The sequence below is a fragment of the Sapajus apella genome, unplaced genomic scaffold (assembly GCF_009761245.1).
Source record: "Sapajus apella isolate SASKATOON/1434 unplaced genomic scaffold, GSC_monkey_1.0 scaffold43, whole genome shotgun sequence".
NCBI lineage: Eukaryota > Metazoa > Chordata > Mammalia > Primates > Cebidae > Sapajus > Sapajus apella.
The window spans coordinates 15,192,847-15,258,320 of NW_022436983.1; the positions used below are offsets into that span (position 1 = coordinate 15,192,847).

The 65,474-nt window shown below is 53.0% G+C and overlaps 1 protein-coding gene across 2 annotated transcripts; it reads right to left on the minus strand.

Moving 5' to 3' along the window:
* Positions 1–17,202: 17,202 nt before the first annotated feature.
* WNT4 (Wnt family member 4) lies at positions 17,203–44,100 on the minus strand. Of its 2 annotated transcripts, none has more exons than XM_032300726.1 (5): positions 43,811–44,100; positions 29,350–29,585; positions 21,190–21,321; positions 20,956–21,098; positions 17,203–20,272 (listed from the first exon to the last, which is right to left on the minus strand). In XM_032300726.1, exons 1-5 carry the CDS (start codon positions 43,885–43,887, stop codon positions 19,805–19,807), a joined length of 1,056 nt encoding a protein of 351 aa, XP_032156617.1. In that variant the 5' UTR covers positions 43,888–44,100; the 3' UTR covers positions 17,203–19,804. The 2 variants fall into 2 exon arrangements, with proteins under 2 accessions (XP_032156617.1, XP_032156618.1); XM_032300727.1 differs by lacking the exons at positions 29,350–29,585; positions 43,811–44,100 and adding exons at positions 21,814–24,067; positions 24,102–29,332 and having other exon boundaries at positions 21,190–21,495.
* Positions 44,101–65,474: the final 21,374 nt, after the last annotated feature.

Below are 65,474 nucleotides of genomic sequence, written 5' to 3' on the forward strand. Positions count from 1 at the left end.
TTAAATTTCTTTTTTTTTTTTTTTTTTTTTTTTTTGAGACGGAGTTTCGCTCTCGTTACCCAGGCTGGAGTGCAATGGTGTAATCTCGGCTCACTGCAGCCTCCGCCTCCTGGGTTCAGGCAATTCTCCTGCCTCAGCCTCCTGAGCAGCTGGGATTACAGGCACGTGCCACCATGCCCAGCTGATTTTTTGAATTTTTAGTAGAGACGGGGTTTCACCATGTTGACCAGGATGGTCTCGATCTCTTAACCTCATGATCCACCCGCCTCGGCCTCCCAAAGTGCTGGGATTATAGGCGTGAGCCACCTATAAAAATTATTTTTTGGAGGCATCACTTCTTTAAAGCCCATCTGATTAATGCACCATTGGTTTGAAAAACATGATATGATTTCTTAAGGTTTTATTTATGTCAGATACGAATTTTAGAGTAATTCTGGGCTCTAGGTCATTACAGCTTTATTTATTTTTTGGAGACAGGGTCTCACTCTGTCACCCAGGCTGGAGGGTAGTGGCGTGGTCTTGGGTTGTTGCACCGTTGACCTCCCCAGCTCAAGTGATCCTCCTGCCTCAACCTCATGAGTAGCAGGTACTACAGGTGTGTGCCACCACTCCTGGGTAATTCTTGTTTTTTTTGTAGAGATGGGGTTTTGCCATTTTGCCCAGGCTGGTCTTGAACTCCTGAGCTTAAGTGATACACCTGCCTCAGCCTCCCAAAGTGCTGGGATTATAGGTGTGAGCCACCGTGCCCAGTGGGTATGGATTTCTGAGTGGAAGGAGTGTGAAAAAAGGAAGGCCCAGGCATGTTTGGAGAGTGGCTGGGATCCCTGCTTCATCACATCATAGGGACGGGTGCAGTAGAAAGAAAGGTAGCTCTTAAGGCCCCCATAAATAAATGAGTGCATTGAGGAAGAGATACTAATCACACCCTAGCAGGGCTCTGCCCTAACTGCTGAGGATCATGAAAGAAATGGGAACATATTCTGGTGAAATAACAGCTTTGTTAATTGAGCTCTTATTTTGTGCCTTGCAATGTGTTAAGCACATGGTGTTATCACACTTGCTACTCAAAACAGCTCTGTGAGGTTAATAGTACAGATACCTTCTTTTCATGGAGTAGGACTCAGACATATAATCACTTGGTATCTGCAGCCAGAGTTAGAAATCATATCTGTCTGATTTTGGAACCTGTGTGCTTAATAATTATGTATCTTATGTGGAAATAAAATGTATGTGACTAATTACAAAGCTGAAAATTGTAATTCAGACATCATGGGGCAAGCAAAGGAGCATAAAAGGCTTCATCTGTTAGGGTAGGTTTGTTGGGTAGGAGGTTTTTGGGAAAGATGACTTTAGGATCAGTTGTAGCATGAGAGAATGACACCTTCTTCCTTTAGAGGATCTAAAGGTGTAGCTTTAGAGGATTGTAAGGTGCCTTTGCCCATTGTGTCATTTGGTTCTTTAAAAAAAATGTTTGAGTGTTTTCTGTCTACATGGCATTCTTTCAAGCCCTTGTGTGAATTAACTCAGTATTCTCAGCAATCTCCCATTTTTTTCAGATGTGGAAACTGAGGCATGTTAGGATAAAAAACTTGTCTAAGGATTCAGAGCTAGTAAGTGAGGGAGCTGGGATTTGAGTTTAAGTAGTCTGTATCTGGAGTCTGCTCAGCTTCCTTTTTTTTTTTTTTTTAAATTATTAAAGCAGCCCTGTGAGTTGGGAAGAGCAGGGTTTGTTTGGTGAGAAAGTTGCACCTTAGTGCATACCTAAGGTCTGAGGAGGCTAGGAGCCAGCTCTGCAACCTGGCTCCCTTTCATTAGCTTGACTCAAGCACTGGGAGATGACTGTGGCTTCTGGCTACATCTCCACAAACGGTCAGGGATCCTCGTGCACTTTTTGAGTTTAGGTAATAAACTCCTAAACTTCAAATCATGTTTGTATTAGTGATTTCACTTGACCTCAGTACAGCTCTGTAAAAGAGGCAGGGATGGATGGTGTCGTTTGTCAAATGGCAAAACTGAGGCTTAACAACTTGGGATTGTTGGTGTTGTGCAAAGTACATGCATAGGCTTTGGATTTGAGTTTGGCTCTGCCACTAACTTGATCTATGTCTTCAGGCAAGTAACTTAAATGCTCTGTGAAGCGTAAATAGTTATACTTTGCCCAAGAGTTGTGAGAGTTACATGAATTGCTATATGTGAGGCGCTTAGCACAGTGGCTGGCAAGTAGAAGGTACTCATCTGTGAATGAGATAGCAGCTGTCATCATCACTTACCATTGTTGGCTCACATCAAATCAGGACCAGAAAACCCTGTTGACTTCTGGGTCTTAGGCTGCTATATCAGTGAGGGGCTTCCTCCTCATATTCATTGCCAGGAGTAGGGTAAGGCTTTTAATTTCACCTCTAACCAACTCTGATTGGGCTGGAAATGTGTATGGAATTCCAGATGCACCATGGGGCCCCAGTGCCAGCTTCTGGGCCCTCCTTTGTAAGGTTTGCACTAGTCTGATGGGAGCTGGAGTTTTTGGTCTTGATTCAGAAGCTCTTAAAGAAATGCTCCTTTTTCTCCATAACTTGATGACTTCACAATCGTATTGGAATTATTGATGTTAAGGAGTTAGGTGCATCCCTTGGCAGCTTGTGAAGAGTGGATCAGCACCTGTGAATTCTTCACTGGCTTTGTGTAAGAATAATGACTTTACTCCAGGATGCTGAGTTTGTGATTATCTCCTCTGCTAATCCGTGAACCATGGTACATACAGTGTGATTAATCAGGTCCCGTGTTTGATCCTAGCTTGCATTATGGTGTTTGATATTATATCTTAATTTCTCCCATGGTAGTAATAACACTGTTGGAAGGAGCTCTCAGTTGGGAGTTGAAGGCTCAGGTTCTAGTTGAGGCACCAGAATTTCCTTGGGCAAGTTGCCATACTTTTTTGGGCCTCGGTTTCCTTATCTCAGTAAAATGAATCTCTATACTAGCCCAAACACAGCTAGTATAGAGTAGTATTAAAAACATAGACTCTAGAGCCAGACTGCCTGGGTTTGAATCTTGGGTTCACTGTTTACTGGCTGTGGGATCTTGGGCAAGATATTTAACTTGGATGTTTTTCTTGTGAGGATAGTAACAATACCACCTCATAGAGTTTTGTGAGCATTAGACAAGTTCATGTGCGTAAAATATTTAGAACAGTTTTTGGTTATTGTTAACTGTTGTATGATTATCTTGAGGGAAGCTTGCTGCTTAAAGATCTTGAGATTTACAAAGATAGCCCAAATGGCAGATAGGTTTGAATTGAGCATTTCATGTAGACTGTGTTTAATAGTTCAGATGGATAGGACTGCAGTTCAAAAACCAGTCAAGCAATCCCAGCAATATTTTTTGATGAACCCTCAAGTCCTTCTGGATAAGACCCAGCTATTGCTGAAATGTGGTGAGGCCTGTTTCCTCCCTGAAAATAATGACCAGGATTTTACATTTGCCCAGTGTGTCACATTCTTTCAGTTTGTCCCCACAGTCTGTGAGATGGGTAGGCCAAGGGTGGTAGTTCATTAAATTTAAAATAAGGGTATGTCTGGGAAGGAAAACAGTTTGCTTAGGGCTGCACAGCTATTTGGTGACCAAAGTCTAGGCCTCTGTTTTTAGGCCAGTGTTCTTGTATGCCAGACTGGTCCTATTCTCCTCTGATAGGGGTTCTAAGGAATTGTTACCATGTGGTAACCAGTGATCTGTGGATCATGACCATGGGATTGGAGAGTTGTAACCAGTGCTTTTTTAGCTCATAGAGCTCTTGGAGGAGCTAATGGTGCCTCCCCATGGGGCCAGTGATGGGTCTGATGCACTTCTGGGAATAATAGTAATAATAAAAGGAAGAAGCAAAGTGTGATTTGCCTGATTGAGGGTGACTAGAAGTGACTTTGGGAACAGACCTAATTGTTTATCAGTAGAGGTGTATTATTTTGCCACATTCAGTCACTGCCTACAGTGATTTCCAGTCATATTTCTTAACATGCTGCATTTTTCTTTGGTATGCCTTAGTGGTATACCTGGTACAGATCTAAAGGTACTGTATAGTTCCTTTGCCTACATAACACTAACAATGCAGTTCATTCATTTGTTCTTAAATTCATTGATTTAACAAACATCTACTTTAGTACCTGTATTAGTTTGTTCTCACGCTGCTGATAAAAGACATACTCAAGACTGGGTAATTTATAAAGGTGGCAGGAGAGAGAAGTGCAGAGCAAAGTAGGGGGGAAGCCCCTTATGTAACCATTAGATCTCATGAGAACTCACTCATTATCACTAGAATAGCATGGAGGGAACCTCCCTCATGATTCATTTACCTGCCACCAAGTCCCTCCCATGACATGTGGGGACATGGGGATTATGGGAACTACAATTCAAGATGAGATTTGGGTGGGGACACAGCCCAACCATATCAGTACCTCTCACGAGCCGGATGACCAAGACAAAATTCTTACACTGGTGGGACTTACGTTCTAGGAGGGGGAGGCAGACAGATGTGTGTATGTCAGAGATGGTGTTAAATGTGATAGAGAAAAAGTAGGGGACTCCATAGTCACATCAGGTCTGATTACTTAGACTTCTGGGATTTAAAAAGATCCTTGAAAGTCTTAAATAGGCCATAAGGAAGATAACTGCTTCTCAAAATCTAGGTTTTATATGTATCATAGAACCATAGGTATTTTAAAGAGCTAGGAGATTCAGATTAACATTTCTTTCTTCTCTCATTTTAATTGCTTTGAGGATATTATAGTCTTGGTTCAAGTCAGTTGAACTTGGTTCAGGCCAAGTTATCGGTGCTGGAAATGATAATGATAGGCAAGTCTCTCAGTTTTAAAAAGACAGTGGGGGCCAGGCGCGGTGACTCACACTTGTAATCCTAGCAAGGCCTTGTAATCCTAGGGAGGCCTAGGTGGGTGGATCACCTGAGGTTGGGATTTCGAGACCAGCCTGGCCAACATGGTGAAACTCTGTCTCTACTAAAAATACAAAAATTAGTCAGGTGTGGTGGCGGGTGTCTCTAATCCCAGCTACTTGGGAGGCTGAGGCAGGAGAATTGCTTGAACCCAGGGGGACGGAGTTTGCAATGAGTTGAGATTGCGCCACTTCACTCCAGCCTGGGCAAAAGAGCGAAACTCTGTCTTTAAAAAAAAAAAAATGCTGGGCGTGGTGGCTCATGCCTGTAATCCCAGCACTTTGGGAGGCTGAGGTGGGCAGATCACGAGGTCAGGATTTTGAGACCAGCCTGGCCAACATAGTGAAACCCTGTCTCTAATACAAAAATTAGCTGGGTGTGGTGGCACATGCCTATACTCCCAGCTCCTTGGGAGGCTGAGGCAGGAGAATCCTTTGAACCAGGGAGGCGGAGGTTGCAATCAGCCAGGACTGTGCCATTGCACTAGAGCGTGGGTGACAGAGTGAGATTCTGTCTCAAAAAAAAAAAAAAAAAAAAAAAAAAAAAAAAAAAAAAAAAAAAAAGGAAAGACGGTGGGAAGGACTTCTAGAGGTTATTGAGACTAGCCCTGTGAATTTTGGTGTGGTGGGGTGAGTATAACAGCTTTATTGAGATGCAATTCCTGTACCATACGATTCACTTATGTGTACACGTCAGTGGATTTTAGTTTAGTCACAAAGTTGTGCAACTGTCATCTGATAAATTTTAGAACATTTTCTTTCCTTCAAAAACTCTGTACCTTTTCGCTATCATCCCCCAAAACTTTCTGCCCTGTTTGCTCAGCCCTAAATAACCCCTGAACCACTTCCTGTCACTGTAGATTTGCCCATTGTGGATACTTTATATAATATGTAGTCTTTTTTTAACCAACTTGTTTCACTTAGCATGTTTTCAAGGTTCATCCATATGGTAGCATGTGTTACTACTTCATTCCTTTTTATGGGTAAATAGTATTCCATTGTATGGATATACCACATTTTGCTTATTCATTCATCAAATGATGGGCACGTGAGTTATTTCCACCTTTTGGTTACAATGAACATTGTGTACACATTTTTAGGTGGTCTCTCAGTTTTCAGATGGAGCAATGGAGTGGGGTTATTTGCCCAGTTCCCAGTGTGATGTCCAGTGTGTATTGTGGGGCTGGAGGAGGCAGTGGTGCCATCTACTTGACCAAGGTGGTAGCTAGCTGTGGGGAGTTGGAGCATGTAGGGATTTATGGAAGAATTGAAATTAGTTTTAGTTTTGGGACCTTCTGTTCCTTCAGGTGGAGTGATACAATGGCATGAGGATGGACTTTGGTATCACATTTTCTACTGAGCCTTTGTAACCCTGGACAAGTGACTTCTGTAAGCCTTGGCCTTCTCATTTGAAAAATGAAATTAATACGTGCCTTGCAGTGTTGTGAAGACTAGCAGTAATACAGGGAAGGCACCCATCAGTATACGTAGCTGTCTAAGTGGTATCGTCATTTAGGAAGTTACTGGAAGGACCAAAGAAAATCACCGGGAGGTGAGCCTGTAATGATCCAGAGCAGCCACTAGATGGCAGAGAAACAGCAAGAAAAGACTGGCTGGTTGTGCACCTGGAACTTAGCAAGGTTTCTTCAGCTTCTTTCTAATTGTCCATGAGAAGAGAGTACAGGTTCCCACATTGCTGGGAAAATAGCCCACCGCCCAGAGAATATCATCACCATACCCGCAGCCTGTGCAGATACAGAAACACTACTGCTCTCCAAAGCTGATGATCTTGCTTCTCATTTCTTAAAGTAATTGCTGCCAATTCCCTAGACCCCAGTCTGCTTGATTGTCATGAAATTGCCTTTCAGTTAACCTTCAGCCAAGTATCAATCTTCATTCTCCTTGTTTTATTTATTTTTATTTTTCATTTTAAATTGGGTCACGCGTCAAGCCTTGGTATAGATTCTGTCTTTGGGGAACTTGCAGACCAAGACATCCTCTGTTTTAGACAGACACATTCCATCCCTTCAAGCAGAATTAGGCTGTTAGGGAATAGAGAAATGTCTGTGTCTGGGATGGTGCTTGGAGGAAATTGGTCGATTTCAGGGCTGTTTAGGTTGTTTGAAATAGGTACAAGCAGAGAACTCTTGAGGGCGGCCATTGAGACTGTTACACCAGATGACCTCCCAGTTCTTACAGAGTTCTGAGTCTAGGTGGCCAGAATGGGTAAGTCAGCGGAATGTTCACCTTTTCCCTGGGCCATTTAGGAGGACTTCCTATTCTTGGTTTCTCTCAGCCCCCTTTGGCTGCCAAGGAGGCAGTTGTGTTTCTAATGGAGTTGACGCTGCCTGGTTTGTAGAAGCCAGTGAATTGAGGATAGAAAAAGCTGTGAGTTATGGACAAATTGGTAGAATCTTGGGGCTAGAAGTAGCCTTGAAAAAGATCATGTGGCCCAGCAATGAATGTCTGACTTAGGAAGACCCTAAACCTCTAATCCTGCGGCCCTGCAGCCAGGCTGAGAGTGTCCTGGGCAGGCCTGAGACGGTTTATGATTGAGCTCTGTTCCTGGGCCTCAGCAGGCCTGGTTCTTAGTTCATGGGGAACCGAGTGGCTCTGGTCTCGCACTGTCTGATTTTCTTAATGTCTCTGCTCTCTTTTCTTAACCTGTGTTTGAGCTTCTCCTTGTATCTAGCATGGTGTTGAGCACATAGTTCAGATAGATGAACAGAAGAAAGGCAGGGAGAAGAGGGGAGTCAGGAATGCAAAAGAAGGCAACAGGGAAAAAGCTTGGACGGGTCGTAATACTATCTATTTATAAAGCCACTGAGAAAATGCTTTCATGTTCATCTTCATAAAGCCTGTGAAGCAAAGAGAACAGGTGTTTATTTTACAAATGAGAAAATGGGCTTAGAGTTGAGCTTCTACAAGATTTTACAGATTGAATTGGAGTCTTTCGGTTCTGAGTCCAGTATTCTCTCTACTCAAATACCTTACTTTTGTGTGGGTGGTGCCCCTTCTTCTTTCCCGTGGTTAGGAAGGCTAGAACCAGCCGTCCACTCATTTGTAAAGTGGGTAAGAGTCATCCTTGGAGCATGTAGGGATTTCATTCTTAGCAGCCTGTCAGGTCCCTGTTTTCCCTTCATGACACCACCTACCCTTGGGACAGGCTGTTGCTCAGATTGAGGTAGAAGTGACTTATGGAGACTAGGCTGACAGCAGCTGCTTTGGCTTTCAGATTAAGGAATCTGGATTTTGCCTCCCTCATATGAATTCTTCCCTTCATGTGTTAAAGGGAGTCCTCCTCCCCCTTTTGGGGTTGAGAAACTATAAGTTAGGGAAGAAGGAACTAATTTTTGTTTTTTGAGACAGAGTCTTGCATTGTTACCTGGGCTGGGGTGCAATAGCAGGATCTTAGCTCACTGCAGCCTCTGCCTCCTGGATTTATGTGATTCTCCTGCCTCAGCCTCCAGAGTAGCTGGGATTACAGGTGCACACCACCACATCTGCCTAATTTTTCCCATTTTTAGTAGAGACGGGGTTTCATTATGTTGGCTGGACTGGTCTTGAACTCGTGACCTCGTGGTTTGCCCACCTTGGCCTCCTAAAGTGCTGGGATTACAGGTGTGAGCCACCATGCCCGGCCAAGAAGGAACATTTTTTAAAAAGCAGTTTTCAGGTTACCACAGAAGTTACAGATTTTGGGATAAAATGAATCTAGATTTCAAACCCCTTTGTGCCATCTAATAGCTGTGGCTTTGGACGAGTCCATTAACCTCTAAGCTTTAGTTTCTTTATCCCGAAAATTAAATCATTGCTATATTGTAGGGCTGGTGAGAATTAGAGATATGTTCATGAGACTGGATGTAGTGAGTGTCTTATGTTCTAGCTATTTGTGTCTCTACTGTGTGCTGCCAAGTTACCTTCTGCTTTAGGGTACTGAGAGAGCAGGATTCCCGGGCCCAGGTCTGGTTTTTGGGAAGTTCACCCCAGGGGCTATAGAATCTGGTGCATTTGCATTTTTCCCAGGAGAAGGGGGAGGATGTCTTTAAACTTTTTGCTGGCTGCTGGGCCCTGGGACAAAGGGGAGACAAGCCCCAGGGCTGAGACAATCATGTCTTTATTATCTCAGATGTCTCAGGCCTGTCCCCCGCCTGGAGATATATGGCTGGGAAGGCTAACTCCGTGGCCTCGGCGAGGTTCCAGGTCCTAGGAATGTCTGGCTGTTTTATAGCAAACAGAATCACGCACAACAGCCCAGCATCCAGGCATCTCCACCCCAGCAAGCTCTTTCTTCCCGCCAGCTTGTAAAACAGTGGGACCTACAGCAGTGCGACACAGGCCCCATGGCTCTTGAGGTCTCAACACCTTGGCAAGGTCAGCAGTTGTGGGCAATGTTGAACCCATCCAAGGCTTTGGGCACAGGGCCAGCAGTGCAGGCCTGGCTGTATCCAGGGACCACCTTTCAGACTAGGCCCTGCCTGGCTCAGTTCTCACTTGTAAGCTATGGGCTGCCCTGATTCTAGCCTGTTTCTCTTTCTTTTGACCCATTTGGGGAGCAGCTGCAGGGAGCCACTGAGAAGGCTTGTTTACAGATGCACTTGGCACAGGATGGGGAGACCAGCAGCGATGAGTCCTGAGTTCCAGCTTCCAGCTGCTCCCAGGTGCTGAGGAGCCTTCTACTTTGGGCCCCGAAAAAACAAGTCCACACTGTTGTCTTTGGCTGGGGCTTCAGGAACTTTGAGATGAGGAGACCAGAAGGCAGTGGGTCAGATAGCTGTCCAGGACATCATTTATAACAAAGCCATGTGGGCTGGCCCTCCAGAGAGGCCTTTCACAGGGACCACGGGTTGTGCACCCAGGCCGAGGCTCTTCTCTGGGGCCCTGAAAAGGGAATTAAGGGGCCTTGAAGTCCAGTGATAGTAGTGGGTAGAGGTAGTTTAATCTGTTCCCTGGACTTCTTTATTCTTCGGAAGGAAGAGTCCAGAGTAACAGTCATAGACCTGTAGCATTTTAGAAAAGGGCTGGAGCGCACCCCTGTGTGGCCCGTCATCAGAGTCGGTCTATCTTATACCTCTCTGGTGTTCAGTAGATGGTCGTGTTGCTTTTCTCCCGACATGCATGTCTCAATTCATTTGACATGCAGTGCTTCCTTCCCCCCCTCACTATGAAATAGAAGTTCCAGATGTCACCCTGAAGGTGCTCACAGTTTAGTGGGGGGTATGAATGTGTAAGCAGTAGTATGTGTGACACAATGTGGCTTGTACCTCAGGAAGCACAGGTCTGTCAAAGGGGCATCAGCCCTTTCTTTCTGTAAAATGTGGTCCTCTGCCCAATGGAAGTCTTGGGGAGCCTACTGTTAAACATCTACTGGCTCAGAGTTCTCAAGATTGGAAGTGGGGGCAGAAACATTCTGTCACATTAAAAGCAGTAGTAATAGCTAATGACTGAGCCCTGGCTATGTGACCAGCAATATGCTAAGGGTTTCACATGCTGTATCTTCGTGATAGCTCTGTGAGATGGCTACTCTCTTCATTCCCAGTTTTAACTGAGGAAAGAAGTTAATGACTTGCCCAAAGTTCACAGCCAGTCCATGGTAGAGCTGGGGTGGTTTGACTTCACAACTTTAAAAAAATTTTATTTTTGAGAATGTTCTGAGCTATTTTTTCTTGTAACTGAGGTCCAGCTGGTGCTATTGGTGGTATGTTGTAGCTAACTTCCTCATGGAAAATGTAAAAATTTCTAGTATAGAGTTGACATTAAGCTTCTTATATGTTAATAACCAAATTATTAGTTTACTTAAGCTGAAATTAGTCAACTGGCAATGAAAAGAAAAGTGGGGTTCCATATTGGTTTCTATAGAAAAGTGGTAAAGTATGGCTGAGCACAGTGGCTCACATGTTTTAGGCCAACATGGTGGAACCCTGTCTCTACATTAAAATAAAAATATATATATTTTTATAAAGACAGGGTCTCACTCTGTCACTGAAGCTGAAGTGTAGTGGTGCAGTTATAGCTCACTGTATCCTTGAACTTCTGACTCCAGAACTTTTAACTACCAGCTCCCCTTGGGGGTAGTAATAGAATAACTGGTAGACAAGTGATGTGTACAATTTGAAATGCTTATTTTAATCAGATGAGAATAATAATAAATGCTTATTTTAAAATCACTATTGCTTTGATTTGTTTTCAGTCACAAGATTTATTTTGAAATGACACATTTAACAAGGTGGCAGTTTGTCTTTCAAAGGCAGGGGGCATAGGTTAAAGGTTGAGAATCTCTTGCTTGCCAGCAAGTGGCTGCTTCACTGGGTGAGCTTTACAGAGCTGTGACCCTTGAGGGCACAGTGGAGGGGAGTAATCTGTCTTTCCCCTTGCCATACTGGGGTCTCCCTATCAAACTGAAGCCTGCTGTGGTTGGCAATGGGCGCCTGAGCAGCTTGGGGACCAGCAATCATACCCACATTGAGTGTATCCTAGATTCTGAGACGAGAGGGTCGGGGGGTGTGTGTGAGAGGGCTGTCACACAGCATCTGGCTGTGCTTACTTGCCCAGATGGGAAGGGTGAGTGTGTGTCCCAGGTCAGAAGTGAAGGGAATGGGGGAGAGAGCTATTCATTAGATGCCGACCTGCAATATGGTTCAGTTCTCACAGGAGTTCTTTGAAATGGGACAGATGGGGAAGCTGTGGAACTTCAGCTCTCAGGCTTTTCCCACCACACCATTGCCTATTGTTTAGGAGAGCAAGTCTCAAGTCCCCTTTCCTCACACCCTTCTGATTTGAGGGATTGAGCCACTCCTCTCAGCCTCCCTCTCCCTGGATTGAAGCTATCCAAATTCATAGCAGCAGTCCTGCATCCTGTGGGTCACTTTTCTGGATCTACTACAGCTCTATGATGAATCAGAGGGGCAGCAGCTCGCCCTGTCCTGGCTGTGATAACCATCAGCCATTCCTGAAGCTTCCCAGGTGGCTCCAGCCGCTGTCCAAGAAGGAGATGGGGGAGGAGGCCCAGGTTGTAGGAGTTGCTGGAAGGCAGGAGGAGGAGGGATGGGAGAAGAGAGATTCAGCAAGCAAATCCTAGTGTCACCTAAACCCGATGAGACCAGGAGCCTGGAAAGCCATCATCTACATGCCCAATATACACTTCCCTCACTCTTAAGGAAATAGCCAGTGTACTGGACAGTGACTACCATCAACGTCCCTTATAGCCCTTCCCAATCCGTACAGCACTTCCCCATACAGTGTTCCACTTGGGCCTTCAGCAACCATAATGGTGGAGGTGTGGGGTCAGGAAGGCTGTGTAGAATGGAGGCTTCAGAATTAGAACTGGGTCCAGTCCTCGCCCTGCGGTATCTTCATCTCTATTTTACAGATGAGGTTTAGAGGTTTATGAACTTGCTTCAGATTCTTCAGGCTGCCAGCAGTGGAGCTAGAATGAGACCAGGTCTTTTGATGCCTAGAAAGAGGCTTCTTCAGGAGAGAAGGGAGAAGCAAGCATCTATAGGGCTCTGGTTAGGTGCTGGTTAAGTCCTGCTTAGGAATCTGCTTGTTTCTGTATCCTTACAATCTGTTTGTTTTCCTTCAATTTCCTAGTAAAACATGTTTTTGAAAAAACCTCCCTGTTTGGCTGAACTGAAGGGGAAAAGGACTCATCAACTTGTCTATACCTTGGTCCAAGCGAGATACTCCAGAGCCAGGTGTGGGAACAGCCCAGAAGGGGTTTAGACTGGATTGTCAGCCCCTTCCTGCTTCAGGCAGGCACCTGACGGCCAATCTGGCAGGCCTGGAGCTGGGCCTAAAGCTCTGCCATGCCAACCAGGGAAAGGGGTGGGGGAAGGGCTGCTGTTTCCAGCTATGGCTTTGTCAGCTCTAGCAATGTGACTCCAGGCTTCCTCATCCCCTGCCTTAAAGAGAAGACCATAGACAGAGTTCAGCTTAGCCCAGCTTGAGACAGATTTCATGTTCCTGTGTGGGGAAGGGTAGGCTCAAGGCTCTAAAGTCCTCTGACCAGAAAGCACCAAGGGTAGGTCTACACCAGTAGTGAAGTGAGGGAAATGGAGGGTCTGTGGGACTGAGGAGGGGCTCTGGCGACACTCATTCCATTCTGACCAGGAGGCTGAAGCCTTAGGATCCAGCCTTGGGCAAGTCTCTTCCCTTCTGTAGGCCTCAGTCTCACCTGTAAAATAGCGATGAAGCCTACACCTGCGTCTTGGCTGGTTTATCTGACAGGAAGTGCTTGTGTTCACTTGCTTGCCTAATGACCATGACATGGGATACTGCTAGTCAACTGCTTTAGTGCGGCCTTACCCACAGTCGGCGAGTTGCTCAGTAGATGGTGTGGTGTTGAGTATTGATAATTAGTGGTGTCCTGAGGGGACACTGCTCTCTCAGGGAAGCCACGTCTGTTGCTTTCTCAAGTAGAAGCTTGAGGGAAGCAACCATTTCTGATGTCGCTACGAAGTCCATATTTGACCCCTTATATCTGTCAGGAGGCCTGTGAGGACTTAAGAGAAAAAGGGAGTACTTCGGTAGGTGAGGAACCACACTGACTGTGGAGGCTTTGGCTCAAAAGGGGGATCAGACTCAGGGCTGATGACGGTGGAGTTCGTCTGGAGTCAAGAAGTGGGGCTAGGCTGGGTACAATGGCTCACGCCTATAATCCCAGCACTTTGGGACTCTGAGGCAGCCTGACCAACATGGTGAAACCCTGTCTCTACTAAAAATACAAAAATTAGCTGGGTATGGTAGCAGGCGCCTGGAATCCCAGCCACTTGGCAGGGTGAGGCAGAATTGCTTGAACCCACGAGGCAGAGGTTGCAGTGAGCCGAGATTGTGCCACTGCACTCTATCCTGGGTGACAGAGGGAGACTGTGCCTCAAAAATAAAAAGAAGCGGGGCTACATGAGAAGGACCATGCCTGGGGCCTGGGTTCTCCCAGTTGCTGCTGAGGTGAGCTACTTAAGCCCAGAGGAGCCACTGCCTGGTCCCAGACCAGTCTGGCAAAGCCTGTCTTGGGTCCTTCTCACTGGCTTTTGCACCATCTTCCCCAGTGATCAATCTCTGAGCCTCGGTTCCTTCACCTGAGTCCCCCTTTCCCTTATTTGTTTTGAGGGTTCTACCTTAGCCTTTCCAAGTCTTGGGGTGCTGGTAGGGCTAGAGACTGGCGCTGCTCCAAGGTGATACACACAATCTGTTCTCTGGCTTGACTCCGCTCCTTGAGGGCAGGGGCCAGGTCCGAGTTTCCTCTGGCCTTCCTTGTCCAACACTGAGCCTGTAATCCTCGGGCCCTGACCAGAGGGCCCAGCCCCTTGGCCAGTTGTTGGGCTGGCCAAGGTGGTATAAGCTTGCACGGGGCTTTCCTCCTCACAGGTGGCATGAGGAGGTAGGGTGTGTGCTGAATTGGAATACATGGCTCCTTGTGTCCAGCTTCCTCTTCCCGACTGGCCCAAGGCTTGGGAACAGTGGCTGCCTTTCTGGGGCAGCCAGGGCACCTGGCCAGAGTGTGCTCTGTCGGGCACTGTCAGCTCTTCAGCAGGCCTCGATCCTCCTCTTAACCTAGAGAAGGCCCTGGGTTATTGGTGTTGTTCTTGGCGGACCACCGGGCCCCTCAGCAAACAGGGAGGCGAGTGTGCACCCGGTCTGGGCCTGTTTGTGTTGGCCTCACCGGGCGGGGGATTAGCTCAGCTGGGCTGCTAATTGCCTTCGAAGTGCCGGCCGGGATGCTGACAAGGGCTGGGCCTCCAGTCACCTCCTCCCCTAGCAGGCACTGTGCCAGGCTTGGGGGCCTGGCCCAGAAGGGCCCCTTCTCTCCCCTGTCAGCGCCTGCTTGGCCTAGACCCTTGAGATGTGGGCAGGGGGTCACCAGGACTGGCGGCTCAGGAAGGAATGGGGGGAGATGCTTATGAAGTCATCGACTGGGCCAGGCCAGGCCTGTTCCACACACCCCTCCCCCACATGCCTTAGACTGCGCCTCCCCAGCTCCCCTTCTGAATCAGACACTTTCTCCTAAAGCTCAGCACTTTCTCCTCTTACTGGGAAGCTGCTGGGCTCCTTTGCCTAGATGCCCTCACCTCAGTCGCTGCTCTGAGCTCCCGCAGCATCTTTTCTCTTCTTCTTTCTCCCTGTCTTCCTCATCTCTGTCCTCCCACTCTGCCTTTTCCTCACTCTGGGTCTAGCCTTTCTTAGCCTCCCGCAGTTGTCTAGTTCCTAGAATTCTCTTCTGCTCTGTTTTCCTGTGTTCTCTGGCCTTTGCTTGGCCTCTGCTACTCCCCAGACTTCCCATGGCTGGTTGTTCTCAGTAAGAGGCTGAGAAGGTGGTCTGCTTTATCACTGCATTTTCACAACTCTCCCAGAGACCTTCAGGCCCAAGCTCTGAGGGCAGCTACAAGGATGGAGCCTGGACACAGGCTCTCTGCAAGCCGACCCAGCCTGGGAGCCTGAAAGCCTTCCTTCCGTCCCTTCAGGCAGAGTGCTTGGGGCCCACTACACCCTTTTCCGCAGCTCTGGCACTCCGACTTGGCCTTGTTCTCTGGCCTTGCCCTGCTTTTCCCAGACATTGGGATCTCGGTCAGCCTTCCAGCTGGTGCCTAGGGACAGCTTTGCCATAACCTTGTCGGCTGCTGCCTGGGTCTCCTGGCCGCTGGGGTTCTCTGCTTTCCTACCTGGGGTTGCCTACTTAGGGTAGAGATCTGCCTGCTTCTGAGCCCTGAGTAGGGCCAAAGTCTCGGGGCAACTGTCTCAGCCCCCAACCTGTTCCATGTGAATTAGAGGGATTGAGCCACTCCTCGTTTCAACTCCCCTTCTGCTCCCTTCATCTTATAATGACCTTAACTGCCTCCTAGGTTCCTGAAAAGGGAATATTTCCAGTGAGAGTTGTCTGGGAGGGTAGACACAAGGAGAAGAGGGAGAATTAGAGAAGATGCTGAGGGAGCTCAGGGCAGCAACTGAGGTGAGGGCATTTGGGCAAAGGAGCCAGCAGCTTACTAGAAGAGTTGTTGAACTTTACAGATGTTCTCATATTTAACACCACCAGGAAATAGATTCTATTATTATTTAGCCCCACTGAAGTGTGTGTGTAAGGGGGTGGGGGCAGGCCCATTGTACAGATGAAGAAATGAGTCTGGGAGAGGACAATGAATTGTCCAAGGTTTTATCTAGTGAAGAAGTGGCAGCACTGGGATTCAAACCAGGTCTATCTGATTTCAAAGCCTGGGACCTTTTCACAGTGCTAGGAAAATGGTTCAGCACAGTCACTTGACTTTTTTGTTTTGTTTTGAGACAGGGTCTTGCTCTGTCACCTATGCTGGAGCTGCAGTCTCAGCTCACTGCAACTTCTGTCCCCCAGCTCAAGCGATCCCTGCTCCTCAGCCTGAGTAGATGAAACTACAGGTGTGTGCCACTGTGCTGGGTTAATTTTTGAATTTTTTGTAGAGGTGGAGTTTCACCATGTTGCTAACCTTGACTTATTTGCTCTTCTGGTATCCTCTATCCCCTCTCTGCCTTTTTGAAGATGAGGTGTCTTTTTCTGTCCACCTGTACTCTAGGACCTCCCTTTGTCTATTATGCCTCTGCCCCCGATTCTTCACAAATTCATATATACCCCTGATGTCCTGAAAGCACTTTCCTTTAGCCCTTCACCCCGCTAAACTTTTGGAAAGCTGAGCACACAGCAGCCTATCCATTCCCCAGCTGGTGTGAATTTGCTTGCAGCGGGGGTGGGGGACAGGCCACCGCCTGCCTTGGTAAGAATGAGGACTTCACTCAGAATGGAGGTTCCTGAGAAGCCACCCTGGATCTCCCTCTCAGCAGCGAGTTCCCTTGGCTGTGGCTTTAGACTTGAGTTATATGAAGTTTTCCACCCAGACTCCTTATTCTAACTGGGTTCTAATCCTGGCGTTTACCTGTAAGCCACAGGCCTTGGATTCCCATGTTGCAGGACAGAAACTAAATCCTTTTCCATCGTCCCCTACCTCCCTGTCAGTACCCAGTTTACCAGGCCCTCTGCTCCACATCAACACTCCTGAAAGATCTGACCAGGCCAAGGTTTAAGTAGCTGGTCATGATGCAGTGAAAGGTACATGAAGAAGCCTTTGTGTGTTAAAAGGGAAGTGTCAGAAGGCATGCAGGTGGGCCTTTGTGGCCCTCAAACCACCTGTTAACAAGGCAAAGGGGCCCCTGTATAAAGAATTTGCTACTATTTATCTGCTATCCTCATGTCCTTCTCCAAGTCTCTTCTCCCTATTCTATAAAAAAAGGTCACTGTCACAATTGCAAGATAAAGAAATAATCATTTTATCATGCATCAGACTATGTCATGAGGACATCACAATGGCAAAGAGCCTAGTAGAAAAACTGGAGGATGGTGGGGCAGCAGAATGGGCTAGCAGCATCCAGAGCTGGGGTTGGTCTAGCCCTAGGCCTAAGGACATCACCTTTGCCTTGGCATGAGAGGAGAGGGGTTTGGGCAGGATGTGGACCCTCTGGCCAATTTCCAGGCCATGGTGGGGCAAAGAGGGGGTGGATTATGTAAGGGTTGTACCAGTTCCCCCAGGACTGTTTGGAGCTGGGCATGTCCAAAGAAGCTCCTTTTCCTGTGGCTGTGGATTCCTTTGACCTCTGTAGCACTGGTGGCGGTCAGCTTGGGCAGTGGTTCCTAGAATCTGATCTGATTAACCTAGGTTGCAACCTTCAGAACCCCAGGAGGATCTGCTTTAGGAGCTTCCTGGCAGGTGAAAAGGGCAGTTCCCATCATATCAGCATCCAGCCTGGACCTACTGTTCCTTGGATGGGGAGAGTGGCTCAGCTCTTGTCTCTGGGAGGGAAGCGGTCCTCACTTCCCTTTTTCTGGATCTGGCCTCTGCTAGTGAGGGTTAGTATTTTTTCTGTGCTTAGTGGACAGCTGAACAGCTAGCCAGAGGAGCAGTGGACCTAGCTGGGCAGCTGTGGTGACAGTTGGCCCAGCTTTTCATCCACATCAGAGCTGGCCTGCCCCAAGATTATCCCCACATTTGAATGTGGCTCCACACCTCACTTGGTTTTGGCTTCCTCCTTGTATGGACAGTGAGCAGAGATCTTGGCTGGGGGCCAAAGGTGTTGACCCTGTCTTTGTGAGGGAGCCAACACTAGGAGGCACAAACCACAATGCCTGGAGAAAAGTTTCTGCAGGCTGGAGCCCATATGCTGAATCTCAGGTATTGAATTCAGCCACTGAACACAGGAGCCAAGAGCTTGGAATATGGGAACCCCAAATGGGATCACAGAGCACAAGATTTCAGACCTGAAACTTAGAGCCCCAGTGTGGGGGCAGTCTGGAAACTGGGCTGACAGCAAGTTCCTCTGCTGACTGGGAGCCCATCTGAGAAGTAGCCGGGTCAGGGGCAAGGTTCTGCTCCTTGCATGTCCTGCTCACAAGCCTGGGCTGGGCTCCTGATGGTTTGGCGGTTGCACAGGGTCAGGCCCGGGTTGCTGCTGCTGTTTCTTGGGAAATCTTGCAGTACCCATGGTACCTGGGACCCCAGGGACCCAGAGGTGCTGGGGATGGGTACACTGCTGAGACCTCACTGTCAGCCTTCCAGCTATTCATGTCTTCTCTCAAAGCCTGTTTTGCCCTCAGGAACCATGTGGGCTCCAGCTCAGCTTGTGGTCTCTGGCTCCTGCTGCTTCCCTGCCCCTTTTCCTCTAGCCAGAACCCCCCTGCCCCAGGCTCAGACCCAAGAAGACCTGCAGTTTCTCTGCCTCCGTGTATAAGAACCAAGGAGGAGTCTTGGCTGGAGGACTCTCCTGGTTCTGCCTCTCCATCCAGCTTGCTTTGAGGTCTGGTGAGCATTGCTCTGTCTGCTGTCAGATGGGCACTAGCATTCCTGTTTTGTCTGCTTCCCAGGACTGTTGTGGCCATCAAGTGAGGTGGCCTGTATAGGGCCGCCTAGAACACATAGTATTTGCTCAATAAATTGTGTTGAGTAGGATAATGGGAGAGGACTTTACTGCACAGCCCTTTCTTTCCTCCCTCTCTCTCTCTCTCGTGTGTGTGTGTGTGTGGTTTCCATTTTCAGTTGCATGGATGAACAGCACTGTGATAGGTGACTCAGGGGCATACTGCAAAGGCACAGCCAGGATCCCTGGTCCAGGATGGCAGCCTATATGCCTGCTTGGGTGGGTCTGAGGAGTGATGAAGTTTCCCCCTCCTAGGGGGCACGCTGGGGCAGGCTGGACTCTAGGGTGGGACTTCAGCCTTCTCTTGCCCTCACCTCCCTCCTCTTGCCTGGAACGGCCCACAGAGATTGAACCGCTAGCTGCCCATGTGAGGGTGGAAATGAACCTGGTGCCCTTGACCTGGTATCTGCTTGTTCCCTTTCTCAGGGCATTTGAGAGACATGGTTTCTAGGCCTAAGCTGCCAGGAGTCTGTGTGTGTATGGGTGCTGGAGAGTTGAGAGTTCTTTTTTCCAGAGGGTGTGACTTCCATCAGATGGTACCTATTTTCCCTGCCATAAGGCCCCCTCTTCCCCGATGACACCGTCAGTAGCTATGTGGTGGTAATACTCCTTGTTACTCCACCGTAAGTCTGCAAGTAGAAAAATGGACACAGATAACAACTGAGTGTTCAGTGGCAGCCACATGCGGGCAGCCAGAGGCACGAGCAAGGTCCCTTTGGTCAGTGGCAGCCACAAAGGCCCAGGCTTTGGGGAGGCCCTGGTTGGTGTCCTTGGGGTCGCCTGCCTGGTTTCGGCAATAAATAACATGAAGACCCAAAAACCAAACCAAAACAAAAAATACAACCAGTATCTCTTGGGGTAGGTGGTGGGAGACTGTTTAAATTATGGGCCTTCCCTGGGCCACTAGGTGGTTGCTGGCGCAGGGCTAGGCAGGTGGTCATCGGCATGTGTGCAGCTCCACGAGCCGCTGGCACTGCCGGCACTTGACGAAGCAGCACCAGTGGAATTTGCAGCTGCAGCGTTCAGCCAGCTCCACCTGCGCCGTGTGGAAGCCGCGGCCGCAGCACAGCAGCTCACAGCCGTCGATGGCCTTGGATGTCTTGTTGCACGTGCGGCCTCTCGTGCCCAGCACGCCGCTGCGCATGTCCTGCTCGCAGAAGTCAGGGCTGGGCTCCAAGTACACCAGGTCCTCATCTGTGTGTGGCTTGAACTGTGCGTTGCGTGGCACCAGCGCCCTGGAGGAGCCCACGCGGCGCGGCTCCACCTCAGTGGCACCATCAAACTTCTCCTTCAGTGCGTGACCCACCTGGCGGAAGGGTGGCACGGCTCGCCAGCACGTCTTCACCTCACAGGAGCCTGACACCCCGTGGCACTTGCACTCCACCCGCATGTGTGTCAGGATGGCCTATGGGAGAGGGGAGGGGAGAGGGGCCATCAGGAGATGCAGGGAAGGGGTCTTGGAGGCTGACAGCGGAGAGTTGAGGTCCCTGGGGCTGACGCTGCAGTCAGATTTGCTGTTGTGCTTCATCTTACGAATTCTGTGGGACTGGGCTGCTAAGCAGTGTTGGGACAGGTGAATTAGGTACTGCCCCTGCAGTTGGGACACTGGGAATTGATGAAAGAGAAGCACTAAGGATGGTGTCCTACCAACAGTGAGTGACAGGTTGTGGGTGGGGAGAGCACTGCCGCATTTGCCCTCCACAGGAACCTTGGGGAGCAGGCATTGGTAGGCAGGTGGCATTGCAGTTAGATACACCATCTTCGTGGTGATGGAGAGAGGTTCACATCCTAGTTCTGCGCTTCTTTGGGGAGTGAGTGTGTGTGAGAGACAAGGATGGACATACATGTGCATATATGTGTGGAGGGGGCACATGTATGGAGGGGGCCACTTACCCTGTTCTGTAATACCTGACCACCTGTCTGTGCCCTCACCTGGCCTGTCCTGAACCCCACTGGCCTATAGAAGGTGCCAGGTGCTGGCAAGAGCCTGCAGAAATGTTTTCTGAGTGGCCGTGTGGGTGGGAGAGTGTGTGGGGCCCTGCCCGCGCTATCCCTGCCCCACTGCTGGTGTGGGTAGTGCCACACTACCTTCCTGCCGGCCTCATTGTTGTGAAGGTTCATGAGGGCTCTGCTGGACGAGGCCCCCTTGCTTCTCTCCCGCACATCCACAAATGACTGTGAGAAGGCCACACCGTAGGCGATGTTGTCAGAGCATCCTGACCACTGGAAGCCTGGGGTGTGGTGGGCACAGAGAGGGCTGGGGTGAGCAAGAGCCAAGGCCAAAACTGCCGCCCTCCCACTCTGACCACCTCCTGTACCTACCCTCTGGGCTGACCCCGTGCACTGTCCGGTCACAGCCGCACTTCTCCAGCTCCCCACTGCTGCATGCCCGCGTCACCGCAAAGGCCACACCTGCCGAAGAGATGGCGTACACGAAGGCCGCCTCCCGAGTGCCTGTGGGAGGCAGAGGGAGGGCAGAGCTGGGTCCTAGGGCTCCTCCCTGCACCCTCCTTTGTAGAAGGGGAGGGGCACATGAGGCCTCCTGCATGCTGGAGGCTAGGAGGGAGCAAGACAGGCAGAAATTGTGTGCTAGGCACCCCACGGCGCCGGTTCTTATCACACCAATAGCTGGATCTGCTTTCTTTTTTTTTTTTTTTTTTTTTGAGACGGAGTTTCACTCTTGTTACCCAGGCTGGAGTGCAATGGCGCGATCTCGGCTCACCGCAACCTCCGCCTCCCGGGTTCAGGCAATTCTCCTGCCTCAGCCTCCTTAGTAGCTGGGATTACAGGCACGTGCCACCATGCCCAGCTAATTTTTTGTATTTTTTCAATAGAGACGGGGTTTCACCATGTTGACCAGGATGGTCTCGATCTCTTGACCTCGTGATCTACCCGCCTGGGCCTCCCAAAGTGCTGGGATTACAGGCTTGAGCCACCGCGCCCTGCCTGGATCTGCTTTCTTAACCAGGCAAGGCTTAGGGCTCTTCACACGTGAGGATCCTGTCATCCTCACAACCACCCAGGAGGCCAGTACTATTGCCATCTCCATTTAAACAGAGAGGCTCGTTGGCTTTTCCGAGGCCACTGAACCAGCCGACAGTCTGGCTTCAGAGCCTGTGTTCCCAGCTCCTGTGGAAAGCTGTTCTTACTCCCTCCCCAGAAGGTTTGTGAAGGTTTGTGAAGGTTTATGGAAGACCAGACAGGCTGGGAGAGGTGAACTGGCTTGCCAAGGCTACAGGTAGGAAGAAGGACTGGACCATAATACCCAGGTCTGGCTTCCTTTCCCAGCTGGCCCCACTGGGCTCTGAGGAGTCACCCCACCTTATGATCCTGCCCCTTCCTCAGACTGGGCCTGTTTCTGAAAACGTCATTTCTTAGAGTAAATGTAGTAACAATAGCCTCTACATAACCCCTGACCCCTACTGTGGCTAATTAGGAGCTACCTATTATGCATAAGCTCTCCACCACTGGGGGCTTCATTTTATCCCATTTTATAGATGGAGAAATGGAGGATGAGTGGGGGAAGGGATTTGGTCCCAGTCACCCAGCCAGAGTACCACGGAACCAAGACTCAAGCACGCGTCTGTCTGCCTCTGCCCCATGACTTCTCAGTGATTCTATTTTGGTGCCGGCCCTCGTCCGCTGCCTGAATGGATGTTTTTATCCTAAGAACTGTGCCTCGGGGGTGTAGCTGTTGTGGACTTTCTTTCTGGGGGTGGGAGACACTGTGTGAGCTGGAGTATGCGTGGCTGGCTGGGTGTGTGACCAGACAGCAGGCCATGCTCCCCTCCTGGACCCTGTGAGGAAGGCCTCTGTGTGCTGTGACTGTCCTTCTGTCTCTTGCCGGAGTGTCTGTGTCCGCAGGAGCGGAGGGGGAAGGCTTTGGCCCCATGGTTGGCAATTACCTCTGTGACACCCAGGCCTGTGCTCTTGGCTGCCCCAGGGAGCAGTCACCATGGTCAGATGGAAACAATCACCTTCTCTGTGCCCGTCTGTGGACAGAGGTAGTAGAGGCTGAGCACTGGGGTAGAAGGCAGCTCAGTCCCCGACCACTCAGGACGCTCTGTTCTTGGTTCGGCCTTGAGCCGGCGATAGTGCCCACCACCCACTCTCCACTGCCCGCTCTCCGCCCTGGCTTGGCCATTTTGGGCCAGCGTTGGGGGGCTTGGCTGGAGCAATGGAGCCTCGACAGCCTGAAACGGAGTCTTCTGCAAGTTAATCGAGGTTAATAGCAGGATCATGTTGGTTGGTTTTATGCTGTGGCCGCCCAAAGAGAGACAACTTCAGTTTCTGGTATTTCTGGTATTTCCAGGCCTGAACCAGCACAAATCTTTGCCCCAAAGATCAAGGGGGAAGGGAACTCAAAGAAGGAGATGGGGCTGTCGCCTCAGCCTGGCCTCGCATGGTTCTTCCTCCTCTGCTGGTCTTGGCTCCCAGGTCGCTCCGGCCCAACCCCAGCTCCAGGCTGATCTCCCCTGTGTACTGGTGGTCCCTGGGGTGCAGGGCCACCAGGGAGGTTGCTCAGAGAGACCTCTGCCTCATTCCCCAAACCAACATTCATCCACTGAGACTCCAGGTTCTTTTTGCCCTGGCCTCAGGAGCAAGAACACTCCAGTTTTCTCAGCTTGGGATGAGCCTGACAGAAGAGATTCTGGAAGGAAGATAATAATGAGCTAAAGCTTATAGGCAGCTTACCATGTGCTGGGCCCTGTCTAAGCACTTTACATATATTATATACCTGTCCTAACAACCCTATGAAGTAGATACTTTCATCTTTCTTTGACAGATGAGAAAACTGAGGCACTGAGTGGCGAAGCAACTTGTCCAACAACACCCAGCCAGGAAGTGGTGGAGCTAGAATTTGAACCCAGGCAGCCAGACTCCAGAGCTTTCAAACTTGACATTATTCTGCCTCCCAGAGCCCCTGAGCCCCTGGGAGTAACATGCAGTTAATTCCACCTCCCACATATGGAGCCAAGAAGGGCTTCCTTAGGGTCCCCTCCCACCACCAAACTTCACATGCTGTAGGACAAGCCCAATTCCTTCTGTGGGTTTTTTACTGGGGGATGGTGAGCAGTTGGCCTCTGGGCTCAGCACAGGAGGCCCTAGAAAGTCTGGAAGATGTGGGCAAGCGTCCGTGCCCCTAAAGCTGACAGTGGCTCCTCCACCTAGTGGAGGCTCCTCCACTAGCCTTTTCCACCTAGTCCTGGCTTCCAGCCCTTGGACTTCTCCACCTAGTCCTGGCTTCTAGCCCTTGGACTCCAGTGTGGTGGCCCTTCCCAGCTCCTCACCTCTGCCCAGGTGCCCAGGCTGGAGCCCTGCTTGCTCGAGGAGGATCTGGCAGAGCACTCTCCCAGGGGCCACTCAGACATAGAGAAAGACCTATGGTCCACCTGGGCAGGTAGCAGCAGGGGTTCCCTAGCAAGGTGGCAGATTCTGTGCCCTGGCCAGGGGCTTTCCAAGGGAGGAAGGCAATCCTCACCTGGTCCTTTCCTGGGCCAGGGTAAGGCAGAACTCTCTGGTGTTCTTCCTTTTTCATACGGCCATTTGCCCCTTCCCATACCCAGCTCCTTTCTTCCACTGTTTCTTCTTCCCAGAGCATCCCCAGCCCCTGACATCACAGGTCTAAATACTTGTGTGTCCTCTGGGTCCAGCCTCAATGCCACCTTTTCCAAGGTGCTAAGGCTGCACTGCCTGGGAATTCAGTTATCCTGTAGATCCAGTAACAGCCACTCTTTCTGAGGGCCTGCTATGTGCTGCCTAAGGCTCATGACAGTCAGTAATCAGTTCTCTACAGCTCTGCTCTATAGAAGAAAAGCTGAGGTTTGGTGGCTTGCCCTCGGTCCCTCAGGTAGTAAATGGCCAAGTAGGGATTGGAACTAAGCCTTGTGGGACTCAGCCTTTGCTCTTTGGAGCATATCACTAGTGAAGTCTTTCCCAGATATGGGAGAAGGAAGGGTGTTTGAGCTGTTTGGAGAACTGGCTAAGGCTGAATTGGACTGGCAATGAAGCCATAGGCTTGCTGATCCCCTGGGTGCCAGGGCCGGTATCCTGATGGAGGTGAGGCCCAGCTGGAGTCTTGGGGAGGTGGGGCAGGACAGGCACTGTTTCCCAGGATAACCTTATCCCCCATTCTTCAACCTCTATCCCTGCCCAGCCTGCGTTTCCAGTTCCCTTTACTCTCTTAGATGTGCAAAACCCCAGCTTTTCTTGAAACCACCTCTAGGAAGCTTTTTTGGATTTAAGAGACAACATAGGATAAGGGAAACAGCAAAGGTTTCAGAGGCAAAGTTGTACTGGATTCTCACTAGCAGTGTGACCTTTCTTTCTGAGCCTTCCTGAGTTGAGTGTTCTCACCTCTAACATGGGGATAATGCCACCGCAGCAGGCCAGACCTCACACCTCTCTCTCCCTGCCCCACGTGTCAGAATCAGGATGTCACCAGCTTTATCTTCTAATTGTCTTGTGTGTGTCTGGCCACTGGAGCCTCAAGGCATTCCAGTCTGGGAGTGTCTCTGGGGTACCCTCTCCCCAGATCTTCTGTAACTTATGGCATCAAAAGGCTGGCCACAGAGGTCATGCAGGAGAAAAAATGTTCAACCCATTATTGGGTCCAGTGTGATGCCAATATTGAGGACAAAGGTGAGAGTGCAGGTGTTAGTGAGGCACACCCAGGACTACAGAGCATTTGCTTCTTAGGTCTACTTGGTGCCATACTCAGGAAGGTATCCTAGATGGTTTAGACATGGGGAATGGACACACAGGCCTGGGTTTGGACCCTCACTTTGCTATGGCCAGTGCACCACATGGCCTCCCAGCCATAGCAGTCAGAGCCTGAAGGGGCCTCAGAATTCATCACATCCCTCATCTCAGGACAGGGACTTGCTCAAGGTCATAGAATGAGACATGGTAGACGCAGAGGAGGCCCGGTGCTGTCTGCAGATGGAGGAGAGCAGGAGAAGGGGAGTTTTTACTGCTTTTCCTACCTCTCCCATCCTGCCCAGGCCAGCCCACCCGGAGGCCCCACACACCTTTGCCAGGCCCTGTAGCCTCTCTCCCACCCTCACACTCTTTGGTTCAATGGGTATTTATTGGTTTATTGGATATTTATCAGTTCATCCAGTGTTTAATGATTCATTGAATATCAGTTACCTTTTATGTGCAGGGCCTGCTCATTTAATATTTTAATAGGCCTTGGGATTAAGAAGTGACTAAAACACAGAGGCCAGCCCACATCCAGCCCTGAATACCTGCTCAGCCAAGAACCACTGATCCCCGCACTCCCAGCCATGCCAGATGCCATCTTTACCAAATTTTTGGTAGATTTTCAGCCTAGAACACACAGTTTTGCCCCAAATTACACACCTGCCTCACTGTTCTTTATTAGTTCACTGTCCTCTTTGCCTCCAGGCCAGGAGCAGGGGAGGCTGAGACCTGGGGCAGTGCTGGCAGTGGGATCCCCCCAGCCCTGAGCCCTGAGGGGGTCAGTTAGCCCTTCCTAATCTCCCTGATCCTCACAGGAATCCTAGGAGGCTGGTCCTGGGGTTGTCAAGGAGGACACTGAGACAGAGAGGGCACAGACCTTGCTCAGAATCTCCCAGCCAAGAGTTGGCACTCCCAGGGCTGGGGGTGTTCCCACCCTCTGCTTGCCGAGTCTCCTTTCTCAGCTGTGATGTGGGAGAACAGGACCATAAACTCACAGTGTCACAAGGGTGACCTGATGCAACAGCACACGATAGACCCGCAACAAATGGGGGCTCCTTCTCACCTCTGAGTCCCCATGGGGGCTGGTCTGGTCTGTTAGCTCTGTCTTCCATGTCTGATGCCACGACCCAGCCAGGCCGCTCATGTATGCAGGCTCCAGCCATGTCCCTAGTCCTGAGGGCTGGGCATGTGAGTGAGGCCCACTTACACTGGCTGCTGCAGGTGACAGCAGCTGGTGACGGGAGGCGCCCTTCTTAGGTGAGGGTCTACACGCAGTGCTTGCCATGCATGAAGTCACTGTATCTCCGTGACAGCCTGATGAGGTGGGTCTGCGTGTGGTTTTGGTGCCAGGCAAGGACACTGATGCTCAGGGGAGTACAGTCACTTGTCTAGGGTCATGCTTGTCCATGCCCTTCCTCCATCTGCCTCACCAGCCAATCCCTGGGCCTTCTGAGAGCAGGGCTTCCTCTTGAACTTCAGGAGGGACAAGCCTCTTTTCCTCTTAGTCAGTGGAGACAAATTAAGAAGTTTCTAAGAAGAATTTTACTAGGGAAGAAAACAAAAAATGCAAAGAGGAGGAGTTTAATGAGTGAGCAGAGCTCAGCCTCTTCCTCCAAGTACGACTGGCACCTGCTGGGTGTGACTGGCCTAGTCTCGGCACCTTGACACGTCCTTCTCCAAAGGGGATTGGACGTTTGACTCCACCACTCAGACTTCAGTCCAGAGCAGGTGACACCCAGCCCTAGTAGGAATATCAGCGTCCCTCAGAACTTGCTGAGCCCGTGTTGGGTGCCCCCTTGGTTCCTCCACCATAGGTAAGGAGAGCTTTTTTCTGGGTCCCGAGTACCCATGATGGCTTCAGGCCAGCATTGCCCCAGGCTTCTCCCTTCCTTGCTCCTTTGAGTCCTCGACCTCGACCTGCTTTCTGTCATTAGATGGCATCCACTGTCTCCTCCATGCCAGGCTTTGCCACATGCTGAGAAACAGGTCAATGAGGGCTTTGAAGGGCTCAAGTCCTAGTGATGAGGAATGGACTTGGGTGAGGAGATGCACATTTCAATCTAAAAGGTGTGCTAGAAGCAGTGTGAACACAAGTGGTTTAGACAAAAATGTGTGTACATCTCTCTAAATAGAGAATAACAAAGCAAATGGGTGGAAGTGTCAGCTGTTGGTGAATTTAGTGAAGAGGGTATAGGAACTCCTTGTACTACTTTTGCAACTCTTCTGTAAGTTTGAAATGATGATTAAAACAAATCACACAGCAAGAACAAAGAGCTTTGGAACCCAGAAGGGAGAGCTGAGAAGGTGTTGCAGAGGAGGGAACTGCTGAGCCCTCAGGAAGGGGCTTGGGCATTTGGGGTAGAGGGCGTTGCATGTAGAAAGGGAGATGGGGAGAGAGTGACAGCCTGCCATACGAAATCTGCCAGTCTATCCACCGATCTGTCCAAGACACACCTACTGTGTGCAAGGGCTTCCCAGGCTCAGGGGCTGCCGTTTGAGGCTGGTTCTGGGGCCCCATCGACCAGGCAGCTCAGGGCCCCTGGAGGCAGCACTGCCATCCTGGGAAATCCTCCACTGCCAGGCTGCTTGCTGGGTCTCTGTTGCTTTTCCAGAGCAGCGATGTTCAGCAATGCCAAACGAGATCATGCCTTTTGGCCCCTGCCAGCTCCTAGGAGAATGGCTTCCAAATTTCTATCACAGTTGGTTTCCAGCAACATCCAAATGGTTTGCCACAAGCCCAGCAGCCCGGGCCGTCCAGGACCACAGGTGCCAGGAGAAGCGTTGGCCCAGGCAACCCCTTCCTGCTGCCTGAGCAAGTCAAAGGGCCCTGTCGATGGTTAGTGGCTCGGTAGTGTCAGATTCATGCTCAGTAAGTAGAAAAAGGGGCCCGTGGCTTAGAGTACTTCCTCGAGGGCAGGGGCTTGGCCAGTGACTTCTGGAGGAGACTTCCAGCTCCACAGAATGTGCTCTATCCTGGCCCCACTGATTTTGGCTTCATGCTGTCTCATATGTCTGGTCTCAGCTGAGGGCCAACCTCCTCAGGGAACCCTTCCCTGAGCATCCCAGCCCCAGCCAGGGTGATGTCCACACTGTGCTCCCACAGGCTCCCCTGGCTCTTTGATCACAGCGTTTCCTTATCGAGGGTAAGACCACAGACCTTGGAGCGGGACTGCCAGGGGTTAGGTCCTGGCTCTGCCACCTTCTAGTTCTATGACCTCAGGCAAGCTACCTAACCTCCATGTGCCTCTGTTTCTGCTCATCCCTGTATCTCCGGCCTGGCCATGCTAGAGGTGCACAATAGGGTTGGTCAGATGTACCAAGGAATGGGATGGGCCCAAGTGCTGGGGTGGGAAGAGCCCTGGGCCAGGGGTTCAGAGCCTCAGGTCTGAGCCCTGACTGCTCCTCTCCCTCTGAGGAGCCTTGGGCAAGTCAGTCCTGTACCCTGTCCGAGTCTCAGTTTCTTCCTTCATCATCTGCTTATACTTCCAGGAGGCCAGCTCTCTCGGAAACACTGCATGCTTTTGAGTGCTGCACCAGCACAGAGCTGCTGCCTCTTCCGATGGCCCCTGTCCCACATGTTGCCTCCCGCCTGGATCGTCCTCCTGTCCCTGGGTCCCCAACGCTCTGTGTCCTTTATGCCCTCACTTGGGCCCTGTGCTGGTTTTGCTTCAGAACTGACCTGTAATAGTCCTGCTGCTCACGAGCATCTCATCTCCTGCCTGGGACCATGCCCTGGCACCACAGGCTCCCCTGCAGCCCCGCACACCCTTCTCTCACCTTGCGTCACCACCTTGCCGAAGACGGGCAGGGATTCGAGTGTGGAGCAGTTCCAGCGCCGGTTCCGGAACTGGTACTGGCACTCCTCAATGGCCAGTTGGGCACCGCGGCGCACGGAGTCCATGACTTCCAGGTTCCGCTTGCACATCTGCACCTGCCTCTGGATCAGGCCCTTGAGTTTCTCGCACGTCTCCTCCTCTGAGATGCTCCCCACTGACGACAGCTTAGCCAGGTACCTGGGGAGAGGGTGGCATGCGATGCAGAGCCCACCTCCTCATCTTTCCCGGCCCAGGACCAGGCCTGCGCTTGTCCCAGTGACTGGGCCTGGCTGCTGACCTCTCTCTGGATCCAGTTATAGCCCTCTTGCCCAGCTCTAGGGGCACCAAGGGAGTGGAGATGCTGTCTTCCACTAAAGGCCTGTATCTCAAGTCAGGTAAAGCAGGCAGCAGCAGTGGGAGGGAAGCTGACTGAGTCCCTGCGGGATCCCTCTCTGCCCTGGTGGCCCTGTGCCACTGTCTGTGCCAGGACCTTACCCCAGACCTGGCTGTGGGCTTCAACTGTTTCCTGCCGAGATGCCCTCTAGCTAGGAGGCTGGAGCTCCTGTTTGCCCAGGGTCTCTCTTTCCCTGCCCGAAGCAGGAACCCCAGTGACCCTGGCCTACCTTCTGGTCACAACACCAAGATCCTTACTGCCAGCCACATCCTCGGACCACCAGATGGAGACCAGTGTCATTGCTGCAGCCCTTTGGAGGTGGGACAATGAGGGCAGTGACAGGCTAGGGTCCCGTGGTAGTCAGGATATGAGTGGTGATGGCGAGAGTGGGCTGTGGGGGAAAAAAAAGCCAAGCGCAGCGTGCTCTCCCCTCTGCCCCTTGAGTTTCTATTCTGTGGAGATGGGGCAGCGATGGCTACTCCTCAGAGGGTTATTGCAAGGATCACGATCTCGTTGAGAGGAGTTCTGTGAAGGTGCTCCAGGACCAGGCACAGGGGGGAGGAGGGGCCGTGAGTGTTTCGATTTCAGTGGAGGATGAGAGCACCACGGTTATAGGTCACCTCCTGAGTGCCGCGCACCATGGCTGCACTTTGCCCTGTTGCATCCTCACCCCAAATCTATGAGGTGATCATTATGCCCATTTCATGGATTCTTTTTTTTTTTTTTTTTTTTTTGAGACAGAGTTTTGCTCTTGTTGCCCAGGCTGGAGTGCAATGGCACGATCTCAGCTCACTGAAACCTCCATCTCCTAGGTTCAAGTGATTCTCCTGCCTCAGCCTCCCAAGTAGCTGGGATTACAGAACATGTGCCACCACGCCCAGATAATTTTGCGTTTTTAGTAGAGACAGGGTTTCTCCACGTTTATCAGGCTGGTCTCGAATTCCCAACCTCAGGTGATCTGCTCACCCCCATCTCCCAAAGTGCTGGGATTACAGACATGAGCCACCATGCCCGGTCCGTTTTATGGATTCTAAAATGAAGGCCAAGAGGGTGACAGGCCCAAGGTGACACAGATAGCAAGTGCCGGAACTGAGCTTCAAGCTCCTTCAAACTCATAGGTCTTTCTCCTGCCTGTCCTCCTCAGTGGCATTCAAGGGGCCTGGAAAGGCCCTGTCCCCTGTGATCTGGGACAGGAGGTAAAGGGACCTGGAGCAAGACATGAAAGTGCCATTGGGATGGGAGCTGGGGAAGGGCCCTGTGAGGGAGAAGCTGTACCGCTCATGAGGGAAGGGGAGCTTGCATTAACTGAGCACTTAAGTGTCAATCGAGCCAGTGGTGACTGGCTCAAGGTCACCCAGCTCTAAGGGCAGACCTGGATTAGAGCTCGGGTCTGGACAACCCAGAGGTTGTACCCTAACCATTGCCCCTCAGCCTGCCCTACCCTTTGCCCCAGTGTCCCCAGCCAGGGCCAAGTGCTCATATTAGGTGCATAAGAGGCAGCCCGCGAGAGAGGAGAGCCGAGTGGTGACTCTGGAAGTCCCCCTTTCCCATCTGATGCATCTGATCACTTCCCGGGGCAAGGCTGCCTTCCAGGTTCTTGGAGGAGCAACAGAATGCAGAGAATCACACCTAAGGAATATTCCCTAACAGGGGATCTGGCCCAGAACCCTCGTTTTACAGGTGGGCACACTGAGGCCCAGAGATGGAGCGGGGAGCCTTCCCATGCCTCTTAGTAGGAACCTCCAGGCCTGGCTCTACCTTTAGCCTCAGCCACACAGAATGAAGGCTCTGGAAAAAGAGTGAGCGTCTTGAGCCAGGCCTCCCCCAGGGCTTGCTCAGCAAACCGAGTCTCCCAAGGGTCGGGGATTTTCTGGGGGTGGCAGTGAAGAAGCTGTTGCATCTTATCAAGGAATCTGCACCAATGTCTTGTTTGAAGAAGGATAAAGGGAAGGTCACTGTTCTCTGGGCCTCGGTTTCCTCATCTGTAATAAGAGAAGGGACCACTGGTTCTGTCTGAGTCAAAGAACTGCTTTGCTATCTGGAGCAGGAGGGATCTGTGTGTCAGAGACGGCCTGACACTGGTCTGAGGCAACGAGGCAGGAAGTTGCTATTTGTTTGCCGAATGAGGGAATGAGTGAATGGTGAGCAAATAGAAAAGTATACAGAAAGACCTATTTATGGGTAGTTTTTCTGATGATAAGTATAGCTAACTTTTATGGAACTTAGGACTGGGCTAAGGACTTTACATTATTGCATTTAATCCTCTCAGAAAGCCAACCAACTCCCATTTGAAAGAGGAGGTAACTGAGGTGCACACAGATTACATAATTTGCCTCATGTGCAGAACCACATGGCCACTGAGGTTGAGCTGGACTTGAACCTGGCGTTTGCCTGGCTTCACAGCCTTGGGTAGAGACAGTACTGGCCCACAGACTATAATTGACATCAGGGCCAGAGACTGCTGGAAGCTGGGTTTATTCAACCCAAAGATGCTAGCCAGGGTACAGTTGGGGGTCGTCTCCCCATCCCTGGAGGTTTGCAGGCAGCAGCTAAGTTTAATTGTCAGGTATGTGGATCAGACCAAGCAATGGTTCTTGCATCTGGCTGTGCATCAGAAACGTGTGCAGGGGTTGTAGAAAGTGGACGTGCCTGGGCCCCAGCCCCGGCGGGGGTTGGTGGGCATCTGAGGTTTTAATATGCCTCAGGTGCAGCTGGGAGGCACTGGTCTGGAGAGCAGTCTGGGTAGGTGTGGGTGATGTTTCCTCAGCCAGAGGGAGCTCTGACTCAGGGATGCCACTCTCCTCCTCACTGTGGCATCGATCCCCAGCGTGTTTCCTTTTCCCCGTGGCTGTGGCACCTGGGCCTGGCTTTCCTTATCTGTAAATGGAGATAACAGTTCTCACCCAGAGGGTGCTGAGAGGAACGCCCATGATCTGTTGTGTGACAGATCAGGTACATTGTAGGTGCCAGGTAATTGTGGGGGCAAATGCGCAGCATGGGGCAAGTGCAAAGTGGTCTCAGGTCGAGGAAGGCCAACCTCCCCACCCCCTGCATTCCTGGTCTCCCAGGGGCCTCCCCGCCCCTCCTTCCTCTCTACCAGGTGCAGCCCAAGGGATGCACAGAATGGTGTTGTCCTGACCAGCCCCAGGCAGGAGCCTGGAGCCCCTCAGAGGGAAGGGAAGGGCAGGAAGGGGGCTGAGAGGCAGCAGAGGCTGTATCTGGAGGCGGAGAGCCCTGCCCGTGTGCTCCCCTGCCTCTGCCCAGCCCTGGGTCGCCTGTGAGCCAGTCCCACCTGTTGCTCTTGGCCTGCAGGGGGCGCCAAGAGCCCGGCTACTGGCGGTGGGCCAGGTCCCCATTCAGGAGGCCACAGGTGTCCTTTGCTGGGGGGACAAGGAATTGAGCCTGATGTTGGATCCTTTCCTGCTCAGACCCAGGCTTGGCCTCTTAGAGAAGGGTGGGGGCCCTGTTTGTGATGTGGGGGCACAGAGCTGGCCCATCCCCAACTCAGCCTCTGCTCCTGCCGCTTGCAGCCAAGGAAGCTGCGTCTGGCTGTGCTGGTGCTTGGCCTCTAGTCAAGGGAGGCACCCCAGGGCAGGGGTTTTCTGGGCAGGGGTAGCAGCCCCCACCCACCATGACCTTGGGCAAGTCTCTGCCATACTTGGAGCCTGTCTCCTCATGGGTACAGTAAACCGGGGGGTCCATATGGCCTTTCCCACTGTCAGAGGCGGTGGGCCTCCTTCTGCTGGCAGGGTAGGGTGTGGCCAGGACTCAGGGGTCTGCTCGCCCCATGCCAGGCTGATAGATGTGTCTCTTGCCATTGAACAAGTAGTGAGATGGACCAGGGCAGGGGAGTCACCCCACATCCCCCCACCCAGGCTCAGAACGCAGCAAGGGGAGACAGGCTGAATGACAGTCACAGGGGCTTCGGGTGAGCTGCTGGGCTGCCGTGGCCATGAGTCACTGGGCCAGCTTCCAGGAAGGAGCTGAGCAACCTCTTCCGTTGGCACCAGTGCCCACCCCCAGCCCCTGCCTTCATCTGGCACAGCAGCTGTCCCCTTCCGTACACATGGGGCCCAGCCCCACCCCTGCCCCTGTTCCCCCAGACCCCAGGGTCTCGCCTGGGCAGGGCTGGGTGCCAGCGCTGGAAATGGAACTGGGCACTGGCTCTAGAGAGTGAGAATCCCGGGCATTACAGGCCCTCATCCACAATGTTTCTGCTTGCCCGCTTCAGTATCCAGCTAGTGTCTGGTCCCATTTTACAGATGAGCAAACTGAGGCTACGGAGACAAAGCAACCTGCTCAAAGTTCCATAGCTAGAGCTGTGAGCTGCAGTGCAAACCTAGCTCCGACTCTCAACCTTCTTTCCTCTGTACCTGGCTGTGGATCTGCCTCATTTACCTGCTGAGGGGGCTAACACCACCCTTGGTGCCTCGCACAGGGCATGGTGCATAGAAGGTGTTTAATGAATGTTTGCAGAAAGGATGGAGGGCTCTATTCTGACGGGGTTCCCTCTGTTTGCTTCCTGGCAGACTGCTCAGGATCGGGGAGGATAGGGATGAAGGAGGAATGTGGGGGTTGCCGTGGTCTTTTGGTCTGCTGAGGGCTTGGAGAGCCATCAGAGCAAGGCCTGATTAGTCCTGGATGCCTCAGGAATCCCCGTCCAGCACCCCAGGGTGGCTCAATCCCAGAGACATGTGTGCCATCCGCTGACCCTGGAGCCGGGCCAGGCTCAAACATGGAGTGCACCAGCCCTTTCTAGGGGTGACAGAGAGCCAGGGCATGATGGGTGGGCCAGGGCAGGCTGTGCAAGGCCTTGGCCATCCCAGAGGCTCCTCCTGTCCTGGATGAAGTGCCCCAATTTAGGCTCCTTCCTGCCACCGAGGAGTACAGGCTTAGCAATTTGCCGCCTGCTGCCCTGGCCACCCAGGACTCTAGCCGTGGCCCTGCCGTTGATCAGGTTACCCCACCAGCCCAGGCCACCCCTGCTGCCGCTACTAGCCAGCTCATGCCCTGATCTTCTCCAGCGAGGGCTACAGGTCCTGCAGGCTCCTCCCAGGAGGCCCTCCCCGAGCCCGGCCCGTGCCTATAGCCTGCAAGGCTGGAGGGCCCTTGCCCTGCCAGGGAGATCAGATCCTCTCAGCCACCTGCTGTTTTCATTAGAAACTAAAATTAGCTGGGCTTGTCCCAAGCTTTTCCAGGTTTGCTTGCTTTTTTAAAAAAATATACAAATTCCTAGAGGAAAATCTGCACCTCTGCGATTCCTCCCGGCTCTTACTCTGTGAGTCAAGAGGAGAGGGGACGGGAAATAGCTGGAGCGTTTGGGAGGCCAAGCAGATCAGTGTCCTGGTGGCCCTGCGGGTGTCCAGGTGGGGGCTGGGACGCCAGCCCAGGCCTCTCTGCCCCCTCCCTTTGGCCTCCCTGCCTGCCTGGGCCACATTTAGAGCCTCCTCAGGAGCGGTCGTGCCTGCGATACCAGGGAGGAAGGAGGCCAAGTGGGTGGGAGGGGGAGCCGGAAGAAAACAGAGTGGCCACTGAACAGAGCTGCCTTGGGGGATGCGGGCTGGTAGGGGCAAAAGTGAACCCGGTCCCCATCCAGGACTGTGTTCTTAGGGGGATGGCACCTGATTTCCAAGATCCTCACCATGCTCCCCACTCACTTTTAGATCTTTGAACGTTTCTACAACCACAGTCTTGGTATCCTACTGTCCTCCCCTCACGGTGCTCTAGCCCCAGGGACCCTTGGCCTTCGCCGTGGCAGGCGGTGCAGTAAGGACACGCACCAGGGACTCCTAGGTCCAAATCTCATCCTCGTGTTGCTTGAAGCAAGTTAGTGAACGTCTCTGAGCCTCAGCCTGCTCATCTGTAAAATGGGGAGACTGGGATTCCTGTGCCCAGGAGGCCTAAATGAATGAAATGTGCTTGCAGGAGATGCTCGTCTCTGCTGTAGCATTGTTCTAGCAGCAGCATCAAGATGCTCACTGCCACTGGGGCCGTCACCACCCCTCCCGTAGCCTCTCCCGGTTCCTCCCGCTGCCCCTCTGCTGCACCCACGACCAGACCTGGGCTGGCTTCCGCTCATTTGAGTGTTTTTTTGCTTGGCTCTCTTGGCCCTCTTAGACCTGGGTTCCCGATCTTTTTCAGCTGATTGTGCCTGAGAGGTAGGGCGTGCTCCCCCGGGGTACAGTGAATGACCTTGGCAGCCATCCCGATGGCAGGTTTTTGACAGTCTCCAGATGAGGTCTGCAGAGTTCGAGAGTGTGTTTCCTGGCGACCGTCAGACCCTGTGAGGCTGGGGAGTGTGAGAGACGGGCAGAGTGGGTGGTGCTGCTAGGACGTCAAAAGCTGGGACAGCAGGGTGAGGGCAGGGACAGCGTGTGTCCAGCATAAGCTCAGGAGTATCAAGGGGACTTGGAAACCATTTGTAGGCATAACAGAGCGGATGCGTGCGACCTTCACTCATGCCCTGCCATCGGTAGTCACGGGCCTCAGTATGTCCTTAGTGCAACAGTGCAGGGCTGGCGTGGCAGGTGTCTTCCCCTCCATTTTGCCGATGAGGAAACAGAAGCTCAGAGAAGCATGTGTCTGAGGCCATACAGCCTGCAGTGGAAGGTTAGGATTTGAAAACAGGTCACTCTGGCTCCTAAGCCAAAGAGGACCCAGAGTACTGAGGCATGACGTTTGGCAGTCAACAGACAGTGGCCTGAGGGAGGAGGCCTGATTCTTCCCGTGACGGGTCTTTCTAGAGCCCATGTCCTTTCTGAACTAGAGCGAGGTGTCTGGGCTGTGTTCAGGAGTAAGGGGTGCTGGGGACAGATGTCTGGGTGGTTATGGGGCTGGCGGGAGAGTGTTGAGGGCTGTGGTCTCTGGAGCTGTTGGGGCCTTGGAAGGTTGCTGCCCCTGGTCCAGCACCTCTAGAGGGGCAGGCTTTGGAGACAGTCATAATGGTTTGCAGGGCACTGGGCCCTGCATTCACCCCTCAGCTTTAGCATGGTCTCAGGGCTGTCAAGGCCCAGGCCAGGTTCTTTTGGCCCAAGTGCATTTCCTCAGGTGGAGAGAGATAGCGGCCTCCCCTGGAGCCTGAGCCTCACCGCCAGTGTGCCCTGCTCCGCATTCCCTCTTTCCTGTCTCCTGGGACCCTTCACTCGCATCTTCCATCATTGGAAGCCTCAGTGTCCTCATTGTCTGACTCCTGATTTCCCAATTCCCATTACTTCCAGTATCCTGGTACCCCAGCCCCCTACATTTCACTCCTGAGGGCTCTGTGTCCCCCACTTCCTGTTTGGGAGCCCCGCCCCATTTCCCATCTCACTGTGTGTGTTCTCAGAGCGCTGGTGTATGCGTTCCCATGAAGTAGCCACTTGGACAGGAGCCTGAATGGCCCCAGAGCTCCGTCAGGTGAGAACTTCCATTCTCTCCCCAAGGCCGGTGTGTTGCTAGGGGGAGTGGGCGTCAAATTGAAGGCTGGCTTGACCTTACCTTGTCCCTCGATCAGCAGACCCACCTAACCCATGTCCCCAGAACCTTTCATGTCCTGTGGCCACTGAGCCATTGAACTGTCCTCCCTGCTGGGCTGAGGGAACCTAGGGTGGGGAAAGAGGAGGGACAGGTGAAACCCCAGGTGAACTGTTGAGAGCCAGTGCTGCGTCCTGGAGTGAGGCGCCCGGTTTCCAGGCAGTTCTTTGGCCTTAGGGGATCCCTTCCAAAGGCCCAGTCCTGGGAGAGCCCATGGCTGGACCCCCTACTCCCACCCCCACCAGGGCAGGGAGGAAACCTTGGTGTGGCTCATCCCCCAAGCAGAGAATAACTGGCTAGGGTGACAGGGCTGTGGGGCTGCTTCCAGCGGCTGTGGGAACAGCTCTGGGAGCCCTGGGATAGAGTTCTACCACCTCCATGCTGTACTGCCCTAAGTGCCCAGCACAGGCCCTGAGTGCCCAGCACAGGCCCTGAGGTAGGGAAGTGCTCGATGTGTTTGCATGGGGGCATCCCAGGCCATCCCTGGCATGAAGCCTCCCCAAGGGGGTTGAGCTGAGAATCCCCAAGAACCCCCTCACTCTGATGCCTCGAAGCTTGGGGTACCAGAACAGCTGGGCACCCAAATAAGGAGGGGCTACTCTGCAGTCTCCAGCCCTTGGGGAAGGGTCTCTGGTGCCCAATCCTGGGATTTCAGGGCTCTTGTGTGAACAGAGTGAGAAATAGGATCTGAAGGGACCGTTCAGAGTCACCGCAGGGAAGGGCCCCCAGGCCGGTCAGCATTCCCGCTGTTCTAATGGGCCTCTCCAAAGATACATGTGAGCTGTCGGAGGCTCCTTTCCCCTGAAGGATGCATCCCTTCCTCCTCCCACCTCCCTCCCTCTCTCTCCTCAGACCAGGTCCCCTCCTCTGCGGGGTCTGACTTGGCAGGGAACCTTCAGAACACAGTTTGGTTTCAGTTTGCCAGGACATGGGGGAGGGGGAGCTGGTGGGGTCACGGCAGGGAGCGAGCCTTCCCGAGGTTGGCTGAATCACAGAAGATGCAGTTCAGGACTCAGAGATAAAACCTGGCAACTCCTGTGGAAATCTGGAGAGCAACCCTGGGGTCGCAGCTCTGCCTGCAGCTGCGCCTGCTCCATGCAGTGGAGAGGTGACTGGAGGGCCCACGGCAGGCATCTGTCACCCCACACATAGCTCCCTGGCCAATCTGCGCCCCACTGGCTCAGCCTAAGCCCCTCTTCCCAGAGGCAGAAGCGAGAGGAGGAGCCTTGTAAATACTCAGCTTTCCGAGTGCACCCACAGGGCCTAAGTTGGGCGAGTTTCAACAGGTTTGGGGAGCACTGTCTTGTCAGATGCTTGCTGTGTTGCTCAATTGCTAATCCAGGGTTGAGGGAAGAAAGTCAAACTGTAGCAGACAGCTGGGTCGTGACTGCTGCCTGAGCCACCCGCCCCCCCCCCTCCCCCACGGAGTCTGGTCCTGGGGCGCTGCAGTGCTGGGGGAAAAACCCTCAACCTGGCTCTCAGGGTCTGTCCCAGCCCAGGGGTGAGGGGCAGAGCAGCAGATCTGAGGGGCAACAATCTCACTTCCTGCCACCCACCTCTGTGCTTTTTAGTATCCCCCGAGCCTCGGAGCAGTGGAGCAGAGCCTTCCTCCTACTCCAGGCCTTTGAAGATGGGCTACCATTGGACAACAGCTGGGAACCCTCTGGGAACAAGCCTGCCTTCCATTCATCCATCAAAGATGGCTGAGCACCTAGTGCCTGGCAGGCACGTGCCAGGCACTGTAAGATATTCGGAGGTGTTTATGTCACAGCCACGGCCTCCAGATGTTTATAACCTTGTAGAAGCAGTAAAGAAACCACACTATTAGACTGGAGTTATATATAATATGAAATGGTGCTATAGGCAGGGGATGAAAACCATAAAATCTGGACATGTGAGAGCAATTCCAGTCCTGCTTCTGATTTGCAGAATGACCCTGGGGAAGTCACTGCCCGTCTCGGCCTCTGAAGTGGAGCTGAAAGCAATATTCACTCCTCTCCTCTGAAAGCGGTCGTGGTGAGGCGTGGAGGGGAGGGTGTGTGGTTCAAATAGGGTAATCGGTTGGGAAAGGTCTTTGTAGACCATTGATTCTTAATGGGGGGATGATTTTGCACCCCCATCCCCTAGGGGACATTTGGCAAAATCTACAGACATTTTGTGTTGTCACCTGGAGGGATGCTACTGGCTATCTAGCCGGTAAGGGTCAGGAATGCTGCTAAATATCCTACAATGCACAGAAAAGACCCATACAGAAGAAGTATCCAGTCCCAAATATCAGTGATGTGGAGGTTGAGAAAGCCTGGTGTGAACTGTAAAGTGCAATGAGCATGTTTGTGATTGCAATTCACTGCCCAGAGCCATGGAGGAGCTCTAAGGAGATGGACTTTTGACTATTTACAGGGGAGAGAGGGATCTTTTAAAGCTGAGAATCAGGGGGACACTTCCTGGGGGAGATGGGCCACATCTGTACTTGTGTGGCTGGCACTGCACATCTGGGCTGGCTGTGTCCCATCCCTGCCCCAGGGAGTTGTGCCCAGAGTGCTGGACTCCACCTACAGCCAAGGGAGATGTAAAAGGCCCCCTGCCCCCCGGGCAAGCAGGCTTAGGGGAGCTTGGCCCAAAGTCGCACACCGGTGGGGACTCAGAGCCAGTGAAGCGCGTGATGCCTCCTTCATCTCCCCCAGGGCACTGAAAGGTGCTCCCAGCAGCAATTCCTCTGGCCGGCAAGATGGGCCTGTGAGCCAGGCTAGGTTTCCTTGACTCTGGGAAGCTCCTGCAGGCACCCTTGTTGAGCAAGGGGGTTGCAGCCTAAGATCCTATCTGTGTGAGATCAGTGGATCTGGGTGGGACAGTCTGGGATAAACAGAGCTTGGGAGCAGCAGCTTGAAGACTTGTTTCCTCCACCACCCCTATCCATAGGGACATGGCCCTGCAGCTCCCCAACAGCAGCCCTTGGTTCCAGCAGCTGGCATGGCTGCCATTTCCATCAGTGTGGCTGGCCCCATGCCAGCTTGCTACATGCATGGGCTGACTCTTCTCAACCACCTTCGTGCACCATTTGGATCAGTGGGAACCATTTTACAGATAAGAAACCCGAGGCTCAGAGAGGTTGAGTAAACTGTCCAGGGTCAATCAGCTTCGCAGGGCAGAACTCAGTTGGATCTCGAAGACCTGCTTCTTGGCCATGCCACTGGCCTGTCTCACCCATGGGAGTGCAGCATGGGCTCCCATCCCTCACCCGTGGGATTCTGCTAGAACCCTGCTACCCCACTACCTTCCTCCGAGAGATCTGCAATCCTGAAACCTTAGCTTATTTATTCCCTAACCCTCCCCAGCACTTCCATTTGGGGTTCAGAACAATCTGCTGAGGACTGTGGCCCAGAGGGAGGAAGGGGCCACCCAATAAGTGGCCCAGAGCTGGGACTGGAACCCAGTGTCCTGACTCCCGGCACAGCCTCAGTGCAGGGAAGAGGGGACATTCAGAAACATTTCTGAGCTCAGGTCCATGGCAGGGCAGCCTCCTTGAGGGCAGAGTCCCAGCCTTCCCCCAGGGACTCTGTATCCGGCCCTCCCTCGGGGGTGGGAGCTGTCACAAGCTGTCAGCCGGCTCCTCTGGGTGCCAGACAGGAGAGTCTAATCAATAGCTCCCAGCTTCTCGGGGCCTGCCCAGGCTTCAGGCTGCCCTCCCAGCTCCAGGCTCCATCCTGTCCAACATCTGCATGCGGCGGGACACCTGGCCTCCTCACCAGGCCACCCGCTCTTCCGAGACAACAGATAGCCTTGGCTCTTGCCATCAGCCAGCAGACCCACCCTGGACTGAAGCCTGACTCCAGGGATTGGGAGGGGAGCTGAACCCAGACCTTGCCCCGTGGCAGGTGCTGTCCGCTCTCCTCTTGCGGCCAGGATTCCTCATGCCTCACACTTGAAAGGATGCAGTGCCAGCCACCATGCCTGCAGGGGCACCTGCCTGCCCGAGCTTTTCCTTCTAGAGGCAGCTTTTCAGTTGGACACCTCTGCCGTTTACCAGCTGGGTGACTTGGGCAGTTACCTCTACGATCCCCAGCCTTCTTGTCTGTAACGGCATTGAAACGTTGTTGGGATTTAGATCATGCGGTAGGAGTCATTATAATAATTATTACTGTCGTGATCCTACAGTTTCAGACCAAGTCCCTCTCTGCCTGCTCGGGCTCACACTCAGTTCTTTCCTCTGACAGCCACAGAGCATGCGCCCTGTTCCACCCATTTGTGGTTTTATCATGTCTCTCTACCTAGACTCTAGGCTTGTGGGAGGCCAGGCTGTGACATCCATTTCCCCCAGCGCTGCCGTCCGTGGCCAGCTGATGGTTTGATGGAGGCTGATAAATATCGGACCCAACCTTGGTGTGTGCCCAGGGTCTTCTCCTTTATAGCCTCTCTGGTTTGGGAGGGTCCTGGGAAGCCCCTTGTTCCTCTTGCCTTGGGCAGAGCAGAGAGACCCTTGGCTTGAAGCCGGGGGTGGAGCAGGAGTGAGCTGGGTCATTCAGAGACCTGCTTCGTGGCAACCTGAACCATCACCGTTGCAGAGAACAGGTTTGCCAACCTCTCTTCTCCTCCTAGGCCGCCCCTCCTCACCCCACGCCCAACGGCACAGTCAGGAGAACTGAGTTGTTGGAATTCCCCACGGTTCGTGTGATCCAAAGCCAGGGCTGCCTTCCTGGCTGGGATTCTGGGGGTGAACATGGGTGAAGGTGAGTGGTGATGCCACCCGGGCCATGCTGGCTGCGGTTTGGGGCAGCTTCAGGGAAGGGGGTATAAGGCCACTGCCTGGGAGCCAGAACACTTGGGTTCAGTGCTTAGCTCTGAGTTTGGGCAAGTAGCTTCCCCTCCCTAGGCCTCAGTTTCCTCATCTGTAAAATCAGTCGAAGACCAGATGCTCCGGAATGACTTTCCACTGCAGATGTCGCTGACTTCCATGCAGGCCTGGGCCAGACGTTTGGACTGCCACTTTTTTTTCTTTGCTTTTTTGTATCTCTGGTGGTGCTGGGCAGGTGGGACCAAGTTCTTGCTCCTCCTGATGCTCAGATCTGTTTTGGAGACTCCGGCTCTGAACGCATGCATTCAAGAACCAGCTCCAGGGACCCCCAGGGTCCTCCAAGTCCAAATCAGCTCCCTCCCCAGCTCTGCGACCCAGGCAGCATTCAGGGGGGTGGCCTGCAGGGGGGCAGTGGGAGAAGGTGGTGGTGCCCTGGTTTCTGTACACTCTGCCACTGCTCCTGAAGTGTTAATCAAATTAAGGCTCCAAGAAAAACAAAAGCTCCGCAGCCACTTCGGGCTGCCTCAGAGTTTGCTCTCGGAACAGCTGGGAGAATTCCACATCACCTCCGTCCCCCAAGCCCTGGGTGGCTCTGACCCCAGCAAACACGCTCCTTCCAGCCTGGAGGGCTCCGGCTGGCCACAATGACCTCATAGCAACAGCCATTGGACACTCGGGGCAATTTCATGGGAGATATTTGTTCTTTGGTCTTGATGCAGAGAGAATTTTTCCTCTCTCCCTGTCTCCATGGAAACCCCAGCTACACTGTTGGCGATCCCCCTTCCCACCCCATGCTTTTCAGATCAATATTGGAGCTTGGCTCCCCACTGGCTGCCCACAGCGGATGGTGGCAGAACTCTGAGCAGGAGGAACTGGGGCCAGGGTCAAGCGTGGGACATGGGGAACCGTCTCTGAGCGGGGATGAACTGAGTGCAGGTCCTCTTGCTCCCTGTCCACCCACTCACTGGAGCTCATCCCTTTAGTTCCCCTCCCCCCAGCAAACCTTCCGCCCCTACCCAGGGAGCGCCCTGAGCGCACAGACCCAGTCAAGGAGAAACAGACAGGTCAGCAGCGGTTACCACCCCTTCCTCCTTAGGCGAGACTCGGGGAGGTGGGGGCCGTTATCTTCTTTAAGGTCTGGACGGAGTTTCTTCCTGACCCAGGGAAAAACCAAGGCCCCGGGCCCTGAGAGACCAGGCGTCCCAGTCCCTTCCTTCTATCTCCGGCTCCCGCCCCGCAAGCAGAAACAGGTCCCTGCACGCCTCCAGGCCAGCCCGCAGTGCGGCGCAGCTCGGCGCGGGGAGCTCGCTCCGGACTTCTCGGGATTAACCTGCTATTATGTCCCGGAGCCCTTCCCTGCAATGGGCTTCCACGGCGACCTGACAGCCCGACTGAGCTGCACCCCGCGCCCCGCGCCCCTCCCAGGCCACCACCCTGCGTTCGCACCCCTGGCGCCCTCGAGCGCCCCGAGCCACCTATGGGTGCCACCGGACGCTGCCGCCGCCACCCCTGCCGCCTCTGCGCAGGGAGCCGGACCCCGGCAGGAGGGGACCCCGGGTGTGCAGAGGGAGGTTGGGGTCGTGGCGGCGGTAGCGGAGCAAGCGAGCCTCAGGTCCCGCGGCGGAGACACCTGCCGGGCGCCCAGCGTCCGCTGCCCCGCGCCGCCTGGCACCGGCCGCTGCCCCCAGGGCCTGCCCCGCCCCGCCCCGCCCCGGCCCGACTTACAGCCAGTTGCTCGCGGCGGCCGAGAAGACGGCGAAGACGAGGAGGCGCAGCGAACGCAGGCACGAGCGGGGACTCATGGTGCCGCCGCGGGCGCCCGGCCCGGGGCAGCGGCTGCGGCCGCGGGGGGCCTCCCGTCGGGGCGGCAGGTGGGCGCCCGCGGGCGGGCTGGGGTGCGGCGCTGGGCGCGGGCCGGGGCGCGCGCGGCGGGGCTTTGCCTCCGTGTGCCTGCCGGCCGCCTGCCCGCTGCTGCGCCCGCTGCCCAGCGCGGACCAGACTGTCAGCGCCGCCCCAGAGCCGGGATGCGGCGGCGGCGGCGGCGGCGGCGGAGGCGGGCGGGCGGGCGGCCGGGGGGGCGGGCCAGGGGCGGGCCGAGGATGGGGTTACCTGGGCGGGCCCAGCGGCCCGGGACACCCCCCCCGGGGGCGGGCCGGAGCGGCGGCGATTGCCGCCCCAGCCCGCGGGACTGGGCTGCTCCGGGGGCCTCCCCGGCCAGGCGTCCGGGAGGACTTGGGGCCCGAGCCCGCTCCAAGCACGCCTGGCTGCGCGCCGCCGAGCCCGGCCCGGCTAGAGGCGCGGTCACCCAGCTGCCCGGTCGCCGCCCCGGCCTCGGGGACAGGCGGGCACAGCTCCCCCAGCCCGCCGCTGCGGGCACTGCAGCGCGGCCCTCGCCGCCCCCCCGCCGACCCCGCCGGCGCCTGGAGCCCAGACCCCGACAGGACCGCGGCGGACCCACTGGAGCGCTGCTGCCACTGGCGCGCGCCGAAGCGCTGTCGCTCCGGGTGTCCCGGGCTGCGCACCAGGGCGCTGGACGTCGCCCGGCCGCCCCCTGCCCGGCCCCTCCCTGCCTCCTGGCCCCGGAGTCTAGCGGCCCAGCCACTCCCTGGCGCTCACCTCCCTACAGCCTTCCGGGAGCTGGACGGGGCCTCCCCACTTCGGGCAGCTTGGGACAGCGGCCCGAGACTGTGGGAATCCGAAACCTTGCTTCTGGCTAGCCACAAGATGTGGGCGCGCCCCAGGCGGCAGGGTCTTGACTCTGCGCCTCCGTTTTCTCATCCGAGAAGTGGGCTTAAGACGCCGAGATTGGGAGGACAGGAGGAGTTTAGGGAAGTTCTCTTGCTCACTCACCAAGTGTTACTTAGCATTTGGTTTTCTGAGTGCTTGTTCTAATTATCCTCCCACACTAGGCGGATTCAGCCTCTTGTTGATTTCGGGCACAGATAGGTGGCTGCCATGTTTGTGGAAGGAATAAATGAATGGAATGGAATCGAACGGACTGCTTGGCTAGTCCAGAGAGCTCAATTCCACACCACAGTAACCCCTAAGAACTGTCTGCCCAAGCCCAGGCCACACCCTCTCAGGTCACTGATCTGATTCCGTGTGCCCTTCACCCTCCAGGCTGCATCTCCCAGCTACTCAGAGCTAGAGGGGCCTCTTACCTAAACAGCAAAACTAAGGCCCAGAAAGGGAAGGACCTTCCTCACCTCCCTAGGGGTTGGGAGCAGAGGCAAGGACCAGGTCTATGCCCTCACCCCTGATCCCAGTTCTTCACTGATTTTGGAGTATGAGGTTTGCTCCCACAGGGGCCATCATGTTTGGGCACTGGAGATGGTGCCCTGGAGTCCCCTGGGCTCAGAACAGAGGAGGGGCTCAGTAAACACTTGGTATTGGGACTGGGCAGAAGGTGGCAGGGATTTGTAGGGCTAGGCAAGAGTACAGATGGAGGGAGGTTAACATACCATATGTCCAAATATTTGCAGGTTATAAATCAAGCTAACAAAATGCAAAATAAAATATGTTCTATTCTTCTATCTTGACGAATCCATTTTCCTAACAAGGTGGGAAGCTGGCTTTGAGTGTGGCTTTCTCATACGCCTCAGATCTTGCCTGAAGCTGGTGGCTCAGGGAGAGGGGCCCATAGTGCCTGGCCTGTGCCCCTGCCCCCTACCTTTTCCTACCTCTGCCTCTGAACTGTCCTTCAAGGGTCTTGTGCACCCTTGTGAACATCTCAGTCTGCACGTGCAAGCGCTGTCCCTTGGTCACTCCTCAGGTTTAGGGCTCGGCACACCTGTGGTACACTCTCTCTTCAGGTGGGATCTGGGGAAGAGACACACATAGGTCCTGGCAGTGGGCTCAGGGCCATCTGTGCAGGGAACTCCAGGGGCCTGGGAACCCAGAGTATGCTCTAGTGGAGGTGGCACAAGCTCCAGGTGGGCATGTCCCCTTGTCCCCATGATCTTCGCTCCCTGTGATGAGAAGTTAGCTGGAGGAGGGCCAGACTCCAGGGGGCCCAGGGCAGGGGCCACTCTCACCTGGGTTTAAGGGTGGCACTGAAGTCCTGACCTATTTTGAGGCAACATGTTCACTTCCCGGAGACTCATTGTGGTATGATGGAAAATAATAACAATACCAATAATAATAATTTAGATGGCAACAGGCAATTATGTTAGGATGGCCATATCATTTTCTTCCAAACCAGGATGTTTTCAAGAGTGACAGGGGGCTCTAACTGGAAGATTTGCTAGGCTACCAGGTGTAGACCAAGACTCTGCCAGCCTACCTAGGATGCATCGTGCCACTCAAATGTACCCTGGTGTGGCAGGCATCGTGCTTAGTGTCAACTCATTCAATCCTTGCAACAAATCTAGGCAGTAGGTACTGTTGTCACCCCCGTTTTACAGATGAAGACACCAAGGTGACTTGCTTAAAGAAAGTGGTGAGCCTGAGACTCCAGAGCCACATCCCTGGCTCCCATACCACCCTGAGCCTGGGACTCAGGTGTTTGTGCTTAAGCCCCCACCCCAAAGCACATGACACTGGACCTTTGGGAAGCTACCTTCAGTTTCTGTATCCATCAGGTGCAGACAACATTACCTGGCTCGCCTTCTCCTGGGGTGCTGGGAGATCATATGAGTGGGTGGGAGTGAGCCCCATGAGCGGGACCAAGCTGAGACCAGGAGGGAGAGAACTGGAGCCACCGACCGGAAGGTCTCTCCCCATCTGTGATAATGGAGAGGAGGAGCCCTTTGCTCTGAGTCAGTGGAAATTCTTAATGAGAAAGTCTCTTGGAGGAAACTCTCTTCTAACTTTTAAGAATAGCCCAACTGTGAAGATATCAATGCAAATTAACTAACAAGTCAAATTGTCAATAGCTCTTTAATATCAGTAGTAAGAGTGCACCTGGGCTGGGCGCAGTGACTCACTCCTGTAATCCCAGCACTTTGGGAGGCCAAGATGGGCGGATCACCTGAGGTCCAGAGTTTGAGACGAGCCTGACCAACATGTTGAAACCCCGTTTCTACTAAAAACACAAAATTAGCCAGGTGTGGTGGTGCATGCCTGTAATCCCAGCTACTCAGGAGAATCTGAGGCAGGAGAATCACTTGAACCTGGGAGGCGGAGGTTGTGGTGAGCCGAGGTTGTGCCACTGACCTCCAGCCTGGGCAACACGAGGAGTCTCAAAAAAAAAAAAAAAAAAAAATGTGTGTCTGGTGCTTCCTGTATACCAGCCACCATCTCAAGTGCTGTGTTCCTTTGCATTAACTCATGGAATGCTGGCCACAGCTCTAGTAAGTAGGTACTGTTATTAGTCCCATTTACAGGAGGGGAAGCCCCAGTGTGGCCCTAAAACTGCCATAAGACATATTAACAACCCTGTCAGATACATAAGATTATTGTTGTTCCCATTTTACATATGGAGAAACTGAGGCCCAGAGAGGTTGAGTGGATTCTCTAAAGTCACACAGTCAGTGAGCAGCACGGCCAGGGTTGGAAGCAGGTGGTCTGGGCACGGAGCCAGCACAATGCTGTTCAATGGCTAAAAGTCTTCCACATGTCAGAATTAATGTCGTGTTCAGAAGGGGAAGCTCATGGGGCTTCTGTAGGTTCCTCCTGGGGGTTACTATAAACCCTCAAAATCCGAGGCAGGGCCCTCCACTCCGTATCCCTCTCTGTACCCAGTGCCATGAGTACCTCACACATAATGGAATCTGAATACATCTTTCCTGAAGGGACCAATTCCTTAACTTCCTGAGCAGCCCATTTTTAGAGTTACTTCTCCCTCCTTAATAACTATGAAAATTCACTGAGGAAGGGAAACCCAGCCAAGTTTTTAATCAGAAAGAATCACATTCAGCGTGTCTAAGTTATCACCAGCTCTCAGGGAGTAGGTCCATGTGGCTGGACATGTCTCCAGCTCAGTCCTGGAAGCACCTGGTAACAGAGTGTCTGGTCAGGTGGTGACCGGGGTTTCTAGTCCAATTTCCCAGATTTGTGAGGTGGAGAAACTGGGGGCACTGGGCTCTGGGTCTAGAAAATTCTTTTTTTATTTTATTTTATTTTTTTCTTTTTGAGATGGAGTCTTGCTCTTGTCGCCCAGGCTGTAGTGCAATGGTACGATCTCAGCTCACTGCAATCTCTGTCTCCCAGGCTCAAGCAAGTCTCCTGCCTCTACCTCCTGAGTAGCTGGGATTACAGGCACCTGCCACCATGCCTGGCTAATTGGGGTTTAGAACATTCTTAATGCTTATCCATGCATTTTTCAAGGACATAAAAGGTACTTTCTTCCCCTGCCGACATGGCCTGCATTGTGTCAGGGTTGGCTGGGCAGTTCTGACAGGCATCTCCTCCAAGGCTATTCACCCTGACCAGGGAGGGAATGAGAAACTGCTCAGTCCCAGCCAGCCAGCCACGTATTTGCGGCCCTGGACTAGTCCCTGCCCTTCTCTGGGATGGGCATTTGCTCCTTAAAGACTCTTGTGGAAATCTAGAGAGGCAGTGAAGTGGACCGCTAAGTTCTGGGGAAGACCTGCATTTGTTCCTGGCCCTGACAGGTCTCTTTGCCTCTCTGAGCCTCAGTTTCCTCATCTGTTCAAGCGGATCATAGAGATGTCATGAGGAATCAGTTGATGAGGTGTGTGAAGACTTCTGAGCACAGGGCCCAGCTTCGGTGAATGTTGAGTAAGGCTTTCGTGATTGTTAGTGCTTTGTCTTAGTCTATGGTTGGAACCAGAAGTCGCACACCCGCGGTCTGCAGAGGTGTTTTGTTTGGCCTGCCTAGTGTGTTTTCAAGTTCATAAATTTATTGATACTATCTCAAGATTGGGAGATTTCACATAAGAAGCTAGATCTCCAGCTTCTCTTGAGAAATGGGAGATTTGGCAACATGGGACCCACATTCTCAGGTGAAGAGCGATCTTTGCCTTTAGATGGGCACTGTATTTTTCTTTTTTTTATTGAGACAGTCTCACCCTTTTGCCCAGGCTGGAGTGCAGTGATGTGATCTCAGCACACTGCAACCTCCACCTCCTGAGTTCAAGTGATTCTCCTGCCTCAGCCTCTTGAGTAGCTGGGACTACAGGGGCGTGCCACCACACCTTGCTATTTTTTTGTATTTTTAGTACAGATAAGGTTTCATCATGTTAGCCAGGATGATCTTGATCTCCTGACCTTGTGATCCACCCACCTTGGCCTCCCAAAGTGCTGGGATTACAGGTGTGAGCCACCGAGCCTGGCTGGGGACTGTATTTTTTTTTTTTTTTTTTTTGAGGCGGAGTTTCACTCTTGTTACCCAGGCTGGAGTGCAATGGCCCGTGATCTCGGCTCACCGCAACCTCCGCCTCCTGGGTTCAGGCAATTCTCCTGCCTCAGCCTCCTGCGTAGCTGGGATTACAGGCACGTGCCACCATGCCCAGCTAATTTTTTGTATTTTTAATAGAGACGGGGTTTCACCATGTTGACCAGGATGGTCTCGATCTCTTGACCTCGTGATCCACCCGCCTCGGCCTCCCTAAGTGCTGGGATTACAGGTTTGAGCCACCGCGCCCAGCCTTGGACTGTATTTTTAACAGCTCACTCATGCCCCTGTAACCCCTATCAGATGCCTATGGGAAGGAAGGAAGCCAATATTTACTGAGCATCCTACTGTGTGTCACAGAACACCTCAAGAGCTGTGCCTACATAATGCATTTAATCTTTACCATAAACTATTAGTACCCTTATTTTGCCAATGAGAAAACAGAGGCTCAGGGAGTCCAGTTAAATTGCCTGAGATCATCACACTGGTAGCAGATGGTACAATGAGGGTTGCCAATCAGGACACAGGTTTCTTTTTCTTTTTAGGGCTTTCCTTCCATCCTTCACCTGCCACCAGGTCTGTAGAGTAACTTGGTTATGACCCATTGATAATCAGAAGATGGATTAAGGCGTGTGGCTCCCATTCCTTACCTCCAGACTGCTGGGAAGCTGCAGAGTTAGAGATCTAGAAATCAATCTGAACACCCAGAATTCTTGGACTAAAAGCCTTCCTCCTATATAGAAGATAATCACAAGTTTAAATGTTTTACTGTGAAAATGTTCAAATATACACAATAAAAAATAATAGTATTAATTAATAAACACCCATATCTGAATTACCCAGATTCAACAGTTGTCAATATTGCATCCCATTTGCTTCATCTGCTTTTTTTTTTTTTTTTTTTTTTTTGAGACAGAGTCTTGCTCTGTCACCCAGGCTGGGGCACAATGGTGTGATCTCAGTTCACTGTAGCCTCCACCTCCTGGGTTTAAGCGACTCTTCTGCCTCAGCCTCCCAAGTAGCTGGGATTATTACAGGTGAGTGCCACCAACCCGGCTGATTTTTGTATTTTTAGTAGAGATGGGATTTCACCACGTTGTCCAGGCTGGTCTTGAACTCCTGACCTCAATTGTTCTGGGATTACAGGCATGAGCTTTACTTTTAAAACTTAAATATTTACTAAATTATTTCAAAACGCATGCCGTCTCTACCTTTTCATTTCGCCTGTACATACTTCAGCGTGCAGCTCTAAAACCAGGGGCGTGCCAGAGCCGCTGACTTCAGCGGCTAAGACCTGACAGGCGCATCTCTTCCAACTCCGTGTTCAGGGCCATCAGGTTGGTAGCTTGAAATTGACCACGGTGGGAGAGTTTACACCATGGGAATCGGCACACACCGCAAACCAGGGCTCCCCTCCACTTCCCTATCCCACAGAGCTGGTTGTTAAACATTTACCGGTTCACCACTGCCTCGAACACAAGGACAGTTTCTTACATGACCGCCATGTTATAATCTTACCTAATGAAATTACCGCCAACATCAGAATCAAATGTCCCCAGTAGTTTAAAAAAGTCTGTTTACTGATGGCTTCTCCAATCAGGACTTACACAAGGTTCACGCATGATATTTGATTGTTATATCTCCGGACTTTTATTAATCTAGAGCCATGTCCCCTTCTCCCCCAGCTGTGGCTTTTTAAGGTGCCCGTGGCTGGTGCAGACATGACGCTGATTTGTAGAGGGTCCCCCACTCGGCAGTCCCTGCTTGTACTGTCGATTACAGTAAACTGTTCCTCTGTCCCTGGACTTTCTGTATGTGCCCCAACGTCGGAATAGATTATGGTTTTTTTTGTTATTTTGCTATGACCGTGTACTAAAAGTGCCCTCATTATGGAATCTTTTGCCATGAAGGAAGGGTCATCAGACTCAGGAAAGCTGGCCCTTCTGATCCGGCCTCACCAGTCAGGGTAGGTCTTTCTGCATTTGGTCCTGGGGATGCAGCACCCACAGCCGCCTTTGGGAATTCATTCCAGATGCTGCCACTTGGATGGTCAGTATTTCTACTGCAAGTCTGACTGCAGTCTTTCCTGCTTTAGGTGAAGCCCATTTTCTCCACCTGGAATCCTGAGATTTTTTTTTTTTTTTTTTTTTTTTTTTTTTGAGACGGAGCCTCGTTCTTTCACTTGGGCTGGAGTACAGTGGCGTGATCTCAGTTCACTACAACCTCTGCCCCTGGGTTCAAGTGATTCTTCTGCCTCAGCCTCTTAAGGAGCTGGGATTACAGGCACCTGCCACCACACCTGGCTAATTTTTTGCATTTTTAGTAGAGATGGGGTTTCACCATGTTGGCCAGATTGGTCTTGAACTCTTGACCTCAGGTGATCTACCTGCCTTGGCCTCCCAAAGTGTTAAGATTACAGGTGTGAGCCACTGCACCTGGCCCTGGAAGTTCTTAACTTCCTCTCTCTCAAGTCTCTTGTGGTGCTGAGGAGAAAAAAAACCCAATGTCCTGTGATTCCAGGATTGTAAGGCCTGTACCTGCAGCAGTCATCATTTCACCCAAGGTCACCCAGTTATGACCTTGTTATGCCCCAGCCCCTCCCTGCCTAGGCGAAGGCATGCATCCCTTTTTCACCGACCTGAAGGATGAGGCTCTCACTGATTGGGGTGGAGGGCACTCACCTTTACCTGCTGTCCTGGGATCCCCCTTCACAGCTGGCAGGTCTGGGGTCTTGTCCACTGGCCCAGCCTCAGGTTGTGACTCTGATTCCCTCACAGGGCTCCTGTCCTCAAGTGGTCTTTCCGACTGGACTGAATCCTGAATTCAGTGTGGAATCTGTCTTCATCCTCTTGTTCCCTCCCTGAGTCAGCTCTCTTTCCTTCCAGAAACAGAGGACTGTGGTGAAAACACTTGTTGCAGCTGAGCGTTCGCTTTAATCTTTTTATTTTTATTTTTTTGAGACAGGGCCTTGTTCCATCACCCAGGCTAGAGCCAGTCATGGCTCACCGCAGCCTCTGCCTCCTGGTTGAGAATGATCCTCCCACCTCAGCCTCCTGAGTAGCTGGGATGCTAGGCGTGCACCACCATGTCCGGCTAATTTTTGTGTTTTTTTGTAGAGACAGAGTCTCACTGTGTTGCCCAGACTTGTCTCAAACTCCTGGGCTCAAGCAATCCATACACCTCAGCCTCTCAAAGTGTTGGGATTACGGGCATGGGCCACCGCCCCCGGCCCCTGCTTGAATTTTGAAAATGGCTTGACTTGGAAGGGATACCACTCCTCTGGGAAGCAGAGTGGCACAGGGGGGACGTGGAGGCTTTGCTAGTGCTGGACCTTCAACAGAAGGTTGAGTCTGAGTCTGTGTCGAAGCTGCTGTTAGGAGAACAGCTGCATTTAACAGGACTCAACCTGGGAAACACACTATTTGGGGGTGGTAAGCCCCTGTGAGACCCATCCCTGCCACACGGCAGGCCTCTAATGCAGCCCATTGCCCTGGAGGAGCTCGGGGGTGGGCAGGGTGAACTCGACTTTTTCTCAAAGGTAATTCACATCACCTTCAAGGAAAGAAATCAGAGGAACTTGGAGGAATTAAAAGCTAGCCCTGCAGTGACCATGAAGAGGGAGGGAGACAGTCTGGACACCTGAAATTCTGAAGTATCAGAAGAAGGTCTGATTGATAAGGAAAAAATTCAAGATAAGTTCGAAGAGATATTTTGTCAAGGTCATGGTAACAGCGAATGTAACTGACAGCTAAGGATTACTGCCTGAGGTGCTGAACTGCTCCTGAATGTTTCTTTTCTTTTCTCCTCCTTCTTCTCCCTTTCTTTCTCTCTCTCTCTCTTTCTTTCCTCCCTTCCTTCTTCCTTCCTTCTTTCCTTCTTTCTTTCTTTGCGGCAGGGTCTTGCTGTCCAGTCACTGACTAGAGTGTAGTAATGCAATCATGGCTTGCTGTAGCCTTGAATTCCTAGGCTCAAGCAATCCTCAGTTTCCTGAGTACCTGGGACTGCGGGTGCGCACCACTGGGCACAGTGGCCTGCACCTGTAATCCCAGCACTTTGGGAGGTCAAGGGGTCTCTCCAGGCTGTTACCTGTGCTGTTTCTCCTTGTGGGAATGCCCTTCCACTTGCTGTGTGTGTGTGTGTGTGCTGTTTCTCCTTGTGGGAATGCCCTTCCACTTGCTGTGTGTGTGTGTGTGTGTGTGTGTCAGTGTGTCAGTGTGTCAGAGTCTCGCTCTGTTGCCCAGGCTGGAGTGCAGTGGCACGATCTCGGCTCACTGCAACCCTGCCTTCCGGGTTCAAGTGTTTCTCCTGCCTCAGCCTCCCAAGTAGCTGGGATTACAGGTGTGCACTAGCACACCCAGCTAACTTTTGTATTTTTAGTAGAGACGGGGTTTCACCATGTTGGCCAGGCTGGTCTCGAGCTCCTGAGTTCAAGTGATCTTCCCGTCTTGGCCTCCCAAAGTGTGGGATGATAGGTGGAAGACACTGTGCCTGGCCTGAACTTGCCCTTTAGTGGACTAATTTGCTGCAGGCCTCACCTTCCATAATGGGTCTGAGAAGGCTTCCCTGGGCTTCTGATTACGTATTCTGTCTTGGTCCTGAGCTTTGAAACACCATCAACCTAATACAAATGGTTATTCAACAGTTATTGGTGCAATCATCTGTTGAATGTGTCTTTTCTGGAGGCTGGGGGTCTCTGGGAGAGCAGGAACTGTGCCTGTTTTGCCCACTGTGGTGCCCCTGGTGCTGTGGTGTGCCTGGCACGTGGTGAGAGCTCAGTGCCTGAGTGCTGAATCAATAATTAAAGAGGAATTCTCCAAGTTATAGTGTCTTTATCCAAGAACGGGCCTAGGAGCATCTTTCTTTTAAATGGGAATAGACATGACATCAATTCCTTTCCTATCCTCAACTTTTGCAAAAAAAACTTAGAAGAGATAGATAGTATTGTGATTTAGCAGCCTGAAACACCTACAACTCAAGGGATTGGCCACGAAGTTGCAATCGTAATTCTGGAATGACTGAGGTGTCCCTGTCTTCTGCAACAGGGGGGTGGGCTGAATGATCCTCTCTGGTGATCCTCTCTGAATGATCACACAGCTTCTCATGAGTCCAGTGAATTAGGCAAGGCAGGTATCTGGTCCTGGGGTGAAGGAATATGTTCCCCTGGGGATGAGAAGGATGGTTTGCTTATGTGTGCAGGGCCAGGGCTGGGCTGAGAAATTCACGGAGAAGGAAGCGGGGGCGGGTGGGTAAGGTGGAGGGGACGCCATCCCACCCAGGGTGTGACTCAGAGCTTCTCTTGGCTGGTGGAAGGTAGGACGGCCCAGGACACGCTGGACAGGGAATTTCCTGGAAAAGGTGACCTAGAATTTAGGCCTGAGGGATTAGTAAGGCTGGCTTGTGGTGAGGGGAAAGCGTTCTAGGCTAAGGGAAGAGCACGTGCAAAGGCCTGGAGGTCAGATGGCAGGGTGGGACTGAGGAATGAAAAGTTCAGAGTGGCGGGTGGGCAGGTGAGGAGTGGGTGGGCCACATGCAAAGCTGGAGGAAGCTAGCTTGGGCCAGGGAACGAGGGGAGAGGAGCCTTGGAGGAGGCTGACACTTGTGGGGCTCTGTGTATAAATGTGTGTGCATACGTGTGTGTGCATGTGTGTTGGGGAGGTAGATGGGGCCCAGGGGGCAGCGTCTTCAGTCAGTGTCTCCAGCAACCCTGAACACAGAAGCCCAGCCGGCATCCCCACCGAGGCAGACGCCCCGGCACTGCATTGTCGGAAACGCGCTGGGGCAGGAGCAGCTGCTTCTAAATCAAGGCCAAAGGCAGCCAAGGGGCCGGGTTGGGTTTGGTGGTTCCGCCGCCGCCAGGGCTGATGTGGGGGCAGGGGCTGAAGGGGGCTCTCGGGCAGGGATTCTGGACCAGAATGAACCTGGCTGGTTTGGGGAAGTTTATTTTGGAAGCTGGGATGATGCAAAATTAAGTGAGGAGGAAAAAATAGATGAGGCGACCGAGAGGGTCTGTCTGTGGCTGGCGGGGCTGTAAGTGGCCAGCGAGAAGTGCGTTGCTGGGTAAACAGATGGGGGTGGCAGCTTTCTGCACGCTCGCTATAAATATCCCGCAGCTCGCCGCCCCTGCTGGGGTTTCCTGGCACCGTGGGTGTGGAGATCAAGGTACAGACACAGGGCACTTCCGGAGTGGCAGAGGGTGGCCAGGGCCCTGCTCAGATCCCAGCCTCTTAGGGGTGGAGTGGGCACCGGGAATGGAGGCTGAGGCCCGAGTGGGGGCGGGAGATGGTTCTTTGCTATTAACTGGCTGCGGATCTCCGGCAAGCCCTGTGACCTCCGAGGGCCTCAATTTCTTCACCCGTAAGATGGGCATGATAAAATGAGGCAAGGTGAGTCTCACTGCTCGTAGAGGGGCAGGCATCCTGTAGTCACTCAGAAATGATCAGGTCTCTTAGGTGTTGTGTGACCTGGGTGACTTCTCTCATTGCCAAGTCTCAAGTTCTTCATTTCTTCTTCTAAAATATGGGGAGAAGAACCACTGTCTGGAGGCTGAAGTGGGCTTGTGGGTCTGGCACTGGACTTGCAATGTGTGTTTTATTTCAGGACAAACTGGGGGCCCGGCTGGAGCCCTCCCGCAGCCCTCTGCAGCCCCTACGGAATCCCTCTCATCTCTGCAACATGATAGTGACGAATGGTGATTATAGCAGCCGTGCCCACCGCGAGCCTTTTGGTGACCCAAGGGCTTTGTGAACTGTTACCTGAGTTCTTTGTTATCTCAGCTTATTTTCCCACCTCCTCACCTCTTACAGATAAAGAACCCGAGGCACAGAGAGATGGGGGTGCTGGAAGGAACAGAGCCGGATCCACGAGATCCTTCATTCAGTCGATAAATATTCACTGAGGATCCGCCACATGTCAGGCCCGAGGCCAGGTGCTGGGGATTTAGCAGAAAACCAGCCAGACCCATTTCCTGTGTCCATGGAGTGCACAGGCTGGTGGGGGAGATGGGCTATACATCCGTGAACCAAATTATACCCAGACAAGTGCCCAGCGCCTAGCATGGCCTGCGACCTCTCAGGCTCCCATATATATATTTTTTTGATGGTGTTTCTCTTTTGTTGCCCAGGCTGGAGTGCAGTAGTTTGATGTCCGCTCCCTGCAACATCCGCCTCTGAGGTTCAAGTGATTCTCCTGCCTCAGCCTCCCAAGTAGCTAGGATTACAGGCATGCACCACCATGCCCGGATAATTTTTTTGTATTTTTAGTAGAGATGGGGTTTCTCTATGTTGGGTCATGTTGGTCTCAAACTCCTGACCTCAGGTGATCCACCCACCTCAACCTCCCAAAGTGCTGGGATTACAGGCGTGAGCCACCGCGCCTGACCAGGCTCCCGTATTTTTGACAGATGTGCTTGGGCTCCTCGTAGGACTGAGGGACTTTGTTATTCACAGCACCGGCCCTGAAGTTGGCTGGTACCTGATGAGATTAATTAAGAACATATATTAATATATTCAGTTCATCAAAACAGTCCCTGAATACGCCTCTGTGCAGAACTTGTGCTAGCCTCTGGGGACCCAGGGCTGGTCAGGCTGGCCGGGCAGAAGGGGATGAAAACATTGCCTTATACACATTTGTACAATATGTCCCAATGGGAGAAACCTTCACACAGCTTCTCATGAGCCCAGTGAATCAGGCAGGGCAGGTATCATTGTCCCCATTTTATAGATCAGGAAACTGAGGTCCAGTGAGGTGAAATGTCTTGCCCAGGACACTCGGTCAGGACATGACATGAACACCGGACTGCCTGACTTCAAATCCAGTGCTCCTTCCCCTGCAGAGGAGAAGGGGCCCCAGTAGCAGTGGGAGAGGCCCCAAAGCCCCCAGCTGCCCCTGAGGACCCCACCCTCACACTCAACAGTGAGACTCTGGCCAGGGGAAGGGCAGACATTTTACCCTGCTTCCTGTGTTCCATTCAGAAGGCTCCTGTCTGAAGCTGGAGGGTGGAAGGGACTCTGGACAGGGTCACTAGAGACCCTGCTCTGCCCTTTACCAACAGGACTGTGGGAATCTGGCGCATGCTCTCTGAGCCTGCATTCTTCTCTGTAAATGAAAGGGTTGGACTTGATGATGGCTAGGGAGCACTTCAGGCCCTGAAGGCTGGCCCTTGGGCCCCTGGGATCCTAGCTGGGAGTGAGGATTCATCTGAGAGTGGCTTAGAACGAGACTCCTGCTCCAGCCCCAACTGGGAGACTTGGTCCCTGGCCGATGGTGAAGTCTCTACCCACAGCGAGCCGAGCCAGGGAGCTGGGGAGGGAGGATATCTTTGCAGGCCACTGGGATCCCTGCAGTGAGGCCAAGGGGCCAGGATCTTTCTGCTGTCTGCCCTCCCTGCCCAGTCCCCTTCCCACAGACTGGAGGACAGTGATCCAGGCAGCTGGAATGAGACAAGGTGTGTGTGGCAGCGAGGTATGCAGGTTCTCCTCCTTCCAGACCTAAGGTGGCAATGCACTGCCCACTCCCTTGAAGTTAGAGGTGGCTGTGTGACTGGCATTGTCCAGCAAAATGTGACGGCAAGCAGCCACTAGCAGGACGGGGGTGACTTGGGACCCGGGTGGGGATGACATGGAGCAGAGCCCCCCCCATCCACAGGCATGCAGTGTGAGCAGGAGCTAGCCAGCCCTTAGCTGTGTGGGGCCACTGAGGGAGCCATTGAAGGAGCCACCGAGGCTTTGGAGTTGTTTGTGGCTGTAGTGTACCCCGGCATCTCTAGACTGATGTCGCAGGTTCTGTGGGAGGGGCCAATGTGGAGCAAGAGCCTGCAGCCCTGGGATTAATGAACGAGTGCTAATGAGCCTTCCCTCCCTCCCTCCCTCCCTTTCTCCTTTTCTTCCTTCTTTTTCAAAATATATTTATCCATCTATCTGTCCATCCAAGGATTCAAACCCAGGTCTGCTTGACTAGGAAGGCCAGCCATGGTGCCAGTACAACTCTTTGGAGAAGATGCCCTTCTCTCTGCCTGCCTGAATCTTCTCTGTCCTCCCTCCTCCAGGAAGCTTTCCCTGACTGTCCCCATGCCCAGCCAGGGTGGGGGGGCTGGAGAGACCCACAGGGCCCTGATCACTGCAGCTGGCCCATAAATGTGGCGACTGAGTCCCAGGCTGGAGGCACGGCTGCACTTTCCCAGAGAGAACTGAGGCATTGTGGGATTTTCCCAGCAGCAACCCCAAGACCCTGATTGCCCAGAATGGCCCCAAATTCACATTTCACCAAGACTATATTGAACTTGGTAAACATGATCACCCTAGAAATGTGCCCTCAGCAACACGACCCAACTCTTGGCCACTCCAGAATTCAGAGCCACTTTGGGGATCCACCCTGAAGCCCAGTTCTTTTGAAAAGGAGTAGAAGCTCTTAATGTGGGGAAATTTGGTTTTAGTGAAATTGTTATCTGCTGGTTGGTGAGGAGAGACACTCAGGCCTCTGCTCTTTCCCCTGGGCTCTCCCCGGCGGCCCTCACTGGGGTACCGAGAGACACAGGCTTCTCTCAGCCTCCAGAGGCAGGCAGGGCAGCCTAGTGGTAAGTGCATGGGCTTTGCAGGCAGACAGTGGGACTGACTCTGCGTGGCTCCTGAGCAGGAACTTCACATCCCTGAGCTGCTCCTCAGTTTTCACATCTGTAAAATTGGGAGTTTCCTCAGGTTGGATGCTTGAGGTGAGAATATGAATAGACAGTGAAAGCGTGTGAAGCACCCGACACATAGTAGGTGTGCACACAATTGCAGGTACTATCAGTGGTTGTATCCCTGCACTGGCAGGACCTCAGACGGTGACAACAATACAGAGATCTGGTGGTAGGAGTCTGTCTGGTGGCAGGAGTCTGGGTGGCAATTGTATTTCTGAACTGTGTAAATCCAGCTCATCTTGTGGAAGGAGCTTAGCCCTTGGGTTAAATGTTGGGACCAGGATCAAGTCCACAGTTAAACAGATATTTCTTAGAGGGAGGGAATGATTTTTCTCTAAAACTCCTCCTGTGTGCCAGGCGTGGGGGTAGGCAGAGTGGGTGCATCATGTCCCAGGAGCCTCCATGGGTTCTCAGAGGGATCATTCGTCCCATTCTACAGATGGTGCAACTGAGACTCAGAGAAGCTGAGGGACTGACTGGTGGAGGTCAGGCAGCCAATTAAGGATGGAGCGCAGATTCCGATCTAGGTCTTTGCCTGCCCCAACTCCCAGGCTCTTTCCTGCACGGACAGTGCTTGGGTCTCTGTGCTGGTCACTTCCCCCGGCACCGCTGGAGGTCCGGTGTGACAGTCTGAGCAGCTTTGGCAAAGCTCCTCCTTGCTCCCATAGGAGGGGAGCCGTGGGGTGTGGCTTGGGCGGCTACCTTGGCCGCAGTGCAGGCTGAGATCTGCTCTGGGGTGACTTGGTTGAGCTGCCTGGGGGTCCAAGGGTCCAAGGAAGGAGGCAGGATCTGGCTAGCGGGCAGCAGCTGCAGAGTTGGCAGGTTTCATCCCAGCATCTCCACCTTCCTCCCCAGGACCCTTTTCTCCCCTCTGTTCCCCTCACCAGGGACGCCGCCACCTTCATTCTGAAGCCCACATCTCTGCTTCTTATTAGGGAAGGGAGTCAGTTCGAGGGCCTCTGGCCTTGAGTGAGGTCACACTCCCCATTGTAGGATCAATGAAGGCCCAGGAATGGGAGGGGAAACTTGGCCAACTGGCAGAGCCAGAACCAAGAGCTCCAGACTCCCTGCCTGGGGCTCTGTTCTCTAGACAACTACGAGGATGTCTTACGTCCCTGGAAGACACCAGCTGGCTCCCATGGAAAATGGGTACAGATGATCTGAAGTCAGAACTGCCAAGGAGACCTTGGGCTACACTGTCAGGACAGCCACGCCACCCAGGGCCCCTCTTCCTGCCTGCCCCGTGTTCGGGACGAAGTGTGTCCTTTCTTGCAGGAGTAAAGGGGCAGCAAGGCTTAATCCAGTTCCTCAATTGTCATGAAATTTCAGGCATGGTGACACCTGGGCGGGGGAGAGGTTTTGGAGCTAGGGGATATTCCTGGCTTCTCCCCTGCCCTCCTCCACGGTGACCTTTGGGAACGCTGACCGGGGCCCTTGCGCCAGGGCGGCCCTCCTCGGAAGACTGTTTCTGTGTCTTCCTGTTGCGGTTTTGACTCTGGAGAAATGCTCTGGCCTTGAACTCACCGAGGGCCGGCCCCATGTGAAGCTCGAAGTTTGTTCAGCCGTTTTGGGCTCCCGGTGGCCGGGAGCTCAGCCTTAAGCAAAGTCCAAACTGACCGCAGCTTTCCCGGGCGACTGTGGAGCGGACAGGCCTGTTTATATGTGGTGGGTTTTATATCACCACTTCCCTCCACGCTCAGTTTGTGAAGGCTTTTTCTCCAGGGGGAGGAGGCATGAGCTTCTTTCCACCATCACCCTCACTTTTCCCGGCCCCTCAGACCCGAGGGTGCCCCAGCCGGACAGGGAGGCAGGGTCACGCGATGGTGAGGATGTGGTGCAGACAGACCTGGCTTCAAGTCCTTTAAAAGGTCTTGGCTCCAATGGAGCCTCCTCCATGAGGCCTTCCCTGTCCGTTTTATTGTCTTCACGGAACTTGCCACTATGGGGATGACCTTGCCATGCATTTATTTGTCTTACTGTCGGGTCTCCCCGGCCAGGATGCCCAGCTCCCTGGGCTCAGGGGCCATGTCTGTGCACAGGTGTATCCTCAGCGCCCAGATCGGTGCCAGGCATGCTGTAGGTGCTTAATAAAAGAATGCTGAACAAATGCAAAAACAGGGTGTCCCTCCTCCAACAGGGGTTCTCCACCCTCAAGGCACGTGGGAATGTGCCAGGGCACTTGTTAACTGCGAGCTGGGCATCTGGCTCCCTGGGCTGGGGTGGGCAGGCCTCTGCGGCTAGGCAGGAAGCCATCTGCTGGGAGACGGTGCCCCAGGGACCCTGGGCCCCAGAGCCCAGAGCGTGGCACAGCTGTGGGCACAGCTCCCTAAACACTCTCTCTGGGGGTCTGGGAGGGAGCACTGGCAGCAGGACTCAGAGGGGCCTCGGCTGGGGGCATCGGAGGATTTCCTCCCGCTCCCAGGTAAAGCCAGGCTCTCCCTCCACTGGTGTTTGTATCACGGATTTCACCTTCTTCAAGTTCGTTGTTTAATGCCTGTTCTCGCTAATCGACTCTTAAGTGTGCACGGACCCAGTCAGTGTCTAATTGCCCTAGGTCTAGGCAAGCAGGGCCCAGGCTTGGACCCTGGACCTGGCTATGGTCACTCTGGCCCACACCCCGTCCCACAGGGTCAGGGGCCAAGGATAGGTGCCCACCCAGACCCCAGACCACCCCTGCTTGTAGAGCACACTCTGGATGCTGGAATGGCCTGCGCCAGGGCCTGTGTGGGTCCCTTCCCTGGCGCATTCCCCGAGGGTGGACTCCTCTGTGCTGCTAGGCCTGGAGGTGGCCATGGAGTCTATGTTTGGGGGAGGCAGACAGAGCTGGGAGGTGTGATGTGTGGGCTGGAGTGTCCACACACTGAACCCGGGTGGGAAGGGAAAGGGGAGAGGGTGTAGCTGGGGCCTTACTGGTACTTTTATTGTGGGTTTGCAAAAACAGAATTTCACTTCCAGTTGTATCCCTGGTGCCTTGCTTGGGGCCTGGTGCCTGGTGCCTGGCTCACCCGCTCCTGGCTTCTCTCCAGGTTTCTCTGCTTCTAGCCTGTACCCCCGCCCGCCTTAGAAAGCAAGAAAGAGAAGGGCTGGGAAGAACGCAAATGTGTTATTTCCTGGCTTGTGTCTCAGTCCATTTGAGCTGCTCTAACAAAATAGCTGGGAGGAGGTAATTTATAAAGAACAGAAATGTATCGCTCACAGTTCTGGAGGCTGGGAAGTCCAAGAGCATGGTGTTGACATCAGCGAGGGCCTTCCTGCTGTGTCCTCCTGTGGCAGAAGAGCAGTAGAGAGGGAGCCTGAACTCCTGCAAGCTCTTTTATGACAGCAGAGCCCTCATGACCTAAACAGCTCCCAAAAGGCGCCACCTTCCATGCTGTTGTACCGGGGATAAGTTTTCAACACGTGAATTTTGGGAGGGGACAAAAACCTTCAATCCATACCCCTGTGCATGTTCCTCATTTATTGAGGGCCTGCTGCTGTGTCCAGACCTTTCTTAAGTTTCCACGTTTAATCCCTACGGCATCCAGGGGTAGGTAATGTGTCCCTGCCCTGTGATGCTCAGAGGAGTCAGGTGACTCATACATTGAAAACCCTGTTGCTCCTTTGACTCCAAAGTCCATGCTCACAGGTTGGGGGAATTTATTTCTTAGCAAAGAGCATGTGGATGGGTGCACGTGCCGATGGGGATGGTGAAGGACGGCTGCAGGAAGAGGGCATGGCTGTGAAGCTTGTCCTGAAGAGGGCAAGGACAGGTCTCAGGTCGAATAGGAGGACGGGGTCCACTAGGTGATCAGCAGTGCTGAGGGACAACGTGGGAGCTTTTCAGGCCCCCATAAGCACCATCGGACCTCTCAGAACCTCCCCAGATAAACACTAATCAAATTAAAAAGGGTCTGACTGTACCATGCAGCGTCAGTTTCAAACCTCTGGCTCCCTTCCAACCAGGTGGCTGCCCCAAACTCAGGTCTCATTACTGGGGGTGGGGTGCAGGGATCACACAGCCCAGCAGCCCTGGGGAAAGGGGTGAGGCCTGTGTCTCCTCAGGAGAGGGGTAATCCCTCTGTCTTCCCTCAGGAGAGAGGTGAGGTCCTCTGTGTCTCCTAACAAGGGGATGAAGCTCTCAGTGTCCCCTCAAGAGGGGATGGAGCCCTCAGCGTCCCCTCAGGAAGGGGGTGGAGCGCTCAGTGTCCCCCCAGGAAGGGGGTGGAGCCCTCAGCGTCCCCCCAGGTAGGGGATGGAGCCCTGTGTCCCCTCAGGAAGCGGATGAAGCCTCAGAATCCCCTCAGAATAGAGGTGAGCCCTCTGTGTCCCCTCAGGGCAGGGTGGCCCTCCGGACAGCACCCTTGGTCAGTCAATGTTGAATCCCACGCCGCACTGCGCTAATTTTGCCATCAGAACAGCCTCCGGGGTGGCTACGGCCGTCGTCCTCAGGCTGCATCGCAAGTAGCTTCCAGTAACTGAGGCTCAGAGAGGAGGAGCCACCACGTGAGGTCAGGAAGCTGCAGGTAGCAGGGGAGCCGGTTGGCTCAGGCCTCTCTAGCTGTCAAGGCAGGAGCGGTCCCCATGTGCCACCTGGGTGTTGCTGGACCTTGGGCAGTGTGGCTGGAGGATCCGGAAGGGGTGAGTTCTGCTCGCCGCTCTGTCCCCAGACTGACCAGAGGTGAATGTGTGGCATCTGGGGTTGTGGAGAGCTGAGTGGGCCAGGAGCAGTGGGGGCAGGGCCTGGGAGGGGTGGGAAAACCAGCCTGGCAGTGCCAGCCCTAGCAGGAAGCACCTCTGCTTGTTCGGTCAGCCTGGACAGAGGGCAGCTGTGTGGGGTGGCCGCTGCCACCAGCCAGAGATGGTTTCTAAGGGCAGAGGGTAAACAGTCACCTTGGCTACTTGGGCGTGCCATGGGCGGTGGTGGGTCAGCTCTGGAATATTCCGGGAAGTGAAGGAAGGAAATGGGAGGCCTCAGGTTCTGAGAGCGAGGTGGAGGCCCTGAGTTGGAGGGCCCAAGAGGGCCTCTTCTGTCCTAGAGGGCCGCTACACAGAAGCCAGGCCCTGCGGGAGGGCTGGGATTCTCTCCTCCCCAAGGAGCAGGGTGCTGGTAACAGGACACCAGGGAGGCTTCTGCTCTGGGTGAGCCCGCTGCGTCCTGTGTGATGAGAGAGAAAGAGGTTGTCTGGCTTCTTACTGATCACGATTCCTTTCTGATCCCATACCATGGGCTGTCCACTTTCCATTTCATTTATTCAGCCCGCAGATAGTGATCAGTCCGGGCTCTGAGCAGGACTGGGAGTACAGCAGTGAAGACAAACACAGACTCTGTCTTCAAGGCACTTGCAGTCTGGAACTGCGAGGTGAAACCACCTTCAGCAAAGCAAAGCAAAACACAGGGCAGGGGGAGACGATCATGTAATTGGGAGACTTTCAGGCACGCTGGCTCCAGGGCAAAACAACATTTTTGGCCTTAGCTGCTCTCTGCCTCCTGCTTCTGCTTTCTCTGTCTGGGGCCTCATTCTCATGTGGGCATTCTCCACGGGGCAGGGAAGGTGGCTGCCCTCACCAGTATCAACATCCGCATGTCCAGGCTTCATCCAGACCCGCCTCTGACACCATTTTCACGATTGCGTGAAATCGTTCTCCTGAGAGGCAGAAACAATGTGTCCATGAGTGGGAAGATGGACCTTCAGGGACCAATTTAACCCATACTTAATGTAATTATCATTGTGACTGGGCCTGCAAAGAAGTACTAGGTGAGATCAATAAATGCGGGTCTAAGGCTGGCCTCGGTGGCCACGCCTGTAATCCCAGCACTTTGGGAGGCCGAGGTAGGTGGATCACATGAGGTCAGGAGTTCGGAACCAGCCTGGCCAACATGGTGAAACCCTGTCTCTACTAAAAATACAAAAAAAAAAAAAAAAAAAGAAAAGAAAATTAACCAGGCATGGTGGCCAGCGCCTATAATCCCAGCTACTTAGGAGGCTGATGCAGGAGAGTTGGTTGAACTTGGGGGCAGAGGCTGCAGTGAGCTGAGATCACACCACTGTACTCCAGCCTGGGTGACCCAGTGAGACTGTCTCAAAAACAAAAAACAAAAACTAACTAACTACATAAATAAAGGCAGGTCTGAGAAATCAAGAAAGGCTTCCTTGAGCAAGTGGCCTATGAATGGAGATTTCAAGCGTAAGCATGAGTGTATTAGTCTGTTTTTACGCTGCTGATAAAGACATACCTGAGACTGAGTAATTTATAAAGAAAAACAGGTTTAATGAAGTCACAGTTCTACGTGAGTGGAGGGGAGTGAGGCTGAAGAGGCCTTATAATCATGGCGGAAGGTGAAAGGCATGTCTTGCATGAGAGAGAGAGACAGAGGGAGGGAGGGAGGGAGGGAGAGGGGGAGAGGGGGAGAGGGAGAGGGAGAGAGAGAGAGAGAG

What these genes read in the sequence shown, in the direction of transcription:
- WNT4 (XM_032300726.1), bottom strand. Translation starts at nt 43,887, where the DNA reads ATGAGTCCCCGCTCGTGCCTGCGTTCGCTGCGCCTCCTCGTCTTCGCC. An exon ending in GCCGCCGCGAGCAACTGGCT is followed by an intron (nt 29,586 to 43,810) that starts GTAAGTCGGGCC and finishes CCCTCTCCCCAG; the next exon opens with GTACCTGGCTAAGCTGTCGT. An exon ending in ACAATGAGGCCGGCAGGAAG is followed by an intron (nt 20,273 to 20,955) that starts GTAGTGTGGCAC and finishes CCTCTCCCATAG; the next exon opens with GCCATCCTGACACACATGCG.